The sequence below is a fragment of the Stenella coeruleoalba genome, assembly GCF_951394435.1.
Source record: "Stenella coeruleoalba genome assembly, chromosome: 1".
In the NCBI taxonomy this organism is placed as follows: domain Eukaryota; kingdom Metazoa; phylum Chordata; class Mammalia; order Artiodactyla; family Delphinidae; genus Stenella; species Stenella coeruleoalba.
This window is the reverse complement of record NC_137169.1, coordinates 70644642-70716730: the sequence shown is the minus strand read 5'-3', so window position 1 is coordinate 70716730 and position 72089 is coordinate 70644642. Positions and strand designations below refer to the sequence as shown.

The window sequence follows — 72089 nt, the reverse complement described above, 5'->3', positions numbered from 1 at the left end:
GTACGGGAATAGGAAATGGCTTGTGTGGTATGACGTGAAGGGCACCCAGAAGCTCCTGGTCCAGAAATATCTTCCCATCTGTCCCTTCTTATTTCCTGAAATGCCACCATTAGGGGTTCATTTCTATGTTTTACTGGCTTCCCATTCTCTTTTTCAATGCACATACTACTGGCAGTATTAACACATCAACAAGTTTACACTTAGAGTAACACATGGATTCATAGTTGTTTTAATTATTCTATTAGAGACGCTTGCTTCTAGTAACTTGCTGAAGATCAGCAATGCCAAGGAAAAGCCAGATTTCAATGAAGATGCATAAAAGCCTATTTGGTATATAGGAGTGTGTGGGGATGAAATCCTAACGAGGATGGTGCTCTACCTGTGCTCGTGTGCACTTGGATGTGCCAGTATGTGAGAGACTGCAACAGGCACTCAGAGAGTAACGTGGAGGTGCTGGCCCCTGGTGCACTGGGATGAGGAACAAGGACTCATTTATTGGTTCAACAAAGTGGATTGAGTTTTGTTAGCAAAAACCTGGACTACATATATGAAAATAGACGGGGACTTCCCCGGTGGCACAGTGAATAAGACTCCGCGCCCCAATGCAGAGGGCCTGGGTTTGATCCTTTGTCAGGGAACTAGATCCCACATGCATGCTGCAACTAAGAGTTCGCATGCCACAACAAAGGAGCCTACCTGCTGCAACTAAGACCCAGTGCAACCAAATAAATATATATTAAAAAAAAAGAAAACAGATGATGCTTGATCTCATTTCTAGGGGAGATGATGGAAACAGGTATGTGAACAGGTCGATCCTAATATTAGATATCTGTACAAAGGAAAAGAACACAGAGGAAAAGCACAGTTGGAGTAATTAAGAAAGCCTTTATGAACTGGACAATGCTTGATATGACCCATGAAGGCACAGTGGGAGCTGTTCAGACAAGTAAGAGGTGCAAGAGGAGAGGTTACAGGTGTGTTCCAGGCTGAGTAAACATGGTACAGAGGCAGGGAGGCTTGAGAGAGACAACCAGCTGGGACAACCTGCTCAGAGAACAGAGTGGAAGGATGAGGGGAAACGTGAGGGAAGAGCTGAGGACCAGGTCACAGAAAGGAGGCACAGACACAAGCACTACAGAGCCTTTGTACCTCTGGGCCTTAGTCTTGGACTTTCGTCCTTCCTCTTACTCTGTACACCTGGTACATGTGTTCACCTGGGTTCCCCAGCCCTGCAAACACACACATAAGCAAATATTTAAATGACGAGGAGAGCTGTCCTCAGTGAGAAAAGGGGGATGTATTGCCAATTAGATTAGAGATTTAAGTCTTTGGGGAGTTGAAATATCCCCAAATTGTTTGTGAGAATCTGCCACCCCATTCCCTAACCTAAAGTGCTGTATGGCATACTGATATATGAATTAAACTTAATTGTGTTTGGAGACTTTGTGATGAAGCAAATCAGGGTAGAAATCACTGCTGGAGCCCTGGAACTCATTTAGCATATAAAAAATACAGCACTTTGAAATCCTTAGTGAGACAGATTACCAGCATTAATGCCATTAATACTAATGATGGTTAATAATTGGAAAATCATATTTATAAAAGCAATAACGATAACAGAGTCAAACCAGATAGCAAACCTCCCAACTCTAATAAAAAATGCTGTATTATAAGTTTCCCATTTTCTTCTGTTGCTTGAATCTTGGCTATTTTGACATATTTATCCAGAAAATATTGAAGTTTCTATACTTAACCCAGGAATGACAAATTGCTTCTTGTAAATATTACACTTACAGTAAAATTCACTGTAAGGTAAATGGTTACATAGATATTGGACCCAGTAGTGGGAAATATATTTGAATTCTAATAAGGACTGGTTCAAGTCTAAAAACAGTTAATAACTGTCAATTTCCCATAAACACAATGACAAGAAAAACCTCCAAAAAGGGCACCCAAACAACAAATGATTATGAAATTATGCTGATTAACAGAATGACTGAATACAATAGGATTCTTTTAAATTATCTTTTGATTGTAGCACCCTCCCCGATCCCCATGGAGGTGGAAAGAGTGCAGTTTAGTTCAACATTCAGCTCTTCCCCGAATATTTTAAAACTACTTAAACTTCTGTGGCAGTCAAGGAGGTGTGTCACGTAGATGTCTCTTCAAGAAAAACCTTGTGGTTCTGTAGCAAGGAGTGAAGTTAGCTGTCAGCCTCCCGCTATTAGCACATTTCATCGTTCACCTCCTTGGGCAGCCCTTAGACCATTAATAAGCATAATGGGGCTCTTAAGACTTTTCCACTTCTGCCCAGTGCAGGACTCCTTTGAGGCTTTCCCTGTCCAACCCAGCCTCCTCCATCCTTCGACTTTCATAGGCTTAGGTCCCTGATAAAACTCATAGATAAAACTTAGCAGACACAAGTTTCTAACAGTCAACAATACTTGATTTGGAACCAACTTCTCTTTCTCCTTCAGTTTCCAAAAAACTGAACTCTTATTCTTCCTATATTCATAGCTCTTCACTATGTTTCTACTTTCCAGATATGCTTATTCTTGGAACAGTAAAACATTCTTCAGAGACCTAACTTTCTCCAGGAGTTGCTCTCACTGAATTGCTTCTCAGATTACTACTTTGTTTCCACACCTCTAGTGTACTGAAAACATAGGCACACTACCAAACACAGAACTGAGTAGTCCAATAGACTTATTACACTAACTGCAACAGACAGACAAGCAGCACAAACATGTTGATGTACTTAGATCAATAAGGCTCTGGAAGACATTCAGGTTCAGTGTCGAAGGAGGTTCACATTAAAGAGAGTCTGAAGGATGTAAGAGACTTGAAAAGGAGCTTGCTGATAGGTAGTGTAAATTCTTTGTGATATATGGAGTAACAGAGAAAAATGAATGGGGCTTTAGGAATGAAGTCATTAGTAAAAATGATTGGGCACTGGGATTTTAAATTCAATTCTTACCTCTATCTCCAAGGTACTTATATGTTTTCACTGCAAAAAGGATAACAGCTTGCTGTTGTTTCCATTTATAAAACACTGGGAGTCTCCCAGACAATGGCATTGTTTAACAGTAGAAGCATATTGCCGTTAATGAATCCTTTGCATTTTAGATTCTAAAATGAAAATCAGTAAGGAAGAAAGGAATCTTTTTGAAAAGCTCTGATTTCTGTAAGGCATTCCTAAATAAACTCATGTGACCTATGCAAAGAAGAAACTTACCTGAACTCTGAACCTTAAAGAAAAATGGGTCAACATAATACCTGGTATAACTAAAGAAGTAAGTGTATTGTTAACTTGTACATACAAAAATAACTATTCCAAAAAATAACCTTAAAATAATTCATTGTTCTAGTTTTATACAAAGCCAATTATATAAAAATTGGCTATATATAGGAAATTAAACCTCTTAAAAAGTTATTTCAAGCATTTATAATGTTTAATTTTGGAAGTAATGCTTATCTTGACCATTTACTGTATATGGCCACATTAATTCAGATCTTTAATTTGAAACAATAATTTACTGCACCTGCAAACACAGGTTATAGATAACTGTGTGTATAAAGATTCTGATGCAGACTCAAGAGAGTGGAAGTAGACTAAGTGATCATGACATTTATAGAGAGTTGCATTATAGTTTGTCTACAAATTGACTCTCTCCTTCATTCATTCATACCTTCATTTCTTTAAAAGTATGTATTCAAAGTCTACTTTGGGATTAATAGTGAAGAAAGAGAGAGTTGTTTCCCTGCTTGTGGGGTAGCTAACAAGGAAGAGAAACACCCAAGTAGTCAATTATATTAAGTGATGCAACAGATTGCAAAAATTGCCACAATACTAAGTTCTCCAGTAGATGAATGGAGTCTATTTCCTCATCCCTTGATTCTGGACTGGTTTTATGACTTGTTTTGACAAATAGAATTTAATGGAAGTGAATCTGTGCCCGTTCTGAACCTAGACTTAAGGAGACCTTGCAGCTTCTGCTCTCATACTCTTGGAACCCCTTGACTGCTATGTAAACAAGCTTAGGCCAGCCTGTGGAGATGAGAGACCCCATCGGAGAGACCCCAGTCATCTAATGCATTTTACCTGATGTCATTATGAACCAACCAGCCACTACTGACTCACTAGATAATTGCAGATGCATGAGCAAGCCCAGCCAAGATATACAGTCCGTAGTCCAGAACAGTCAAGCTAAGCCAATTGTCATTCTGCAAAACCATGAGCTAACTACATCTTTTTAGATGTTTCATATCACTAACTTTTGAGATGGTTTGCAAAAGCAAACTAAGACAAATGACAAAAAAATAAAACTATCATAGAGATAAACTTAGGGTACAGAGCATAGAGACATGTTAATCCAGTCTATTGAAGTTGAGGAAGACTTCTGGAAGGAAGTGATGTCCTACCTGAGACCTGATGGAAGAGGAGTAACAACTAGCTAATGACCTTGATCCCAGCAGTATAGAAGCTTTAGAGGAAAGAAGACATTCCTACCATATATATCAATAATATCTCACAGATATCAGGCCCCAAACCTTGGATTCATCCTTGACTCTACTCTTTCTTTTATACCTCACATAAAATCTTCTGTAAATTTTGTCATCTTTAAAGTATCTCTAGAATCTAACACTTCTCACCACCTCCATTTTTAATGTTTAGGTACAGACTGCATACTCAATTGAATTATTACTCTGTGTCCTATTGTCTCTTAGATTCTGCTGTACAGTCTTTCTGTTTTTCTTATGGACTATTTTCACCACAGGAATAGAATGAACCTGTGAAAATATAAGTCAGATCTTGCCACTCTACTCAAATCTCTATGTAATAGACTGAATAATAGCCACCACAAAAAAATAGGTATACATGTTAACCTCCTAAAACTGTGAAAGTGACTTTATTTAAAAAAAAAAAGTCTTTGTAGATATAATTAAGTTAAGGACTGCAAGGTGAGACCACTCTAGATTATGGGGATGGGCTGTAAATGCAATAACAGGTGTCCGTATAAGAGATAGAGGAGGAGAAGACAGAGTGACAACAGAGGAGAAGGCCATGTGAACATGGAGACTAGAGTGATGTTGTCCAAAGCCAAGGAATGCCTAGAGCCACCCAAAGCAGGAAGAGGCAAGGAAAAATCTCCCTTAGAATCTTTGGAGGCAGCACAGCACTGCCCACATGTTTATTTTGGATTTTTGACCTCCAGAACTAAGGGAGAATAAATATCTGTTGTTTTAAGCCACTTAGTTTGTGGTAATTTGTTAAGACAGTCCTAGGAAGTAGTACACCTCCAATGCCTTCTTATCTCATTCAGAATAAAGCTTAACTGCAAAAGCCCTCACATGGACTTCAAGGTCCTACCTGGACTTCCCCCTACTCCTGACCCTTCTGACATCATATTCTACACCTGCTCCCTTACTCTCTCCCCTTGAACCTCTGAGGTTTTCTCATTGTTCCTCCAACACAAAAGACATGCACCCTCTTTAGGGCATTTGCATTTACCATTCCCTCTGCCTAGTGTGCCCTTCCCCTAAACATCCTACCTATGTGACTCTTTCACAATTTTTTCAAAATGTCTTTCAAGTAGTGTAGTGAAGACTTCTCTGATCACTATTAAAATTTCATACACTGCCCAACATCCCCCATCCCCAGCCCAGCCCTATTCTCCTTCTCTGACTTACTTCTGTCTATGGCACTTAACCATCCTCTGACCTAACAGACATTGTATTTTTTCATTTATTTGTTAACTGTCTTCCCAACCAGAATGCAAACTTCATGACAGAGAGAGTTTCTACTTTTCCTTGTTTTTTTATACCCAGCATTTAGGAGAGATTCCCAGTAAATAATTGTTCAGTTTAATAAATGGTATGTTTATGATCTAAGGAAAGTATTTATATGGGGAGTCTAGGAACTCCCAACTTCTGCTACTTCTAAGTAATGTTTCCAAATCTCTCCAGAATTCCCATTAGCTGTTGAATAGAATTCATGCTGCTAATTCTCTGGAGTAGAAGAGCAAAGATCCTCTAATTTAGTAGGACAATGACACTATTCTGTTATGGCAAGAAGATCATATTCAATTTGTACTTTGAAGCCCCTTGGTTCTCACTTGTCACTTTACATTTGACTTCATACTAGGCTCTAGAACTCTGAGTGAAATAGTAATGAGGGAATAGCAGCAGTGCTAGCAACAGGTAATGCAAGTTGAAATTTAGGGATTTAAAAAAGGTTTGAAGGCAACAGGATCAAAAGGTGTATACACATGTAAAGTGGTCTTGGGATGAGGGACAGAGAATATATGTCCTTTGCTGATTTTCTTTGATGGAATTTCAAAGAATCTAGGGTATATTTTTACAGATGGATAGCTTCTAAGCATCAATTACATATATACTTGGTCATATAAACACATACAGAATTTGCACTAATCTTGCCAGTCCATGCTTTCTACATAGGGGACTATGAACTTAAGTCCAATATATATATAAATGTATCAAGCAATAAAATAAAGTAATACAGTGTCACATCTTTTGCACCATCCTTAGTCATCAGAGAGGGAAAAATGGATAAAACAGAAAGCTCCAGAATTTCCTGTTACCATATCTATGTTATCTGACTTTAGTAATTTTGCTTTCTTTGTGTTAACTCCAGATATGTTTGCCTAGCAACAAAAAGTGGGACAATACTTCTATCCTTTGAAAAGCAGTGGGAGAGCTGAAACGAAAATATAAGCAATCAGCAAGAACATAAATGAGAGGCAGTATTCCAGAGGTGGAATTAGTTGAACTAAACCAATGTCTAACATAGTCAAGGAGTTAACAATGTTGCAGTATGTTAATCAGGGTTGGAGTTTGGGTTTAATTCAGATAAAAATCCTCAACTTCTTATTCCTAGCATACCAGGACTGCCTAAACATCTTGGTCTGCAAAATTAGGCTGGGAATAGTGCCCAAACAGGATTTCTGAAAAAATTTTGGGGACTTTCTTCTTTGACTAAGCCCTGAAATTCTGCAAGGATTGCAAGAACAGTCTTTTTTTTTTTTTTTCTTTCTTTTTTTTAATGTTTTGGCTAGAAGCTGGGAGTGAAATAACACGAGAAATGTTTATGTGTACTTGCAAAGTTACCTACACTGCTTCCTATATTAAAACAAGATTTGAATGGATTTTTAGCATTTTGTTCAAGAAACAAACAATACAGAAGCAGACTTAACCATCTGCTTCATTTTGATGATAGAAGATAATAAATGGATAAGCATTTAAATGAAAATTCCAATACATCTAGAAATTGGTCATATATGGCAATATAAGAAATTCAGTGGTCAATAGGAGTAAAAAAATGCATTTTAGCGTTAAAAAAAATTCTGAAAAATTGCTTTCTTATTGCTTTGCACTAGCTGGATTTTATGTTATCTCTTCTATTCTTTTTTGTACCTACTAGAAAGCTGTCAGGGACGGAATTTTTGTGTATCTAAATGAAATAATTTAGAAATATATGCAAATTAGTTATATAAGCTCAATGAAAAGTGATGAAACAAGAGAAAAGTATATTTTATTTATTCAGGAACAATTTATTGAGCACTTTGATGCTGAGGGTACAGTAGACAAAACAGACCACGGAAGTTACACTGTAATGGTCAAATGGGGGAGGCAAATGTTAAATAAGTAAACAAAGGCCACCTTTCTGTATCTCTCTCTCTCTCTCTCTCTCTCTCTCTCTCTCTCTCTCTCTCTCCCTCTATCTCAATTTATTACCATTATCTATCTAATTGTGGGCCACATTATGTTTTATGAAGGATACAAATTAGATAAATATAATGAGTGGAGGACCAGAAAATATTATAGAGAAACGTCAAGGGAGATTTCAGATTTATGAAGAAAATAGAACAGTATGAAAAAGTTACCATATGAGGGATGGGGAAAAACATTGCAGGGAGAGAAAGCATCATGTACGATGCTTTTGCATAGGAAAAATATTTGGCGCATTTAGGAACAAAAGGAAAGCCGGGACTAGAACTTACGAGGTATAAATGGAGAGGTAAGAAAGCCAGAGCATTTGGGGACTCCAAGCAATGATAAGCATTCTGACTTTCTCCTAAGTATAATATGGAGACCTTGGAGGAGTTTGCATGTTGTCTCAGCATGGGGAAGAGGTAAGGTGGAGTGACTTCATCTAGTTTCCATATTGAGATCACTCCTGTCTGCTGTGGAGGTTGGCCTGGAGCAAGATCAAGAACAAGTGGGGAAACTAAGGAGGAGATCATTGATATAGTAGAGATGTAGCCTAAGGGTGGCTTGGACTAAGATGGTAGTAATGGAAGTAAATAGGAATGGACGGATCTAAAATACAACCTGGATGTAGAAAAATAAAAGGACTTGGTGATGGGGATGAGAAAAAAGAAAGACTGGAGAAAGATTTCTAAGTTTCTGGCTTTAGTGGTAGGTAGAAGGTCATGCCACTCACTGTCAGAGATGGCAAAGTTTAGGGGAAGAACTAGATTGGAAGAAAATGAAGAATTTGAACATGCTATGTTTGTGAGCCCATGATACCTCCAAGTGGAGATGATGGAAAGAGCATAGGCTGTTGGATATGTGTATAATGTGCTCAGAAAAGAGGCCTGGTCTAGGGATTTAAATGAGGAAATGTTAAAATCAGGTATCTCCTCTGCTTAAACCCCCTCATTGGATTCTCATTGCTACAACATGCTATAGTTCGATGTCTTTAAGATGTTGTTAAAGCCCATCTACTACCTTACCTTTACAACATTACAGGCTTTGTGATACATGAGATTATTGTTTCCTGGATAGTAGTATGAGTTAAAATGTAAAGTGACAAGTGAAAAGTTAGGGGCTCAATTCAGCAAGATGGTTTCCACTTTGTATTCACACTTTATTTTTACCTTAATAATAACACAGTAGATGAATCATCATTTATCTATCTATGGTGCTGTTTACTCTAGTAGAACATGCATTCATCAAGGACAAAATAATTCTTATTAATCTTGTTACACCCAAGGCCTAATATCCAGGGCCCAGAGTGTTTGACAGATACTATATGCTTAATAAGTCTAACTGCTAATGAATATTAAACAGAACGAATAAGAATTAAATTTGCTTGGGGAATTTTATAGACTCTATGAGCTCAATTCTGGAGTATTGTTGAGCCAGTGCTGACAATTCCATAAGAGGGTGAACTAAATGCCAAAATATGACAAATCTGATCTTCTGTGCAATGTTAAATTGGAGTATCTAGTATGTTCTTTGCTTGGTTATGAGTGTTCTGAACTCCCCTGCCATGCTTGATACCCAAGGAGGAAGCTGAAAGGAGGGGATGTTGTAAGGAAAAGAAACCTGAGGTCCTTTTTCTCTCGCATAACTTGACACTTATGCATGCCATTACCAGAACAAGTGGGTACCATCTTCTCTCCACTTCTACACATATTTGGGTTGCTCCTTGAAGAATTTTTTCCCTCTTCAGTTCTGCCTTGGAAGTGAATTTTCAACTGATTTTATTTCTATAACAGTACATTTGGAGTCAGGGAGTACATTTTATCTTGTGCTGTGATTGGCCTCCTCATTCCCTAGGGATGGCCTTGTCTAGGCACAAGTTCCAGTTCCAGTTCTGCCTGGTTCTTCTTCAAGAGAACTTTCAGTGATCTCTAGAACCAACCTGGTCTCCAGGTGGCAACCAGACCAAGACTTCTGGAGGATCTAGTTTCCTAGGCCTCAACTAGTCTGATTGCTATAGCAAGTCCCAGAAGACTCAGAAGTTTTAGAACTGCTTTATAATTGAGAATGTGAACATGGTTATATCTGGGGAAAACAGGTGCATTGAAATAAAAAATGAAACATGAGAGTAGCAGCTTGAGCTTAAGTCTTAAGAGTGGTTTCCCATTGTGTAGTAAAAAGCAGAAATTCTAAGAGCCTGGAATGAGGGTCACAAATTCAAGTGCTGTCATGGGCCAAGAAAGTAAAGTGAATGAGTGAAGCAGGCCTGGTATTAGACAATAGAGCAAGTATAGTAAACCCCAGTCAGCTGGACAGCACATGCTCTGCCTGACCCTACAACACACACAGTAATTAAAAAAGCAAAACATGAGAGAGTGAGCCTTTAGGAATGTACATTAGATCATGTTACTCCTTTGCTTAGGCCCTCCAATAGCTTTCCCTCTCTCCCAGAGTAGAATGCAAAGTTCTTTCATTGCCTGCTGAGGCCCTTCTTGACCTGGTACCTCCCTGACCATACCTCTTACCACCCTCTTCTGTTTCTAGCCATCCCAGCCCCTAGGCGCCCTCATGGTCCTTGAACACAACTAGCATGTCCAAGTCTCAGGCCTTTGTACGTGTTGCATCCTGTGTTTGAAATGATCTTCCCTCTAACTGAACAGGCACTCCATCAGTTTGGCAGGTCTCTACTCAAATGACACCTTGTTACAGATGCCGTCTCTGATAGCATGACAGCATTCTGCCTCCATCACTCCCTAACCCTCTTACTCTGTCTTATCTTTATAATATTTTTCACAAGAACATATTTTAATATTTCTGAAAACATTTAAAGTGAATATGCAGTATTACTTCAGTAGATTTTGTGTGTTTATTTATTATTATTATTAGTTTTTAACCAGTGTATCTTAGTTTAATACTGCTTAGACATTTCAATGTATGTGTATAGTGAAGGAACTGAACTTTGTAGGGTTTTAAGTAGCACACAATTTTATTCTTTTTCTTAATTTCTCTTTCAGCATACTCTGTCAATTGTTTTCCCTGACACAATATAAACTTGTGAGCTCTTCTCCTTACATTCCAGGTCACTTTCTTTAAATAACACAAAATCTTGTTCCAGATTATAAAAGCTAGTTCAGTCTCATTCTCTGCTCTCATTTAAAAATGCGGAAGCACCAGTTTGGGCCTGACTCAGCTGAGTGAACTGCAATGAGGAAGAGGGTCGTGGCTGGCTTTCTCAGTCTTTTCCTGTCTTACCATTTCATATCTCTCCTGCTCTTCCCCAAGTCAGAGTGAGGTAAGAAGTGATAGAGGTAATATTTGAAGGTGCCACTGCAAACTGGAGCAGGTACCTTCTGGGTGTGATAGATACCCAAATATTGACTATTTCATTTAGGGGGGAAGTTTCATGGATTCTTCAGAAACCCTCCTGCTGAAGGTCTCCTGCTGGACTATTCCTTAACTCTGACTGCATGCCTAAAATCACCCATCAGCTTTTGCTTTCAGTGACACAACTCCGCTTTCTCCTTAGATCCCTCTCAAACTGACTCAAGACCAGCTACCCTCTGTGGGTCTACTTGACCCAAAGGAAAATTCCTTTATTCTTGCCCTTCACCACCCCTCCCCTACCTTGTCTGGTGGAAGAGCAGCTGTCTCTCTCTGAAGGCACTGCTCCTCTCCCTGCTGTGCTTAGCCAACCTCTTTCTTTGGACTTCTCCCTGTGCCTACTCTCAAACTCCAGGAGATATATGTAAGGCATTTTGAATAGCTGTCAAGAAGTTCCTTCATTTGATCCCACCTACAACTATCTTCAAAGAAACCCTTTTTCTATCAATCTCCTGGCTTACTTTTATATACCCTCAAGGTATAGTTGCTAAACTAGTTTCACAACCTTTTAACATATCCTACATAGATGTTGTAGCATCTGTTGATCTTAGCCTTTGGAATCTAGGACAAAACTCTAAGAAAAAAGGGAATGCTATACTTAATATTCTACTACACATATATTCAACGTAAAATTTATATATTATATTTGCATCATATTAAAAAGGTAGGCTTTTTTTTGGTGTAGCAAAAGCCCTACAACTCAAAGAAATGCAAAATGGATCATTAATCCTTAAAAATATGCTATTAAATGAGTAGAATTATGTAAAATACAAAGGTATATATATTTAAATGATGTTTATATATTTTATTTATATATTATTAAATACAACATATAGATTTAATAGTTTTTTAACATGAAGAAAGATCAATGGCAGTATCTGCTAATATATTTGAAATTTCATTATAGTGGGGGGCATTATTTTAGGGAAATAATACAGTGGAATGAGTTTAAGGCAACTGAGACAAGATTAACTACAAATCGGCTCAACAATTTGTCTATACTGGCACAGAATTTGAGAACAATATCAAAAAGAATAAAGAAGTCTTTACATTTTTGCAATAAATAACCTTTGCTTCCATCACCCATCACCTTTAAAGATAAAGAGAAACAATTTTAGAAAGAATGATGGTGAAGCATTATGAAAGTAATGGAAAATGCTAGGGAACTATTTCTGTGTCTCCTTATACATCTTAAATTGCTGTTCTGGTGTCCTATATTTGCTTAAACAGTTAACTACTGCCAAACATAGTAGTAGTTGATTCTCTGGAAAAGAAAAACCTGATTGTACTGTGTGCTTGTGGAACATGGAACAAACAAATGCTGATGGACTCCCAGACAGTATGAAGGCCCTGCCCAGACTGAGCCACACGACTAGTGATGGAACCCTTGGAGAATGTTGCCTTTGAACAGTTAAAACTTGAATTTGCCCAACTTGGCAATGGAATTAAAATCCCTACCCTCAAATAAAGCATAGGATAATAAAGTCTAAAAAACTGAAATGCACAAATAATATAAGCTGTAAGATAATACTGAATCAGAATTCTTCAGAAATTTCAGACTATCTGAATTTTATTCAAGCTTTCTTCTTTTGCACCTTTATGCAGACTTTCAGAAGAGGAGGTTGGGCATTAATTCCCCAATTTCTCATCCTTAGAGTAACAGTTTATCTAGCTGCTGAGGAGTGGGAAAAGGGACAAGCTCTGCTATCCAATAATTGGGGTTTTGTTTAAGGGACTGAAATATTATAATGGGCTGAAGCCATCAGTGACCTGTTCATTTGGAACAGATTTAAAATCTCACAATATGAAAATGATTCTAGAGGGAAGAAAAAGCACATGTATATTCACATATTATGTAGATTATTAATAATAAGTAAATAAACCTTTTCCTATTGATCTTCAGTGTTCCTTGTAAATTGAAAAGTTGGAAATTACTGAAAAAACTGGAAATTTCGCATTTACTTAGTTACTAAATAGTTAAATATCCTCTATTCAGAAAAACAAGTTTCTGAAATCAAAGTGAATTATCAAGCATTGAAATTAATATCTGAAGAAATGAAGACAAATATTACCTTTACTATAGTTCTCTCAATAGTTCTAACCTAAGTATTGTGTACTGTAAACCCATCTAGAGACACAGTGGGTGTTCATGAGAACCCAAAGACAGAGATCAATGAACCTTTAGACTTATGGGAATGGCAGCTCAGAGGCTGTAAGGAGAGAAGACCACTACCTCAGGACTACATAGTAAGGTCATTTCTGCTTTTATCTGCTTTATCTTTCTCTCTCTCTCTTTCTGTACCTCCCCACTCCCCATAGATTTCCAGAAGAGTCCAACAGAATAAAATTTTGGTCTGTCTTCATTTTACACATATGTGATAGGGGGAATTTAATTAGTCTCTCCAAATTTCAGACTTTCCATCATCATATGGGATAATAATACCATCTACCAACAGGTTGAATAGTGATCTGAGGTTTAAAATAGATAGTGGATGATGAACATTTAGCAGAGGTTCTGATGTAGAATAAATATTTAACATTTGTTAGCCATTACTACTTTTCCTTTTCCACCACTGACTTTGGCTATAACAGTTTATCCAGCCTTAGAGATTATATAACTTTTAAGCTTAATTCTCCACATCTAACCAATTCAGTGTCTTAGATGCTCAATTACAAATTCCCAAAAGAGGAAATTGATTGACTTAGGCCAGAAAGTTACTACCGTACTTACGAACTGTCTGCCTGTCCATTGGTGCCCACCCATGGTTGAATCAGCTATGCCTGAGGGATAAAAAGAGAAAATATGGGGCTTCCCTGGTGGCGCAGTGGTTGAGAGTCCACCTGCCAATGCAGGAGACACGGGGTCGTGCCCCAGTCTGGGAAGATCTCACATGCCGCGGAGCGGCTGGGCCCGTGAGCCATGGCCGCTGAGCCTGCGCATCCGGAGCCTGTGCTCTGCAACGGGAGAGGCCACAACAGTGAGAGAGGCCCGCGTACTGCACAAAAAAAAAAAAAAAAAAAAAAAAAAAAAAAAAAAAAAATATGGAATCTAGCGGTTTACTGTTCATATAGCAGGAGTTGTTGGTAAGGCCATTTACTTTAGGATACATGTGCAGGTTGAGGCAGTAATGGTAAAAGTCTCTAGCAAACTATGGTTCCCCATTTTACTGATATACTATAGATGTACTCTCAGTTTTGCCATATCATGTAGTTTAGGTCTCCAAATCTAGTTTAACGATTTTCAGAATTTTCATATTTCCACTATTGGCTAACTGTATTGGATGATTTCCATCTCTTCCCTTCCCTCTGATGACATGTATATAAACAGAGAAATAACTTGTCACTGTGACCAAATTGGTCAGTATTGTTTGTCACAGCAGGTCCTCACAATCAATCCAGAAGTGCCACAGTCCTGCTGCAATCAGGATTGATTATTATGAAAGCCAGCTGTGGCTCATCTATCTCATTGCAGATGGCCACAGCCTTTGATTCCATTGAGAAAAGTAATTTGTCACCGAAACCTCAAATGCCGCCTTCACAGTATTTTACTTTCAAAGACATAGGGAGGATAAATGACCATATGGAACTAAATGTGGATTTGTCAAACCTGTTACTGAGAGTCTTTTCTGTGTTGCAAGTGGTGAAATGGTGGCTGTGAGTTCCCAGTTCTAAAGTTCCTTTGCATAAACAAATTTCAATGAACTCAACTGGACATAATTTGTGGTCCTTTGCCTTGTGCAGACCTGGCATGTCTGGTTTCAGCTTTAGAAATCCATGTAACTCCTTATGAAAAGACAAATGTATCACTCCAGCCATAATAATATAATCTAATAATATGTAGAACTTTTAACAAATGGTTTTATTGTTGTACTTATTGCTTCCCAGTTTTGATAAGCATTTAAGTTTCCATACAAAATTACTTTATTCATTTCAGTAATAAAGAAAGAAATAGATGAAATAGAAGTTTGATTTAAAAGTCTCTGTTTTGCTCCAGATAAGCTGGTAAAAAGACATTTGTTGAAGCTACTAAGGACCAGTTTTCAAAAGCTCCCTGCTAATTTGAACCCTATCAAAGGAACACACATATTTTTCAGTATAAATCAGGAAATATGAATAATTGAAGTGCTTTTATGCTCTAAATTTTCATTAACTATAACTTAAATACTCATCCCAGGCCTCAGTCTTGTTTCAGGTTTACTTTAGCAAAATAAATTAGAGAAATAATGGACCAAATAAAGTGTTTTATCAGGAAATCCTCTCAAACTGAGTAAAAAAAAAAGTTTAGGAAAGGCAATGGATTTCTTAGATTCTTCTAAATGTATTTTTAAAATTATTTTTAAGGGTATATTATTTTAGTCATTCAAAGAAATTATCTTCACTACCTAAATGAAATCAGATTGCTCTCTAGTGTAAGGAACTCCCAAAAGAATGAAAAGACATGTTTCCAGGGAAGAATTCAGGAAATCTTGCTTCATAAATTGCTGCTAAAACTTGAAAAATAAAATATAAAAGAAAATAAATGGCAGTAGATGTTTGTGAAACAAACCAAGTACATTTTCAGCATGTCATTTGATAATTTATAAAGCATATGTAAGTCACAAGTCATAATGCTAGGCAAAGTATATATGTTATGTTACTGTACTCATTCTACATTCTTATTTAAAAGAGCATATTATCAGCTTGGATTTTATGGATAAGCTGGAATGTAAGCCTTTAGGAAAGCTTAAGGAATTTATGTGGTTAGACACCCTTGGATTCTGAATACTTCTCTGACAATGTGCAGTCATCAGATACCTAGAGATTTGCTTTATTGTTTTGTCCTTCACCTACAAATAAAGAAGTGATGATGTTTGTCAGAAATTATAGCAGATGGAAGAGCAGCAAAGATCAATAGGTTAATATTTATAAACCACAATTCAAATGATACAATGTCTGCAGAGGCATAAAATAAACATTACGCTAATGATAGACTATTGATTATAAAAAAATTACCTTGCTCCACAGTAAAAACTTTTATTTGTTCTGTAGGTTGTATGTATGTTAGTCCCAGATAGATATTAAGTAACAGTAATAATTATTGTTTAATAACCCCAAGACTGATTTGAAGAGCAGAGGTTTCAATATACTTTCTACAGGGATTTTTCTTTTAATTACTGAAGTTATATACCTGAGACATGAAAAAATTAAAATCTTTCATAATGTTCTGTCAGATAAAGCAAAGCATATACTAAGATGGCATGATATACTCTTTTGTTTTAGTTTTTCATTTAGAAATCTTATAAATAAAAAATCACTTTGAAAATAATTTATATTTTATCTAATATTTTTAACTTTTTCAAATGATTTCTGTTTCCTATATTTATATTTTATTTACTGCTTATGATAACCAAATGAAACATGTGAATATATAGAAAGGTCAGAGAGAAATTACTATTCCCCATTCTAATTGATGATATTAACATTCTTCTAGTCATTCAGATCATTACCTTCATTTTAATCTCCATTTTTTCTTCTTGCTCACTACCTTGAACCGATTGTCAGTTCTATATATCCCTACATCAAAATATCTTGTGCCCTTCTGTTTCTTTATTCCCATAACAGCCTAGTTAGGTCTCATTTCTTTTCATCTGTATCATTGTCATAATCTTCAAATTGGCCTTCCCGTCACTGGCTCTGCCCTTCTTAATCCAGTCTTCACTTTAAAGATTCACTTTTCTATTATCTCTGCTCAGAACCTTCCATGGTTCCTTACTGCACCTACACTGATTAAAAATGTAGTAATATGATTTCCTTTTACAGTCCTAAATACTGGTTAAGTACACAAATTCTGGAATTGGATTGAACTGAGTTTTAATCCTACTTCTAACTCTTGCTCTTTGTATAACCTAGCAAATGTTACTTACGATCTTGGAGCTCATCATAGGGTTGGTGAGAGGTATAAATACCACAAATAATTGATTGATTAATTAGACAAATATTTATCAAATGTCCGTTTTGTGCCAGGCATTGTTCTAAGACTGGAAATAAAACAGTGAACAAGAGTTTCTAGGGAGATGGAAAATAAACAAATAGTAGACACATACAAACACAAAAATATTTTTAAAATAAGCTTTTTATTTTAGATTAGTTTTAGATTTATAGAAATATTATAAAGATAGTTCAGAGAACTTCCTCATACCCAGGTTTTTCTATTATTAATATCTTACATTAATGTAAAATTATTAACCAAGTTCATAGTTTATTAAGATTTGCTTAGTTTTTACCTAATGTCGCAAGAAGATCCCATCCAATATACCACATTACATGTCTCTTTAGGCAACTCTTGGCTGTGACATTTTTTCAGACATTCCTTATTTTTGATGACTTTGACAGTTATCTTTATGTTAGGTATAGAGAAGTATTATGAAGAGAAATATCCTAGATAAATGATTAAAGAATAAAGGGAGATATTATTTCAGATAGCATGGGCAGGCAAGTCATCTTTTTTTGTGGTACGCGGGCCTCTCACTGTTGTGGCCTCTCCCGTCATGGAGCGCAGGCTCCGGACGTGCAGGCTCAGCGGCCATGGCTCACGGGCCCAGCCGCTCTGAGGCATGTGGGATCCTCCCGGACCAGGGCACGAACCCGTGTCCCCTGCATCGGCAGGCAGACTCCCAACCACTGCACCACCAGGGAAACCCACAAGTCATCTTTTGAGGAGTGACAGTTGAACTGAAATTGCAATGTGTTAAATGTTCAAGTGACAGGACTATCTATGGAAAGAAATTTCTAGACACAGGAAATGCCATTGTAGACACCCTGAAGTGGGGCCTTGGTAGATTGTGTACATATATGTGTATCATATCCTGTCTTCAACAAAGGACTGAATGAAAGAAGAAAAAACATGAAGAAAATGGGCTGAGAGTAGAAGGAATCATTTTCAAGATTCCAAAATCACAACACTGGTTTTAGGATCTGTGCTACTGTCAAAGATATCCTGGAACAACCATCTGTTCCTTGCACAATTCCTTGACTGTAGTGGGTGCTCAATAAACGCTAGTTGAAATAGATTCCTAATTTTATAGATGAGGACACAGGCACTGGTTAAGTGGCATGCCCAAGCTCATGGTGCCACTTGGAAGAGCTTGAGCTAGAAAAGAGCAGTGCTGATGCTTGGCCTGTGCTCTGTACTCAGAGCCATGCTGTCAGGAAGGTAAAGGGTTCCCTGTAGTCACAAGTTTACTTAGAAGATTCCTTTAGCAGAAACTTACTTGGGACCCTGTGGACCTTAAGAATTTCTTCATAAGTAAGTGACATAAAAAATAAAGATTATATTTGGCTATGAGAAAACTAAGACTAGGTCTGAATATACAGTTTGACCTGGAGAAGTAAGCCAATTATTTTCCTAAATTTCAATACACAATGTAAAAAGGACACACTGTAAGTGTATTTGGTAATGACCTGACTTTACACCAACTGAGAATGTCCCCCAAATTTCTGGCCTAATCTCCATGAACATCAACCAGTCATTGAGTGAGTGCCTGTGCTTAGTACCCTTCTAATACTAGGTGCTTCCTTCTAAAGCACTTTTAGTACTTAAATCAATTATTTAGATTATGATGGCGTTTTTTTTTTTTACCTGCCTCAGATAAATTATTTACAAGTAGAAGCCCATAACCTTATCAATAAATGCCTTGACAAAGTTTTTTACTGAGCATGGCCTGTCACAGCCAATCGTAGGGCTGGTTATCACCTACACCTACAAATTGCTTTTGGATTGATTTCTTAATTTGTTCCTGACAACAGCTCTGAGGCAGCTTTTCCTATTACCTTTAGTTGTGGAGATGAGGAAACTGGGACAGCTTGTTTTACAAGTGGTTTACACAGGATTTGAACCCAGATATTCTGATGCCAAATTTTATCCTCTATAAAAAAAATACTAAAATGAAATAACATATATTGGCACTTGGCAAATAGAATATATGTTTATTTATCAACAAACAAGCATATATAAACACACACACATATTGTGAGTCAACCCTGATCATGTTGGGGTTAAAAAAGAGAGTACTTGTGATATCTACTGCCTACAATAATATCTGGTCAAGGAACTTAGAAAAAAATGTCTACAAGGACATTACTCCTATTGGTTTTGTTTTCTAAAATCAGAGCGTGGTGGCTTATGTATAAGGTTCTGGGATGGCTCAAATGCAGTCCTCATTGGTGGAGGGATGTGGTGAAATAGCAAACAAGACAAAGTTTGGCTTCGACAGTATTATTTTACTCCCCACATCCCATATTGATTTTTGGCTGCGTTGGGTCTTCGTTGCTGTGTGCAGGCATTCTCTAGTTGCGGCGAGCAGGGGCTACTCTTCGTTGCGGTGTGAGGGCTTCTCAATGCGGTGGCTTCTCTTGTTGCAGAGCACGGGCTCTAGGCATGTGGGCTTCAGTAGTTGTGGCTCACGGGCTCTAGAGCGCAGGCTCAGTAGTTGTGGCACACAGGCTTAGTTGCTCCGTGGCATGTGGGATCTTCCCAGACCAGGGCTCGAACCCACGTCCCCTGCGTTGGCAGGCAGATTCTTAACTACTGCACCACCAGGGAAGTCCCATAACTCTTTATCTTATCTTTAACCTCAGAGGCTCAAGGTCCTCAGATTCTTTTCCAGATGACTGATCTCATGAATCTTTCACTCAGCTCTACCCTGTAACCAGAATGCTTGAAATAGTTTGATCCTTTTATTTCCTCATCATTTCTCATCCCCCTTGGTGCTGCTGATCCTGGCAAAGTCTTAGGAAGAAAGTAAGCTCATGGACCAATCTAGGAATGACTGTTAATTTCCATTCTTTACCAAATGACTTTCATTCTGAAGGGGATTCTTCTCTTCATTCATCCTTTCATTCACTCAATAATTATTTATTTATCAACCAGTTATGTACCAGGCATGGTGCTAATTTTTGTAGATAAACAGTGAAAAAGAAGACCTAGATCTAGGATTCATGATTTTTTTTTTCTACCAGCAACTACTTCTGTGACAAATTAAGTATAATTGTAATTAATGCAATGTTAAGCAAGATGGCAAGTTGTTAATACCAATAACCTTTCTGAGTCTGGGGTGTTAAGAGAGGTTTCTTGACAAAATGATTTGTAAACTGAGATCTGAAGATACATGGAAGTTTGCAAGGTAAAACAAATATTGATTACACAATGAGAAAGTAGAGAAATAGACTAAAGATAAATCAGACCAAAGAAATTTCAAATATAAAACTGAGATTAATCTATAAATATAGTAGAAGATAGAAAGTGTCATAAGAAATATATAGCAAAGTTCAGTGATGGTTCAGAGGAAAAATGAAAATATTCCTAGTTTGGAGGAATAAGAATAGAATTTGATGTGGGCTTTCAGATATGATATAGTGAATGCTGTGTTGTAGCACCCAAATCTTTCTTCATAATCAAGATACTCATTCCCCAAGATCTTGTGAATATTGGGTGCTAAGAGCTAAGAGCTGTGTTCCTCTCCAGTGATTGTTTTTGACTGAAAGGAACATGTCTCTCCCAAACTTACACCTCCTTCCAGGGGAAGCCTTTAACCAGGAACTAGTTAGTGTGGCATCACAAAGATTTGGCTCCTTTGCCTTGATTGCCTTGATTGAGCTAAACTCTGAAGGATCATCTCAGTATCATAGCTTTCAGGTCATCACCTGCAATTATGTCACATTTCGACTTCCCCCTTCTGCCCACTGCAGCTTTCCTTTCTCTGCCTTCACAATTGTTCTCAATAGCACTGTCCAATAAACCTCTGCACACAAGTCTCTGATTTTCAGTGTCTGTTTCCAGGGAACCTAATTTGCATCAGTTGGTACTGAGAATGGTGCTAGGAAGCAGACCATAAAATGGAATTTTGGAGCTGGGCAGACCAGCTGGCCATGAGGATTCCATCACTGATGGTGACTGGAGCATGGATAGCTCTTGACATGCTATAGTAGAGCAATTGTTAAAACTTTCCTTTTTTAACAGTGGTGAGTTGGATGTAGTATAGGATATTGGTGGAAGGGACTGCACTAATAGGTGCAATATCTCAAGTTTTGAGAGATTTGAGGGAAATTGTAATTATAAGTGTCATGGCTTGGATGGCTGTGTTGAGGGAATCTACACATTGGAGAAAGCCAGTGGAAGGCTGAGAGTAATCACGAATTACAAGCTAAGTGTGAAAGCCGGGGGGCCTCCTCATACAGTGTGAAAAAGACTCTCATCTCCCATGGTTTGAAGGCAGAAGAATCTGAAGTTCAGTCCAGGCCTTAGTTATAAGAGTAACAAATCTCCAGAGGAAGTTGAATTCTCCATGTTAGCAAACTTGCTATGCCAAGGAGAAAAATGGGTTAAGGTTTTATGCTCTAAAATTCTTGAATATTTAGACACTCTGAATTGTCTGGGACTACAGAAGTGGGCCACTGCTCCCAGTTAAAGGCTAGTGCTTGATACTGAGCTCTCTGCTTTGCAAGACAGTATACATAACCTCTACATCTAACCCTACCTTATCTCCTGGTGCCAGACCAATAAATAAGTTCAAATCACAATAATAAATCCAGCAGATAAATGCTGAGCCTGCTAATTTGGGAAAATAACTATTACCCTGATAACAATGGGAATGGCAGGATCCCAAAAATAATAGGCACAATAGAAGCAAGAGAAGTTGTGATGCAAGATTGGAGTGGTAACTAGGATGTGGGGAGATGTTGACTTGCTGAGAGCAATGGAGATGATTAATAAAACATGTTTTTCTCTAGGTAAATGGGCAGATATCAAGGATATTGTTTACATATGCCATTTTTATTTTTTATAAATTTATTTATTTTTTATTGATTTATTTTTGGCTGCGTTGGGTCTTCGTTGCTACATGCTGGCTTTCTCTAGTTGTGGCAAGCGAGGGCTACTCTTCATTGTGGTGCACGGGCTTCTTATTGTGGTGGCTTCTACTGTTGTGGAGCATGGGCTCTAGGCGCGTGGGCTTCCGTAGTTGTGGCATGCAGGCTCAGTAGTTGTGGCTCACGGGCTTAGTTGCTCCGTGGCATGTGGGATCTTCCTGGACCAGGGATTTAACTGGTGTCTCCTGTACTGGCAGGAGGATTCTTAACCATTGCACCACGAGGGAAGTCCCTATGTCATTTTTGTAGAGAAAGAATTGATAACTAGAAGGACAAGGGAAACTGCCATAAACAAATCATATCCCTTGCTCAGTTTCTATAATTAAGCCTGTTTTAAGGTCTAGACTCATCACTGACTGAAGAAAAGGTCCCAGGAAGACCCTATAATACTACAGCAAGTAAATATAATAACTAACACACTAATTTTTTAAGTAAAGAACTCATGCCCTTGTACACTAGTAAAAGAGGATTACTCAGACATTTTACACTTGATCTTAGCCAAAAGGCCGAGAAGCGATTACTCAGACATTTTGAGGACTGTTGGATAAAGGGTCTCAGTTAATCTTGCTATCCAGGGTACTTGTTAGAGTGGAGTATATGAGGCCCAAGAGGAGACATACTTGATATTTGGCAAAACCAACTACTGCACTGATTCCTTCACTCTATGGAATAAGAGCCATCACAGGAAAGGCCAAGCAGAAGTCTCTGAAACCTCTCCCTCAATGGCCTAACCCAAATTAGTTAATCAAAATAATACTGCAATCTGGAAATAATGGCAGATACTGCTGCAACTATTAAAGACTTCAAGGATGCAAGGATGGTGGTCCCCATAATATCCTCCATTTAATTCTCCAGTCTAGTTTCTATGGAAACACAGACGAAGCCTAGAAGATGACAACAGACTTCTACAGAATCAACCAAGTAGTAACACCGATTGAAGCTGTTATGCCAAATGTGCTGTCTGTGCTAGAAAGATCAACATGGCCTCAGGCACATGGTATATTACCAGTGAATTGGAGCGTGTACTCTTTTTCATCTCCATCAACAAGATGGACCAGAAGCAAATTGAATTCTCACAAGGTGAACAAAAGTATTTATTTACTATGTTGTTTCATATCTTGTGCTCTCTATCAAAATATAATCAGAAGAGATCTAGACCACCTATACCTGCCAAATAATTTCACATTGGACTACTACACTGATGACATCATGTTCATCAGAGCAAGTGAGCAAAAAGCGGCAAGTACATTGAGGGCCTTAGTAAGTATGTGCACTCTGAAGGATTAGAAATGAACCCTACAAAGATTCAGGAAACTGACTCATTGGTGACATTTTAGGGGTCCAGTGCATGCCAGCACATCTTTTCCAAAGTAAAGACAAATGGTTGCATCTCATATTCCTACCACTAAGAAATAAATATGGTATGTGGTAAGCTTCTTCAGGTCCTGGAGGCAGCATATTCCACGTTTAGAATTATTGCTCCAATCCATTTACTGAGTTACATGGAAAGCTGCCACATGCAAGGAATATGTTCCAGGCTGCATTTCAAGCAGTCTTGCCACTTAGGCTATACAATCTGGCCTTCCCTCTGGTATTAGGTATCTTGGTGGGTAAAACTCCAAAAGAGAATCATAATATAGACATGCAGCGATCTGGAGTCAGTCACGCCATCTGCAGCATAGAGTTATACACTATTCAAATAAACAACTCCTTGTGTGCTACTGACTGCTGGCAGACATGGAGAATGGGACCATGAAACATCAAATGTTCATGTGACCAGAGATTCCCATTGTGAGCTGGGTGCTGGCAGACTCACTGAATTATAAGTTCAGGCAGGCCCAAGTATACTCCATATGATGGAAATAACTCATTTGGGATGGGGTATGAATAGAGCTATGGGGTACAACAGGCTTGAACAGGTTGCCCAGAACCACATGTCATCTATCATAGTTGCACTGTCACCTTTTCCTTAGGCTTACACGTATGACCACACGAGGGGGTGGCCTTTAGACCAGGTGATAGAAAAGAAAAATGGCTGATTCTGTTTCACAGTTGGGTTGACTTGGAATGAGGGTACAAATGAAGGAGAGTTCCACTCAGAGATGGTCCCAACAGTGTGTTAAAGGGAAATTCTCTCGTTTAGCACAGCTTTGGTCAGTGTCCCTAGTCAAGCACTCCATGCGGAAAGAACCCCATCTAAGAATATATATTTGGGCTTGTGGACAGTGTCAAATGGCTCAGCTCATTGGTTAGGTGGCTTGAAAAGAGAAATGAGTATTCAGCTCATTGGTTAGGTGGCTTGAAAAGAGAAATTAGTATTCAGAATAGAGAAGAGAAATATGAATAGTCCTATGTGAGTGGCATAAAGTGAGATGATCTCTGAAATGCATGTTAATTTCCACCAGAGAGCATTCACTATGGGAAAAGTTACTAATCAACCAAGTAGGCAGCATCAGTCAGCTGGTTGACATCAGTCAGCCTTTTGTTAACAGCCACCCAAGTGCTGCCAAAATGGGTTTATGAACAGAGTAGCCATGGTAGAAAAGATGGAGCTCCAGAATAGGTGCACCTACTTACCAAGACCAATCTAACTATTCTTGCTACTTAGAGTTCAGTATGTTGGCAACAGAAACCAATGATGAGCCATTGATATGGCACCAGCCCTCGAGGGGATCAACCACCAAATTAATGGCAAGCTGATTTCACAGAATTCTTTTTACTCTGGAAGGGACTGTGATGGATATTGTCTGAGATCATGATAGGCTCTTGGTATGGGTTTTCACTTCCAGCATCTGAGCCTCAGCCAGCACCAATACCTGAGAGTGTTTGATCCACCAACATAGAATCCTGCTTAACATTTTCTTGGCTCAATGAACCTACTTTACAGCAGTAGAGGTGTGACAGTGGGCACATTGTTATGGGATACAGTACACCTGTCCTATCATATACTGTACCATCCAGTGGTTGCTGGTTGAATAGTCTCTTGAAGGTACAACTGAGGTAGTAATTTGTTGATAATACCCAGTGTTGATAAGTATCATTCCATGGGATGCACTAGTCAATAAAATAAATGACCATTATAGGGTGCTATGTCCCCAAAAGATGAAATGCATGTCTGGGAATCAGGGTGTAGAAATATAAGTGGCCTCACTTCATATTTTTTGCAGTGACCTACTTGGGAAGTTTGTACTTCCCACATCTGTAACTAGTCTCCATACCCCTAGAAATACTAAATCTTACAGGGGGATCAGGGGATATATCATGAGTTCCATTAAACTTTATGTGATGGATCCCACCCAGTCACATTTGATTATTTTTGCCAAGAGACCAACAGGCAAGGAGAACAATAGTGACCTTTGTAGGTTAACTCATTCTTATAATCAGGAGGAGGTAGGGCTGCTGTTACACAGTGGGAGCAAAGAAGAATAGATTAGGAACCCAGGTGATCCACGGAAGCATTTCTTAGTACTCTCCTATACAACTTGGTGGTAAAAGGAAAAGGGAGCAGCCATTGTCTGATAAATTTGTGGTGACCAGGGAACCAGACACCTCAAATATTAGGATCTAGTTCACTTACATGCTGACCTACTTAAACTAACAGAAGTACTGGACTGGGGGAGGATAATTTACAGCAGATTTTAGAAGAAGGAAAATGAGTATCAAATGTAGCCATGAGCTCTACTTTGTCACACTAACCTTCCTCTTGTAAGTTGTCCCAGTAAAAGAGCCCATCCAGAATTCTGGAGTTTTTCCTGGATAGGGTGAACCTACTCTATGAAGCAAGTAGGTCTGAGTGGCACAAGGGGTCAGCTGAAGTGGATGTGTTGTGGTGCACTGGTCTGCTTTTAAGACCTGCTTGAGTCTTGGCTGACTACTTACAGCTAGTTACATCCTTCTCTCTTACCTCTAGTTTAAGAAATCTTCCTTGCCAAAGGCTATGTCCCATTTTCAGGGCAGCCTGCATCCAGTGACTGGTATATACAGAGATACAAAGGCCTATCTGCTTTACCTAGGCTGGGGACCTCTCTAAAAGACCTTCCCAGTTTCCGAGTTCTCAGTAGGGTCAGTTGGGTCCACTGATCCAAGTGCAACTTCAACCTCTGCCTGTTTCCCTTGCTCTTTTTCAGGTATCATTCCAGAAAGTACACCCCAGTGAAACCCCTGTGCATACATTTCACAGTCCCAGAGTCAGTTTCTTAGGGAGCCCATCCTATGACAGGAGAAAAAGTATAAAGAGAGGATGTTTCCTTTAAGGAAACAGCTTGTATAAATTCACAGAGTTGATAAAATGATAGGTACGAGCATTAACTTACTGTTGTTAAAGTTTAAGAAGTATTGAGGAACACACATGGGAAGAGGGATAAAGCCAAATCATAAAAGACTTTGAATGTCAGGTTGATTGCCTGAATGCCTATTTTAATGGACAATATGGAATATTCATGGATTTTAGAGAAGGCAACGAAAATGATCTGAATTTGCTGTGGGAATGTAAAAGGCATTGACATGGAGGGAGAGTTCACACTGAAGAACCATTTGAGGAATTACCTTCAGTGTCCTAAGGGAGAAATCATTGTTTTGGCAATGGTAGTGACAATGGAAATAGTGGGGAAAACTGATGCAAGAGAGTGTGAAGGTAAGCAGACTTGGTATTTGATTTGATGTGAGGACAAGTGAGAATTGGCAAAATGCAATATTTCTGGAAGTTTGAGTAAAACGTTTTGAGGCCTTTATAGAACTCTTTAGAAGAACCAGGAAGTGCCAGTTGCCTGTGTTTCCCTGGAGATAATATTCTAAAAATCTTCAAAGGGCATGTGGAAGCTTTTTGTTCAGCAGTTCCCTACTATAATCCTCCCAGCTGACTACAGAAATGTTTCCTAATCTCTGTGCCCATTTTCTCCCTAGGTTCAGCCTGCTCCATTCATCCTATGGTTTTGTTCTTTTGGGGATTAGCTGGGACAAACTGTGACCAGGCCAAATAGCTGCTTCTCTATACCACAAACTAGGGCACTATTGTATAGGTCCCCTTTAAAGAGCAAAGTTTCTTAATGACCCTAAGCTTTGACTTAATTATTCTTATTATAGTATTACTTAAACACATTTAAACATAAAAATACATATAAACTCTGTGTGCTTATCAGCTTTATAAAACCATGTATAAGAAAAAGCATTTTACAAGTAGAAGTCAATAAAAACTACAAAAGCCATAAAATTTAGATTAAGATCATTAATTTAATGGACAGATGAAGTGGCTTTGTGGAAATTAAATTGCTGCTCACAACCTAAATGACAATCAGGCTCCTTTGAGCTTGGAATGCCAGTGCTATCTTGTCACTTATTATGACTTAATTCTCTCACCAGTTTCTATATCAAACTATAGAAAAATCTTTATCAGGATTTCAAATGACATTAGTTGGCCTTTATTGAGCAGGTACCCTTCATTTATCTATGAAGCACACTTCTCATTAGCCTTAGACAATTATAGGGGTGCAGATTGATCCAGTGATATCCTGAACACAATGTGTATCTGGGAGTCAAAAGTGAGTTATAGTACATGGTTAAAGAGTTGTCATCCAATGATCCACTGTATGATTCCTGACAAAATTTTAGACTATCAACCTAACGTACATCTACTTTTTTAGGAGCTCAGGACTCAAGCAGATTTTTTTTTTAAATTAAGTTCCTTGGTCTACTGATGGACTGTAAACTGCTGCAGTGATGTTAGGGTCTTCCTTTGCTCTTTTGGATCAGTGACAAGCAATTCTATAGGATTTCATCTCAATGTACAAAGCCCTGTTATAGGCAAAATACTATGTAATTTATTCAAGGTTCCATGATTTGGTGTTTATAAGCCAAAATTTGTATAGTCTTAGATTTGCTGGATTTCTTTCTTTACTAAATAGTCTCTGACACACAGTGCTTGATGATTCTGAGAAGCTTCTAGAGATAAGTGGCACTTTCACCATCCTTAGGAAGGTTGCTTGCATGAATGTTGTGAAGCCTGTCTTGGGTTGGTGATGACTTTTTAATTATTATTCTCAACTTTTAATTATAAGTTCCTTCTAGTTTAACTTCATCGTTACCCACTTTGTTGTGTATTGCTTATTTAATTCTATAGTGGGTAGCAAGGCACAATTTTATCACTAATTCTTTTGTCTTCTAATCTTATAACTTGACTCTAAGATAGGTATTGTGAATTATATATGAATCATCTAACCCTAATCTCTTCCAAATTTAATTGTACAGTGAATGACATTTCATTTCTATCATGGAGTAATAGTTCCAGTGGGAATTAAGAACAGGCAATGTAAATGAGTTTCAGGGTCATTTGCCATGTTGAAATGAGAACTGCTCAAAATAGTTTGAGAGTTACCATTCTAATTAGCAGGAGAAACCAAACCAGATTATTTGTCTTTGTTCCTGGTTCTCCTCTAGGAAAGTCACACCTAAAAATGTGTTGTTTAACTAAATTATCTTTATGTAAACTAGTTTTCATAGTTTACTGCTTAAAATCCTAAGAAAGAATGTGGAAAGGATCCTTAGTGTAATTCTAGCCATAATAGGTCAGGTTTGGTATAAAACTAGTACATGTTGGATCAAATCCAGATGGGTTTATTACCAAATGAACCAGAAGGATCTAATTATAACACTTTCACATAGAACATGTTCCATACAATGGATTTTAAGGATAACATAGTGAGAATGTAGTACAAATGAGAATGAGATGGATAGTTCTTTTGATGGATAAGGGATGTAGGTAGAATAGGTGATAGAACAAATGTTTCAGAGAACACAGATGAAGATGATATAGAGAACCTGAGTCTGGTGTTATTTTAGCACTGGCCTTTGGGTATGAAAGGCAAATGAAACAAAAACTAAAGTCTATGAAATTTAGGTGAATGTCAGAGTAGTTCCTAGTTGAAAACATTTGAAACTGTTATACTAAAATCTGTTCAATATGTTCAGCATTATTATTATTTTTATAACTAATTTTTTTTTATACTGTTGAGTACTATAATAAACTAAACTTCTCAGAATCTTTTTCTGGCAGCTTTCTAGAATAGGGCCTTACATATTTTCTGCTATCTGGGTTGTTTAAGGCATTCAGTTGTCTACTAATTTCCCTAGGTGTCTTAAGTACAAAAATATAAATTTAAGACAATAAGAAAAAGGCTTTGTTTTTTGTTTTTTCGGTACACGGGCCTCTCACGGTTGTGGCCTCTCCCGTTGGAGAGCACAGGCTCCGGACGCGCAGGCTCAGCGGCCATGGCTCACGGGCCCAGCCGCTCCGCGGCGTGTGGGATCTTCCCAGACCGGGGCGCGAGCCCGTGTCCCCTGCATCGGCAGGCGGACTCTCAACCACTGCGCCACCAGGGAAGACCAAGGCTTATTTTTTAAAAATAAAGTTGCTAAGGGTTATGGGTAACCAAATAGAACTTTTTCATATAGTATTTCATTTCATATTTTCACTGCATTTCTTTATTATTTGCATAAAGGTCTTGCCTTTGGGATATATTGATATAATAGACTTTGTTAAGTACAAATCGATGGCAGTACTTTTGGAAGAAAGATTGGTGGTTAGTTGATGGTGCCAGTTTTAAAACCAGAAGCTCTGGTTTTTAAAATATGAATGTTAGTGCTCAGCTTTTTCTACAGAGTGAAAAAGGATGTGGATAGTACATATATAAATCTAACACTCTTCTTTGGGAAAACAGAAATTACCAAGATAGTCTGTTTATACTAATCTATTTCTGAGTCTAATTTCTTAAATTCTCTTAAAGTCACAACGGATGGGCTTCTCTTTCTCTAGTTGCTTATTTTTCTATCTAAATCTACATGTGCATAAAAATTACAAAGTGACTAGCTGGAGTTGCATTAAAATAGTTTTTTAACTTTGTGGCATCTTAAGCAAAACTTTACTTTTTTACTTTTGCCTCTACCTAAGAATATGCATCTGAAATGATGTTTTCTTAAATTTGTAATGGTTGTTATTTAGGCAAAAGTTTTCTGATAAATTCAGTGAATGAAACTCATACTCTGCTTTACCTCTCTGTACTTTTTTCAAAGCAGCGTGGTAACAGCTATGTCTAGAATACTGAAATTCCAGGACAGCAGGACAAGTGAACGTGTAGATTTTAGATCTGGGAGCTGGATGTGGTCTGGTTTCAGTACAGTTCTGTCTTCTCCAAGTTTGTATAATCCCCACATACTCCTTCATCCGTGACTAGCTGTTCCCACACTCTTTTTGTCTCTGGAATTTTTTTCTGTTTATGCCCTGCCAACCATCTCTTCTATTGCTTGCCAACTATGTCCTCCCTTTGGTCTATTTTTCCACTAGGAGACATTTTCTGGTCTCTTTTAGTGGCTACATTAAAGGAGAGGAGACAATTTTGAACAAAAATGTATTTATACACTTTTTTTTCCTGAAAATTAGAAAAATTTTAATCTCCCCCAGACTGAAATTTGTTCAGATAATGTCACATGTAGTATAACAAAGTCATATAGAACTTCATTATCTTTGTGCATGTAAATAATTTTCCAGAACTTATCCAGGTCTTTTTTTATGGTACGCAGGCCTCTCACTGTTGTGGCCTCTCCAGTTGTGGAGCACAGGCTCAGCGGCCATGGCTCATGGACCCAGCCGCTCCGCGGCATGTGGGATCTTCCCAGACTGGGGCACGAACCCGTGTCCCTGCATTGGCAGGCGGACTCAACCACTGCACCACCAGGGAAGCCCTATCCAGGTCTTTTAAGAGTACAGTAATTCATTGATTGTGTCTACATAATGCCCAAACATCATCCTGGAAAATTCAGCCAAATCATTCAGTTGTTCGTTCCACAAGACACCAAACATTTGGATATTTGTTTAATTAGAAGATATCAAAGAACTGTTTCTTAGTATCTGTATGAACGGGTATCACTAAATAATGATACAGATTTTTTTTTAAGCTACTCTGGTTTCAGTAGAGACAACTTTGTGGATGCTTTTTTAACACCTAGGGAGTAATCTATGTACTGTGAGCTCACTGCTGATATTTTTTCTATAATCAGGCTTATTCTAAGAAAAATGTTAGTTTCAGTTCATCACACAGGTTCATCTTTATTACATATGTCACATAATCAATAGGTCTTTATGCATATATATATTATAAATTAACACAATTCATAGAATTCAGTTCTAACACAGAAATTTATTTTATCATGCAGTAATATATCAAAATAGTAACTGAAAATTTATTTTTATACTCATAAGATGTGCAAAATAAAGAATTTATACAGGAAGGGGCAGGGATACAAGAAATATTTACCTAATATTATATTGGTGTGAATATAAGAACTCTTTATCAAGAAAAGTTACTATTTATTTCATCATTAGTATCAAGTATTTTTGTCAAATGAATATTTATTTATTGGTTTAATCAATTTTTAAATTTCATTTCTTCCTTCCTAACTTCCTAAGTATTTACACAATTCTTAATGTGAACAGGCATTTTGTACTAAATTTACATGGAAACATCTCCATGTTGCATTGTAAATGTTATTTTTCTTTTGAATTTCTTTTTGATACTGTTCAAAAAATTTTCTAAACTTGTGTCTACACACAGACACACACACACAGAATTACACAGAATTTAAATCATGACCAACTCAACATTTTTGGGGTATTTTAACCAGATTAATCTGTTATAATAACGGAATTTCTTGGTCACAATAAGTTAAATAATTTATTGATTTTTCCCCCCTTAATCTATTTTAGCAAGTGTTTATTAAGCACCCATTTTGTACTTGAAACAATATGTGTACATAATAGCTGTTTGGGTTAACAACAAGGTTCAGTGCAGTCAAAGCAGATAGTGATTTAAAAATACAGAAATGGCATTTATACTTTTTGTTTTTGTGATGTGGTTGTACTTCTTCACTCAACCTTATCCCTATGTTTTCTAAGGTAAACTTTTATTTGTTGAATGTAATATAAAAATAATTATTGATTCATAGCTCTTGTATGGATAACTCAAACACTATAATTGTGATTTAATAAAATAATTAGAATTTCAAATAATTTGATAAAGTTCAGAAAAACTCAGACATAAAATTTCCACTCTTCACATAAAAGAAAATTATTTTGCTTGCATATAACATAACTAAATAGTTTAGAAATTTATATTACTTCCTTTACATACTTTTTTCTCTTTAGTTTCTATTCGTTGCCTGTATATGCATATCATAATATTTGATAGTCACCTTATTAAAATCTATACTAAATTGTTATAATGACTTCTATGTGAATTTGTATTGCTTATTTCTTTAAAGAGTCAAACAATATTTATTAATTATCAGAAATAGAACTTTTGTAACTGTGTATAGTTTCTGCAATGTAATCAGATGTAACTATGACAAGTCTTTGAAAGTAGAAGAAAACATTACATGGAATCTAGAATAGTAAAGATTGATTCACCAAACATTTATTCAAGTGCTAGATCTCTTTCTCCCTAGCACTAGACATCAAAATGTTTATAAATATTTATAAGTTTATAAATTTATACACACACGTATAAACACAAATACGGCCACATATGAGTACTTAAGATTTTTGTTATTTCAATTGTTTAAAAAACAACAAAAACAAAATGGAAAAAGATCTTTCCAAAATGGTTGGATATTTACCTGAGGTAATTATTCTCATGCAAAATTTCTAGAAGAATATCACTAACAAAAAAAGTTACTGGGGCCAATAACACTGAAAATGTTCCTCTTTTTGTAGCAAAAATAAAGACACACATTTCTTAATGAAAGAAGAAGGAGACAAGTAGTCTGAAACATCTAACCAAAGCAAATGGCTTAAATGAGCACATATTAATTAATAAAAATGAAATGAATTTACACACACACACACAAAATCACTATTAGTAATAAAGAAGAATATTACATGACCTTCTTTAGGACTTCAGTCAGAAAGAGTTTGAGCTTAGCTTCCCACTGTCACTGCTAAAGAGATTAGTGATGTAATTGTCATCTAATCTGATGTCCTTCTAAAAAAAAAAAGAGTGGAATTTGAAATGCAAATCAGAATTTATTGAATCTTTTATGACACAGTGGAAGAATGAAAGAACTCTGGTTTATAATGAGAAGAAAAGAATGATAGCTAGGTGAGACCAATGTTTTTTAGCAAAGTAACAAAACAAAATAAGCCTTATGACCAGATTTTGGGTGGTTTCATTGTAATAGGTAAGCAAATCTTTTTAAACTATTGTAAGACAATTACAAAATTTAAAAAATTATCTTCTAGGCATTTAAGCATTCAGATGGCTACCTTCCTTTCATCTAAGCCACTTACTTAATGGGCTCAAATGAAATTCACAGAGGAATCTTAAATACTTGAAAGTCCCATTGTTGACAATGAGAATTGCCTGTATACACATACTATGCTCAATAGTTGCAGCGCTTAACTGTGTCAATAATAGTGGACATATTTGTTTTAGTTTCAGGGACTTAAAGGAGCCTGACAGACATATCCAAGAATTTATATTTATATTCTGTAATGCAACATCAAGTAATATTGCCTATTTCATAACCTGCATTATAGAGGGAAACTCTATATAATCCTGGGTCTAGTTGAACTCAATCCAAAGAATTTTAGTGTGCGAGAATGTGTTTTATAATGCAAAGGCAGATATGGAGACACTGTTAAAGAAACATGAGTTATTGGTTTTAAACAAAAGAAAACAAAAATGGACAAGTTCCCTGTTGAAAGAACATGGTCACTGACTTGACCAGGAAAAATAAAGGATGTCATAAACAGTGGCTAGTTAACTCCTTGGAGTCTGTGCAGCATTAATTGTGATGTTTGTAAAGCATATATTACTCGTTAAATCTAGGCACAAGAAATACAGGAAGTGCCGCCTTAAAACAACTTGTCCTTTTTTTGTTTTGTGGATATAAAAGAGATCACCTTGGACTGGTACTCAACTGACTCATGAAGAAAATATTAAATTTATAAAGGTAAGACAGAAAGTGGAGATCATTTTGGGCAAGGGGTATAACACACGAAAAGTGAAAAGCTTGAATAACAATATTAGGTTATGATAATAATAATAACTGTAGCAAACATTTATTGATTACTTGCGTGAGACTCTGTTCTAAGCACTTTACATCTACTACCTCAATTCATCATAAATCTTTCTTATAAATGAAGAAATGAGAGTCATAGAGAAGTATGTGACTTGCCAATGGAGGAGCTGAAATCCAGACCCAAGTAATCCTGGAGCCAGTTTTACTTTCTTGGTTGAAATGCTCAGATGTAAAACTTGATGGTTATGGGAAAGAATCCACTTAGTGCTGATGCCATATGGACATCTTACTTGGTTTTGCTAACTAGTGTCAGGTATGACATATTCTTTTTTTTTTTTTTTTTTTTTTTTTTTTGCGGTATGCGGGCCTCTCACTGCCGTGGCCTCTCCCGTTGCGGAGCACAGGCTCCGAACGCGCAGGCTCAGCGGCCATGGCTTACAGGCCCAGCCGCTCCGCGGCATGTGGGATCTTCCCAGACCGGGGCACGAACCCGTGTCCTCTGCATTGGCAGGCGGACCCTCAAAAACTGCATCACCAGGAAAGCCCTGACATATTCTATTTTAAAATCAGATTATTGGGTTTCTCTATTTTCAACCATAAGAAATTTCAATTTCAGTGTTTGTAAAAATAAGTTACTGGTCTTATCCAAATGTGAACAGTACATGGCCAAAATGAAACATTAGTTTTTAGTAACTTTTAGTTTAATTGTCCTTTTTACTGATTTTCTTTACTGCCCCAAAGCAAATTCAATCGGTTAACTCAGAAAAAAAAAAATCATGAAAGATAACGTTTAAAATGACCGATTGTTTGACTAGAAAAATGAAAAAAAATCTCAATCTGTGAACACAGTCTAAATATGGAAAAACCATTAAACACTAAAACTTGGGGCAAACTTACAAGTTCTCTTTCTAAATTAACATCAAAATTAATATTACAAAGTCATTACACTATAGAGCTGGATATAAATGTAATTAATTGACATTAGAAATATCATACAATTTAATAGAATTATTTTGCCAATAGATTTTGAATTGAGACTTTGAAATATAAAATAAGTCATTTTGATAGATTTTTTCTGAGAATCCAATAGACACTGTTAATATACATTATTTATGCTCAGCAATGTTTTTTATTATGTACATGTGCCCAAAGGCTTACACAATGGGCGAGGATTTTTTAAAATAAATGGAAAGAAAAAATAAATTAAATAAAATTAAAGCCATATGTTACTATTTTGGGGGGGGTGGGAAGCCATATTTATGTGACTGTTGGCTACTCCATGTTAAGCTTGGGTCTGGCTTCAAGTAATCTTATGAGTAAAGGCTTATTCCCTAAATAGTCTAGGGCAGTCTGTAGTGACATACAGAGAAGGCAATGGAAGGATATTCAAGTTCAGCAGTTCCTCAAGAATCTTAAACACAATGCATGAAGTCTTTGACATAGCTGTGAGGCATCCTGGCAATTTAAAGGGATGATTTCTCCTAAGTAGGTAAATTTAGAGGTGTTCAGTACAATATTAGACAGTTTAGATCATCAGACATGGGCTTTCTTGAGGCTCTTCACAACCCCAAACCTGAAAAAAATACGAACCAACCAGAATTCTCATCTTTTCCAAGAGACAGTCTGGAAACGGATCAGAAGAAACAATATACTCCTCTATCTACTTTTTCTCTTCATCATCAAATGTAAGGGAAGAAGGGAGATAAAAATGTCGGGAAAGCAATAAGAAATTTGTTAAAAAAAATCTGCTATTATGGATTTACTTCCAATCATTCCCTGACTATATGATTATGTATTATGACAGTGTCATAATACCAATTTTTTGATGGAATGTCAGAAACATTTTACAAGTCTGTGGTTCCCTGAAAACTCAAGTGCTTTTATAACTCCATAAAGTTACTATAATAGGCTTTATTCTTTCTTTTAAATGACTGTCAGAGGGACCTACCATTATCTTGACACTTATATTTGAGAAACTTTTGCTGGAGCTCTTATATACCTTCATGGCAACATTCAATTTCTAGGCCCTTTTGCAGCTTCCTCTGTCTGCTTCTCATTATGTCTAACCAGCTGAACATTTTGTCTGTTTTGATCAGCAAGGTTAGAAGTGAGCTGAATTCTGAACATTTTTTGCACTGTTTTTCAGTTCTGCTTAAGAAATATTTACTGAAGCTCTGGACCCATAAAAATAAAGTGGATTTTGAGATTTTACTGTTGTAATTGAAGAGGAACTATTGCCCATTGTTACTATATCCAAAACATTTTAGAAGTACAAGCAGAGAAATATGTCTCTATCATCAGAATTTAATATGAAATCATGTTCTTCTGTCATACAGAAAATTTGTCATAGATTTTATCTGCAATAAAAGCTATGTCAGTGGTGCCACATAATACATTTGTAAAGGTTAGAGATATTTTAACCCTCATCTGTGACCAGAATTATAATAGTAAGTAACCCACTGAAACACCAATGACAGATTGTTAAGAATCTAGAAATTTCCTGCAGACATAAATGCAAAAAGGAATCCACACACTGTAACACAGTGGGATCATTTTGAATAATGTTCTTGAAATGATACATTTATTACACAAGTAAAAAATACGTGATTACAAATTCCATCAATCTCACGTCCTTGTCATGGATTTGTGTTTTTAAAGTCCATAGAGATTATGCTGTTGTATTGGTTAAATTCTCACAAAAGCCTGTGAAAACATAACAGTCACATTACTTTAATGACTTCCTTTTTGAAATGTGTATTGTCTCAGAAATATAGGTTTTACTTCTCTAGATTTCAATTTCCAAAATTTATGTAATTCTCTGTTTTTAAATTCTGATAATTAGGGAAACAAATATAGAAGTAAATATTTGTAGCTGGATGGATTCCTTGGAAAATTAAAGCTGCTGCCATTCACTTTTGTAAAATTGTAATATCTCTTGTTTCCTTCCTATTTATATTTCCTGGTTTGACTTTACAGACAGAATTTACTTTCTCCTTAATTGAACATTATATTTTTAAATTTAGAGCTGAATTTCAGACGCTACGACTTTTCTAACAGGCAGTTCAGCAATTGCTGAGCAGCCACAAGACATATATTTCAGTCACGATAACCAAAATTGAATTATAAGAGAACTGCAGTTCAGAACAAGCTAGAAAAATAAAGTACATTCTTAGATTTTCTTTTTCACTGCATGTACATAAGAAACAAATACTATTTGTACTTAAGAAAATCCAAGTAAAACTTTTTTTTTTTTTTTAATAGCCCAGACAGTAGAATTGTCCCAGCAACTGAGTGCTTTGCTTAAGGTTCAGTCTGGCTACTGGTCATTTCATTCCGACGTTCAGAATATATTTTGAATACAAGATGATTTAATTTAGTTGGTTTAATCCACAGTTTCAACTTTTGCCTTTTCTTCTAAAACAAGTTTCATAAAAGCATCTGCAGAAGCCTTGTTTTGATTACCCTTTATCCTTCAGCCTTAGATCAGTATCAGTCTTTTCCCCTTGCTCATAATCCATTATAGAACATACTATAGATTTCTACAGCATGACCAAAACTCCACATTATGTTTGCAATTTTCCGTAAGATTTGTATAGTATAAAGTAAAAATGTTTGCTTTAAGAGACATCTGCTATAAATAAAAAGACAGTGTAAACTTTCAAGAGAGCTGCACAATTGCTGTAAAGTCTCAAAACATGAGCCTACTAGAGCGGGTTCCAGCACTTCGTGATTTTCCAATGAGTCAATAGTGTTCACCTCAAGGTTCTTGAACTGCCTCCCACCCCAACTGCTGGTTCTCTCAACCTCCTTCCCAGCCCCTGAAATTGCAATGAAATTAGGCTGTAATGCTTTCAACGCCCCGGCAGATCAGCTTTCATTCTCTGGGAAACATGTGAATGGCATTAGAATACGCTTCCCACTCTCACAAAATATTTCCTCAGAATACTTTAGAAACTCAAACCAGTTACTTCAGATTCTGATAGTATCTTTCCTGAATAGCATCAGCCAGCTTGAAAGGGTCAGCCATCCTGGTCAGTGGCACATATTGTTTAAGAAGTTCCCAGACCTACACATTAAAGCTCTGCCTCAGGAGAAATTTGTTAGGGAGAAGAAAGACAGACTGGCATTTCTTCTTCCAAATCTTCCTGTTAGCATTCTTTAAAAACAAGTAACAGAATTCTCATAATATGCTCTTTTTGAACGACAGAATTTTTTTATGTTTCCTCAAGTGAAGATCTCCATAGTGGTCGTGGTCAGAAACTGAGTTGAAAAATCAGTGATAAGAATGACAATGATAGCCCAAATATCCATTGAATTTCAGAGGATAGCAGAGCCGCTTTATTAAAAATGGCCATTGAAGAATATTAAAAAAAAATTCATTTAAAAACTCTTCATGAATGCCATTTATATTTTTTAATACAGAAGGTGAAATCAGAGCATCAAATAGTACTTCACAATTTGAAATATAAAATTCTGTAGAATAACAGATATATTATATTCAAGCTTTGACCTTAATAAAGGCTTCAGGGTTTGATGAAGAAATATGTAAATTAAGACTCATTATTTTCCAGATAACAAGAAAGGCAGTAGCAACTCCTGTGAATATTTCTTCATTTATTTACTGCATATCTAGTATGAAAATATTTTTCAGTATTTATAGAAATATATTTTAAATTGCTTTTTCATTATAATACCCCAAAGGCAAATTAGTTTATTGGAAAATCGATTTGCTATCAAATAAAATAGAGATAAGAGTTTAAAACATCTAAACTAGTCAAATGGTAGAAATTTAGCTCACAAACACTACTGAATGTGTTACAATAGATTTGTATATATATATATTTTAAACCTTCCCTTATTTTTTGTCCTCAAAATTGACTTTTTGTAGCAATGGAGGAAATGCTAGGCTGCCACTTTTTCAGACAGCAAGTGCCTAATGCACACAGAAATTACATAAATGGTTCTGACTATGAAAACCAATTGCCACATTTTTTTTAACAAAATACTTCCCCCCTTATAAATGGTTTAATTTCCCCCTATCTCTTTGAGTCTTTTATCTTCTCCAATGTCCTACCCTGCAGTATGTGTGAAATTTTTTCAAAAGCTTTCTGATATTACCATAAATTACTGTGTAAGCAGAGCTATTGCTTATCTGTCAAGGGGGCTTTTTTCCCCCTTTCTTTAGCAATTTTCTCCATTTCTATATGTGTGAAAGGTTTTCCCTGCTCTTTCTTACCAAGGACTATACCTTAAAATCTCTGACTTTTAGTAAGGGGATGTAGTAGAAACTTGTCCATAGAATAACCTCATGACACCACAAAAGGGCAAGAAAAGCATTTTAGTTCATCTGTTCTTCCTTTAACAAGTATTTGGGAAGAATAATTCCTATATGGTGGGACATATTCTTATGTTAAATATAGAAAATGTATTTCTTTACTGTGTTTAATGTATTTTTCTACCCTTTTGTAGTTCATTTTGGTTGTTTATTTTTCATGCAATGACTATTTACTATTTTTCCAGTTATTTATTTTTAAATCTCTTACAATATGTTTCATTAGTGCAACACAGTAAATGTTAATCTTTTGATAGGAATTATTTTACGGGGCTTTATTGTACCTGGTTAGTCATAATTTTTGACAACCATGCAATTATCTTTTCTATTGTGAGTTTTCTTAAAAAATATTCAAGGTTAATTGGATGAATATTATACTTTGGAAAGAAGTTATGATGATATCCTCTTATGGACTGTATAATCTGGAAAGAGGCTGAATATTAGGGTTGCTTTATTACTGCCACAGGCAGAGATGGAGTGAAAATTCTATTTTGGGCAGCACAGGGAAAAGGGCACTTTGAAGATCCAGACTTTAAGAAGAATTGCCATGATAACAGAATATCTAAAAATTACTTTAAAGAAGAAAACCGTAAAGCCCTAGATGATGTGCCTGGGGTCTCATCAGTCAGCTGGAATTCCCTGTTTTGCACGCAATGACTTGTCCTGCCATATCTCTAATTTTACGTAAATGCCACCTCAGGCATATTTCAAAAGCCTTTACAAAAATTAGACAACCCATCCTTGCCTTTTTAGCACACACCATGTATTAGCCTCACAAGTGGATTGAAAAGCAAAATAGGAAAATGTGTCTCTGAATCTATCCATAATGAGATCTATACAGTAGCAATAGAAAATGTTCATATTTACCAAAAGACTATGTATGTCAACAGTGGTCAGATTGCTTTCAAAGGCAACAGGAAAGATAATAAACAATGACACAAGCAAACGCCTCAGACTATCAGGCTTCCTCCTTCAATGGTAATTTTCTTCTCAGCACAGCTACTACAAACAGATGCCTTCACTCTTTGACCACAAGGCATGGCCACCTCTGCACACTTGATAGGAAATATACTTAGGCCAGCATGTCTTGTTATACCTGTTCTTTAATCACTGTATTCCCCTTGTATATTTAATGCCTTTGGTGAGGGTAAAATGGAGAGTGCTTCTTCTGGAGATGATACATTCTGGGTTCCACCACTGATGCTCCCAAGAACTAGATGTATGAGTTACTATGAGCTTGGACAAGAGTCAAATAACCTGGGTCAGTTTCCCCATCTTCAAGATGGAGATAATCATGGAAACTACATCAAAGTGATTTTATAAGGATTTTTAAAATTTAGATATTTATCTATTACCAAGTTACCAATGACATGTATTTATTTATTTAACTTAATAGACTTAATTGTGGGGGACATTTTTAGGTTTACAGAAAAATTTCACAGGAAGTATAGAGAATTTGAATGTACTCCCTGCCCTGAAACTCCCTGATTATTAACATCTTGCATTAGTGTGGTATATATGTTATGATTGATAAACCAATATTGATACATTATTATTAACTAAAGTCCATACTTTACAGTAGGATTCACTCTTTGTGTCATACAGTTCTATGGGTTTTGACAAATGCATAATGTCATTCATTCACCAGTAGAGTATCGTACAGAATAGCTTCACTGCTCTAAACTGTTCCCTGCGCTCCACCTATTTATCCCTCCCTCCCTCCCCCAAAGCCTTGATCCTTTTACTGTTCCCATAATTTTGCCTTTACCAGAAGGTCACATAGTTGGAATCACACATTATGTAGCCTTTTTAGACTCCCTTCTTTCCCTTAGCAACATATATTTAATAATTCTCCATGACTTTTCATGACTTGATAACTCATTTCTTTTTATTACTGAGTAATATTCCCTTGCATGGTTGTACTACAGTTTGTTTATTCATTCACCTATTGAAAGACATCTTGGTTGCTTCCAGTTTTTAGTTACTCTGACTAAAGCTGCTATAAACATTTGTGGGCAGGTTTTTGTGTGGATATGTTTTAAATTCATTTGGGTAAAAGCGCAATTGCTGGATCATATGGTAAGATTAAGTTTAGATTTTTAAGAAAGTGCCAAACTGTCTTCCAAAGTGTCTGTACCTTTTTGCATTCCCACCAGCAATGAGTGGCAGTTCCTGTTGCTTCACATCCTTGCCAACATTTGCTGTTGTCATGTCAATATTTTGGATTTTATCCATTCTATTTTTTTTTTTTTTTTTTTTTTGCGGTACGCGGGCCTCTCACTGCTGCTGCCTCTCCCGTTGCGGAGCACAGGCTCCGGACGCGCAGGCCCAGCGGCCATGGCTCATGAGCCCAGACGCTCCGCGGCACGTGGGACCCTCCCGGACCGGGGCACGAACCCGCGTCCCCTGCATCGGCAGGCGGACTCCCAACCACTGAGCCACCGGGGAAGCCCTATCCATTCTTACAGATAGGTAAAAGTATCTCATTGTTGTTTAATATACTTTTTTTTTTTTTTTTTTTTTTTTTTGCGGTACGTGGGCCTTCTCCCATTGCGGAGCACAGGCTCCGGACGCGCAGGCTCAGCAGCCATGGCTCACGGGCCTAGCCGCTCCACGGCATGTGGGATCTTCCCGGACCGGGGCACGAACTCGTGTCCCCTGCGTCGGCAGGCGGACTCTCAACCACTGCGCCACCAAGGAAGCCCTAATATACTTATTTTCAAAACAAATATTTGTTAGCTTTTATGTACCTGGCACTTTCTAAGGACTGGGGCTACAGGAATGAATAAAACAGACAAAAAAGCCTTCTGTGGAACTTGTATTCTAGTGGGTAGAGGCTGGAAACAAGAAAAATAGTGGGTAAATGTATATAATATGTAGGATGCTGATAAGTATAGGGGGTGGGGACTACAATTTTAAATTGTATGGTCAGAGGAGGTGTCACCCAGAAGATGACATTTTAACAAAGGCCTAAAAGAGGAAAAGTAAGCAGTCTTGCAAACATTTGGGGGAAATGTTCCAGGCAGAGGGAATATCAAGTTCAAGGCCCAGGGGAAGAAGCATGCCTGGAAGGTTTAAGAAGTGGCACAGAAGCCAGTGTGAGCAAGGAGGAGATGATATCAGGGAAGTCCTGGGGGCCACCTTATGTAGGACCTAGTAGGACAGGATAAGGGCTTTGACTGTTACACCAGGAGAGGTGGAAAGCCATCGAAGGGTTTTGAGCAGGAAAATGATATGGTACTATTTATTCTTTAAAGCATCATTGGGCAAGATATACTGAAAATAGGTTGTAGGGGTCAAGGGCAAGTAGCAGATAGTCAAGGTTGGAAGCTACTGCAATAATCCTCAGGGGAGATGCTGCTGCTTGCATCAGGTTTGAAGAGAGTGGTTCTACAGTGCTTGTAACATTGCCTGTCCCATGGTATTATAGCTATTATTATTTTTCTTATTATTTTTATCACTAACATAAAAATATAAATATCTCTATTTCCTACATCATGTTTCCAATTACTATGATATCATATTCTGATGTTAATTATTCAACTATTTTTGGTAAAATTATTGTAACTATAGTTATGAATCAAAAAAAATCTAACCTCTTCTACTTTGAAGAGTTGAAAAAGTTCTTATTGGATTACACTTTCATGATATTGCTAGGATATATCTTTTAAATATATTTCCCCTATTGGAATATATTTAGCTCATTTAAAATATAATTCAGTTTCAATTTGCAATCCTTTTAGCTAGCAAGTCAAAGTGTCACATGAAATAAAGGCAGAGGCTTGTTAAAGTTTCAGGCTCTTAAACTTTTTTTTTTCTTCCCCAGGAGCAGCAAAATTAGGGGGAGGAGTGTGGTTACAATACTTGTCATTCAGAATTATGAATAGGGGCACTTTTGTTGGAGGTTCAGATCACTGAGAGTGGGACTGGGGAGATTGTAGGGAGATAGCTATTTTTTTTTAAACAAAAGATTAAATCTGGAATGCTAAATGTCCAGCTAGCTGTGAATGGGAGAAACTGAAATCAACCCTGCTATCCTTCTTCTTTCACCCTAGATTGGAATACGGTCACTGGGTCTCAGGCAGTCTACAGAACCATCAATTATACTACAAATGAGTAAGAATTCTAGAGAAACTCTCCAGCAATTTGCTACCTGAATGTGGCATTAGGCAGTTATCTAAATTCAGCCCAACAATGACCTAAGTGTAGATATAAATATAGATGTTTGATCATTTAAGAAATATTTACTGACATGCTCTATATATGAGGAACTCTTTTAGGAACTAGGGTTACAGAGATAAATAAAACAAAAAGTCCGTGCCTCACAGAATTTACATTATAGTAAGGGAGACAGCTGATAAACATTTAAGCAATTGCATATATAATATCATGTTACATTGTGATAAAGACTAAGCAAAAAAACATGAAGCAGGGTAAAGGAGAGACAGACTGTGCATTTTGGATAGACTTTTTAGGGAAGAGATCTCTGAAGAAATGACATAAGGATGAGATACAAATGCAGCAAACATGCAAGCCATGTACCTATTCCTGGGGAAAGCATTTCAGGCAGAGAAAATTCCACGTGTGAAATCTCTGAGGTGGGAAAATTTCTGGTTTGATGTAGGAAGGAGGCCACATCACTACCTACCCTGAGGGACAGAGGAGAGGAGGGGTAGGAGATGAGGCTGATTGGGAAGGATGCTGGGTTTCCACATCATGGGAAGCCACGGGTGGTTGAGACCATCAGAGTATTATGCTTTGATTCTCATTTTGAAAAGATCACTCTGTAGAGCAGGAAGAGTAGGGAAGAAGAGACAGAAAGAGAAGGTGTAATCAGGCACACAGGGAAGACCAGGGCTTGGACTAACTTAGCAGTGATTAAATTTGAGATACATTTGTAGGTAGAGGTGACAGTGTTTGCTCATGTGAGAGAAAAAAAGAAAAGAGATTTGGTGTGAATGGTGCTATTTTACCAAATGAAGAGTTGCGAGAGAGAAGTTGGGGTGCAAGGAAAAATTTTTCAAAATGAGGAAAATACGTCACTTTCTTATGTTCTCCATAAAGCCCACAACCCATCTGAGATATAAAAAACAATTTCCATTGTTTAAAAAAGAGTATAACTTGAGATAAAAAAGGAGATGAACTATTTACCTTTACTCCCTTTGAGATGAACATAAATATTTTCTAAAACAGTGATTCTGAAAGAATATTCTGTGGCCCATTGGTGGTCTTTAAGCGACCTCCCAAAGAGCCCAAATGTACAGGTGATCCTTTACATCATTAATGAAAAATCAGGCTTTATTCCATAGACCTATCTTATCTTTATTTACAACTAAGAGGTTTTTGTTTTGTTTTAATTTACTAGTAACATATGATATTAACACTTGGTATTTATATACCAAAAATATCAAGTTGCTAGAGCTTCCTGCAGACTAATTCAGCTTTATACTCAGAAGTGTTGACAATGCTTGACAATGTTCCCTCAGTTTTAAGGGAGGACAATTTGTTATCGGTGAATCAGAAATGTCTAGATTTGGCCATTATTTTAATTGTTGTTATCTGTGTTTTTTAATTATTAATTAATTGTTGGTTTAGTTTAATCATTATCATTTTAGTTTCTTATGGGATGTTTCACTAAGCTTGCAGTGGGTAGTCATGTGTATTTGATCGAATAGTATTTTTAGATTGTAATATCCCCAAAGCATTGAATCCTAAAGTATTGTGATTTGAATATGAATCATCCATACCCTCTGTTGCTAAAACAGATGTCTACATAATTTCCCTCCTTCATCCCTTAACTTGCTTAGGCAATGACACATTATTGTTATCACTGAATTCATTTTCCACTGGAAGAAGTGATCAGGTAGGGTATGTGAATTATGGAGTCTTTGCTATGATCAAATACTTTAGTTGACAGTTTAGATCAAATAGTGCTACCTGTTGGTATACCCACAAATCTTTGTTTCTTCTAATTTCTCCTCTCTATCATGAAACACTTTAGTGACGAGTTTTATATTTTTTGTTCTCTTTTAAGTTTTCAGATATACAAGGAAAAGTGAATAGAAAGGACATTCAAAATTTGGGGAATTTTCCCTATGCTTCATTTAAAGTCAGACAGGTCTGCAGTTAAGTTCTGGCTGCACTAATAACTAGCTGTTTGATCTCTGACAAGTTACCTAACTTTATAGCCTCAGTTTTTTCAGTGTAAATTGGGATAATATTTTCTTGAGATGGAATATATGAGTTTTATTACAGGTCAGGCACTAAAGTGATTTCAAAAATATCAATAAGAAGATGATAATAAAAATATTAGCCAATATTTAGAGAACAATTACTGGAATAATACATGATTTTAAAAATCATTCTGGTCAACTGTTAATAGAATGATTTCAGTGAGTTTGACAGATTTGACTTTGTTATCAAAAGTATGGCTTTTAGATGCAAAGATTGAGTGAAGAATTAATCTGATGTAAAAAAACACATTGTAGAATATCCTTCCATTATATAGGATAAGCTAATTACAGAGACTCTTTTCATATGAGTGAATGTATTTATGGCTAAAGATGAAACTTTGCATCAAGAATATATCTAAGTGGAGGACACCTTCAAGATGGCAGAAGAGTAAGACTTGGAGATCACCTTCCTCCCCACAAATACATCAGAAATACATCTACACGTGGAACAACTCCTACAGAACACCTACTGAATAATGGCAGAAGACCTCAGACCTCCTAAAAGGCAAGAAGCTCCCCACATACCCAGGTAGGGCAAAAGAAAAAAGAATAAACAGAGACAAAAGAATAGGGACGGGACCTTCACCAGTGGGAGGGAGCTGTGAAGGAGGAAAGGTTTCCACACACTAGGAAGCCCCTTTGCGGGCGGAGACTGTGGGTGGTGGAGGGGGGAAGCTTCAGAGCCACGGAGGAGAGCGCAGCAACCGGGATGCGGAGGGCAAAGCGGAGAGATTCCCGCACAGAGGATCGGTGCCGACCAGCACTCACCAGCCCGAGAGGGTTGTCTGCTCACCCGCCGGGGCGGGCGGGGCTGGGAGCTGAGGCTCGGGCTTCGGAGGTCGGATCCCAGGGAGAGGACTGGGGTTGATGGTGTGAACACAGTCTGAAGGGGCTAGTGCGCCACGGCTAGCCGGGAGGTCGTCTGGGAGAAAGTCTGGAGCTGCTGAAGAGACAAGAGATGACTTTTTCTTGCCTCTGTTTCCTGGTGCACGAGGAGAGGGGATTCAGTGCACCGCCTAAATGAGTTCCAGAGATGGGTGCAAGACGCGGCTATCAGCACGGACCCCAGAGACGGGCATGAGATGCTAAGGCTGCTGGTCGCCACCAAGAAGCCTGTGTGCAAGCACAGGTCACTATCCACACCCCCCTCCCGGGAGCCTGTGCAGTCCGCCACTGCCAGGGTCCCATGATCCAGGGACAACTTCCCCTGGAGAACACAAGGCACGCCTCAGGCTGGTGCAACATCACGCCGGCCTCTGCCACAACACGCTCGCCCCGCATCCGTACTCTTCCCTCCCCCCGGCCTGAGTGAGCCAGAGCCCCCGAATCAGCTGCTCTTTAACCCCATCCTGTCTGAGCGAAGAACAGACGGCCTCAGGTGACTTACATGCAGAGGAGGGGGTTAATCCAAAGCTGAACCCCAGGAGCTGTGAGAACAAAGAAGAGAAAGGGGAATATCTCCCAGAAGCCTCAGGAGCAGCGGATTAAATCTCCACAATCAATTTCATGTGCCCTGCATCTCTGGAATACCTGAATAGACAATGAATCATCCCAAAATTGAGACAGTGGACTTTGGGAGCAACGATATAAATTTTTCCTTTTTCTCTTTTTGTGACTGTGTATGTGTATGCTTCTGTGTGTGATTTTGTCTGTATAGCTTTGCTTTTACCATTTGTTCTAGGGTTCTGTATCTCTGTTTGTTTGTTTGTTTGTTTCAGTATAGTTTTTAGTGCTTGTTATCATCGATGGATTTGTTCTTTGCTTTGGTTGCTGCCTTCTTTCTTTCTTTTTTTATTATTTACTTTTTTATTTTTAATAATTATTTTTTAATTTTTATTTTAATAACTTTATTTTATTTAATTTATTTTTCTTTCTGTCTTTTTTCTTTCTCCCTTTTATTCTGGGCCATGTGGATGACAAAGTCTTGGTGCTCCAGCCAGGTGTCAGGCGTGTGACTCTGAGGTGGGAGAGCCGAGTCCAAGACCTTGGTCCACCAGAGACCTCCCAGCTCCACATAATAACAAACGGCAAAAATCTCCCAGAAATCTCCATCTCAATGCCAAGACCCAGCTCCACTCAACGACCAGCAAGCTACAGTGCTGGACACCCTATGCCAAACAACTAGCAAGAAAGTAACACAACCCCACCCAATAGCAGAGAGGCTGCCTAAAATCATAATAAGGTCACAGACACCCCAAAACACACCTCCTGATGTGGACATGCCACCCAGAAAGATAAGATCCAGCCTCATCCACCAAAACACAGGCAGCAGTCCCCTCCACCAGGAAGCCTACACAACCCACTGAACTAACTTTAGCCACTGGGGACAGACACCAAAAACAACGGGAACTACAAACCTGCAGCCTGCGAAAAGGAGACCCCAAACACAGTAAGTTAAGCAAAATGAGAAGACAGAGAAACACACAGCAGATGAAGGAGCAAGGTAAAAACCCACCAGACCAAACAAATGAAGAGGAAATAAGCAGTCTACCTAAAAAAAGAGTTCAGAGTAATAATAGTAAAAATGATCCAAAATCATGGAAATAGAATGGAGAAAATATTAAAAAAAAAAAAAGTTTAACAAGGACCTAGAAGAAAAGAAGACCAAACAAACAATAATGAACAACACAATATATGAATTAAAAATTTTCTAGAAGGAATCAATAGCAGAATGACTGAGGCAGAAGAAAAGATAAGTGACCTAGAAGATAAAATAGTGGAAATAACTACTTGAGAGCAGAATAAAGAAAAAACAATGAAAAGAATTGAGGACAGTCTCAGAGATTTCTGGGACAACATTAACCTCACTAACATTCAAATTATAGGGGTCCCAGAAGAAGAAGAGAAAAAGAAAGGGACTGAGAAAATATTTGAAGACATTATAGTTGAAATCTTCCCTAATATGGGAAAGGAAATAGTTAATCAAGTCCAGGAAGCACAGAGAGTCTCATACAGGATAAATCCAAGGAGAAACATGCCAAGACACATTTTAATCAAACTATCAAAAATTAAATACAAAGAAAAAATATTAAAAGCAGCAGGGGAAAAAAACAAATAACATACAAGGGAATCCCCATAATGTTAACAGATGAAATTTCAGTAGAAACTCTGCAAGCCAGAAGGGAGTGGAGGGACACATTTAAAGTGAAGAAAGGGAAAAACCTATAACCAAGATTACTCTACCCAGCAAGGATATCATTCAGATTCGATGGAGAAATTAAAAACTTTACAGAAAAGCAAAAGCTAAGAGAATTCAGCACCACCAATCCAGCTTTACAACAAATGCTAAAGGAAGTTCTCTAGGCAGGAAACACAAGAGAAGGAAAAAACCTACAATAACAAAACCAAAATATTAAGAAAATGGTAGTAGGAACATGTATATCAATAATTACCTTAAATGTAAATGGATTAAATGTTCCAATCAAAAGAAATAGACTGGCTGAAAGGAAACAAAAACAAGACCCGTATATATGCTGTCTACAAGAGACCCGCTTCACAACTAGGGACACATACAGACCGAAAGTGAGGGGATGGAAAAAGATATTTTGTGCAAATGGAAATCAAAAGAAAGCTGCAGGTGCAATTCTCATAACAGACAAAATAGACTTTAAAACAAAGAATATTACAAAAGACAAAGAAGGACACTACCTAATGATCAAGGGATCAATCCAAGAAGAAGATATAACTATTGTAAATATTTTTGCACCCAAAATAGGAGCACCTCAATACATAAGGCAAATGCTAAGAGCCAAAAAAGGGGAAATCGACAGTAACACAATCATCATAAGGGACTTTAACACCCCACTTTCACCCATGGACAGATCATCCAAAATGAAAATAAATAAGGAAACACAAGCTTTAAATGATACATTAAACAAGATGGACTTAATTGATATTTATAGGACATTCCATCCAAAAACAAAAGAATACATTTTTTTCTCAAGTGCTCATGGAACATTGTCCAGGATAGATCGTAATTTGGGTCACATATCAAGCCTTGGTAAATTTAAGAAAATTGAAATCACACCAAGTATCTTTTCTGACCACAACACTATGAGACTAGGTATCAATTACAGGAAAAAAATGTGTAAAAAATACAAACATATAGAGGCTAAACTATGCACTATGTAATAAACAAGAGATCACTGCAGAAATCAAAGAGGAAATCAAAAAATACCTAGAAACAAATGACAATGAAAACACAATGACCCAAAACCTATAGGATGCAGCAAAAGCAGTTCTAAGAGGGAATTGTATAGCAATACAATCCTACCTTAAGAAACAAAAAACATCTCAAATGAACAAGCTAACCTTACACCTAAAGCAATTAGTGAAAGTAGAACAAAAAAATCCCAAAGTTAGCAGAAGGAAAGAAATCATAAAATCAGATCAGAAATAAATGAAAAAGAAATGAAGGAAACAATAGCAAAGATCAATAAAACTAAATGCTGGTTCTTTGAGAAGATAAACAAAATTGATAAACCATTAACCAGACTCATCAAGAAAAGAAGGGAGAGGACTCAAATCAATAGAATTAGAAATAAAAAAGGAGAAGTAACAACTGACACTGCAGAAATACAAAAGATCATATGAGATTACTACAAGCAAGTATATGCTAATAAAATGGACAACCGGGAAGAAATGGACAAATTCTTAGAAAAGCACAACATTTGAGACTGAACCAGGAAGAAATAGAAAATATAAACAGACCAATCACAAGCACTGAAATTGAAACTGTGATAAAAATCTTCCAACAAACAAAAGCCAAGGACCAGATGGCTTCACAGGCAAATTCTATCAAACATTTAGAGAAGAGCTAACCCCTATCCTTCTCAAACTCTTCCAAAACATAGCAGAGGAAGGAACACTGCCAAACTCATTCTATGAGGCCACCATCACCCTGATTCCAAATCAGACAAAGATGTCACAAAGAAAGAAAAATACAGGCCAATATCACTGATGAACATAGATGCAAAAATCCTCAACAAAATGCTAGCAAACAGAATCCAACAGCACACTAAAAGGATCATACACCATGATCAAGTGGGGTTTATCCCTGGAATGCAAGGATTTTTGAATAAACGCAAATCATTCAATGTGATACACCATATTAACAATTTGAAGAATAAAAAACATATGATCATTTCAATAGATGCAGAAAAAGCATTTGAAAAAATTCAACACCCATTTATGATAAAAACCCTTCAGAAAGTAGGCATAGAGGGAACTTACCTCAACATAATAAAGGTCATATATGACAAACCCACAGCCAACATTGTCCTCAATGGTGAAAAACTGAAACCATTTCCTATAAGATCAGGAACAAGACAAGGTTGACCACTCTCACCACTATTATTCAACATAGTTTTGGAAGTTTTAGCCATAGCCATCAGAGAAGAAAAAGAAATAAAAAAAATCCACATCGGAAAAGAAGAAGTAAAGCTGTCAGTGTTTGCAGATGACATGATACTATACATAGAGAATCCTAAAGATGCTACCAGAAAACTACTAGAGCTAATCAATGAATTTGATAAACTACCAGGATACAAAATTAATGCACAGAAATCTCTTGCATTCCTGTACACTAATGTTGAAAAATCTGAAAGAGAAATTAAGGAAACACTCCCATTTAGCTTTGCAACAACAAAAAAATAAGACACGTAGGAATAAACCTACCTAAGGAGACAAACGACCTGTATGCAGAAGACTGTAAGACACTGATGAAAGAAATTAAAGATGATACAAACAGATGGAGAGATATACCATATTCTTGGATTGGAAGAATCAACATTGTGTAAATGACTATACTACCCAAAGCAATTTACAAATTGAATGCAATTCCTATCAAACTACCAATGGCATTTTTCACAGAACTAGAACAAAAAAATTCACAATTTATATGGAAATACAAAAGACTCCAAAGAACCAAAGCAATCTTGAGAAAGAAAAATGGAGCTGGAGGAATCAGGCTCCCTAACTTCAGACTATACTACAAATCTACCCTGATCAAGACAGTATGGTACTGGCACACACAGAAATATAGATTAATGGAACAGGCTAGAAAACCCAGAGATAAACCAATGCACATGTGGTCACCTTATCTTTGACAAAAGAGGCAAGCATATACAATGGAGAAAAGAGAGCCTCTTCAATAACTGGTGCTGGGAAAGCTGGACAGTTACCTGTAAAAGAATGAAAGTAGAACACTCCCTAACACCATACACAAAAATAAACTCAAAGTGGATTAAAGACCTAAATGTAGTAAGACCAGACACTATAAAACTCTTAGAGGAAAACATAGGCAAAACACTCCATGACACATAGGCAGAACACTCTATGACATAAATCACAGCAAGATCCTTTTTGCCCCACCTCCTAGAGAAAGGGAAATAAAAACATAAATAAACAAATGCGACCTAATGAAACTCAAAAGGTTTTGCACAGCAAAGGAAAACATAAACAAGACGAAAAGACAACCCTCAGAATGGGAGAAACTATTTGCAAATGAAGCAGCTAACAAAGGATTAATCTCCAAAATTTACAAGTAGCACATGCATCTCAATATCAAAAAAACAAACAACCCAATCCAAAAATTGGCCAAAGACCTAAATAGACATTTCTCCAAAGAAGATATACAGATTGCCAAAAAAACACATGAAATAATGCTCAACATCATTAATTGTTAGAGAAATGCAATTCAAAACTATAGTGAGATATCAGCTCACACCAGTCAGAATGGCCATAATCAAAAAATCTACAAACAATAAATGCTGGAGAGGGTGTGGAGAAAAGGGAACCCTCTTGCACTGTTGGTGGGAATGTAAATTGATACAGCCACTATGGAGAACAGTATGGAGGTTCCTTAAAAAACTAAAAATAGAACTACTGTATGACACAGCAATTCCACTACTGGGCATATACCCTGAGAAAACCATAATTCAAAAAGAGTCATGTTCATTGCAGCTCTATTTACAATAGCCAGGACATGGAAGCAACCTAACACCCTAAGTGCCCATCGACAGATGAATGGATAAAGAAGATGTGGCACATATATACAATGGAATATTACTCAGCCATAAAAAGAAACGAAATTGAATTATTTGTAGTGAGATGGATGGACCTAGAGACTGTCATACAGAGTGAAGTAAGTCAGAAAGAGAAAAACAAATACCGTATGCTAACACATATATATGCAATCTCAAAAAAAAAAAAAGGTCATGAAGAACCTAGGGGCAGGACGGGAATAAAGACGCAGACGTAGAGAATGGACTTGAGGACACGGGGAGGGGGAAGAGTAAGCTGGGACGAAGTGAGAGAGTGGCATGGACATATATACACTACCAAATGTAAAACAGATAGCTAGTGGGAAGCAGTCGCATAGCACAGGGAGTTCAGCTTGGTGCTTTCTGACCATCTAGAGGGGTGGGATAGGGAGGGTGGGAGGGAGACCCAAGATGGAGAGGATATGGGGATATATGTGTACATATAGCTGATTCACTTTGTTATACAGCAGAAACTAACACACCATTGTAAAGCAATTATACTCCAATAAACATGTTAAAAAAGGTATATCTAAGTGGAGTAAAATCCATTCTCTTCTGGAGCTATAAATGGTTATGATTAAATGAATCTGTTAATATATCCTAAGTAGACATTGACTCAAATGGTTCTTTTCCCCTTAAGAAAAGAGACTAAAGTTAATTTTGACAGATCTGGCAATTATCTGATAACTGCCAGCTTATTTTGTTAAAAACTACCCAATAGCAAGAAACTTTGATTATCAGAAATCTTATCTGTAAAAAGCCATATAGTGGCACACTAAAGGGACAGTGATGATAACCTGAGAACCAAATTTTGCTCCAAGAAGAGAAGGACCGTCACCAGCAAAGCCCATTAACTAATTCCCTGGGATTAAAAATAGAGAATCTGTGTAATAAAATAAAGTTTAACCTTTTTTTTCCCTTTGTGTTTAGTCTAGTTTCATTTGCACATAGTGTATATCATGCAGAGGCCTTGCACTTGGCCCTTCAGACCAGAGTCCCTTGTGTGAAACGGTGCCGACACCTCAGATTGGTGGGCTGTGGCAGCAGCATCGTGAGTGACCTCCTCGATCCAAGATGGCGGCGGCAGGCTGTGTGCAGAGACGCTGCACCCGTGCCGGGCACTGCCATCTGGAACCTGAGCAGCACGCCTGCGCCTGACCCACGAGAACTCCGCCTCCTCCTCGCGGAAAAGAACCCTACACAGCAGCCCTGCCCACAGCCTGTCAGGGAGAGTATACTTTAGAGCGCGAGCTCGCACCTCTCCATTTTTGATGAAAGAATAAATCTCTCCTTTGCTTCTGAACCAAACTCCGTCTTGTTCTATTGGCACAAGTGATAGCGGGCAGAAGGAGCCTTGTTGGGGACCGACTCGGGAGGGTCCTTAATAGGTCAGTGACGAAATTCAGGGCCAAAGTGAAAACATTCCCTGGCCAGATAGGTGGTGGTCTGCTAACCCTCATAACTGAGAAATGAGAATGGAGATTGTTTTCCCCTAAGTCTTGGTGTAGAAGACTGATTATTAACATTTGCACAAGACTTTCACATTTTGTTAGGTGCTTATAACACAACAATGAATTTTAAAGCGGGACCAGGAGAGAAAAATGAGGTAAGAGGTCAAAGAAGGAAACGGCATTTCAGCGCTTTGACTCTTATTGCCAGGTACAGTTTTTCCCAACTCTCAGAGCCCTGTTAAGTCCTCTTGAGAAGGAAATTGGACCATGGCTTTCTCCTAACATCATTTATTCTTATTCTGTGCCTTAGATTGTCAAATACCCCAACTGCCTCCCCTCCCCTATCCCCACCCCTGCCCAAATGGCTTAGTCACTAAGGTCAGTTTATAAGTAGTAATGGAATGGTGATAGGAAAGACCAGTGGTTGAAACTAAACAGTTGTTTTACTAACTAGAAAGGCTGAAAATATGGGCAAGGTTTTTAATAAGACCCACAGTGTGAACTCAAATTTGTGCACAAGTGAATAAGCCTGTGTCAATGGTTGTCACTGTACCACATAGTGCTGTTCTTGTGTAAGGGCTCACATACTGGTGAGACATCACTCTCTGATGGTGAAAATTGGACAGCTATATAAAGTTAACATCCTATTTTAATGAGTCTAAAAGGTGCTCAAGGCATTATAGAATTTCAATGAAAAAGGGAAGTCTTGGGGTTTTGAGAAATGATTCTATCAGGATCCAAGTCTAGGAGTTATGAGGCTAGCTGTAAAACACATTCCAAAAATCGTAAGCTGGAAGTTGTAGATGAAACCCAGCCCAAAGACAAAGAGATTGGGCTCTGATGGTAAGTTTTAAGACACGTGATCCCTAATGTGAAAGAGCCATTTTCTTTCTTCTGGCCCTTTGCTTCGGATCAGAAAACACGCAAGAGACTGAGGAGATTTGGTCCCCATAGCTGTGAGAAATGTAGTCACATTTATGGAAAGTCAGAGCAGTACTAGAATTGGTTGGTTTCATGATTCTCCCTGAACCCAAGTCTTAGCAGGTAAAGAGTTAGAAGATGGCCTTTATCCTGACTGTGGTGTTCCTGTGGAGTAAGAAATGGTGTATCTAGAGCCCTGACAGTACATTCCTGAAATTCTGCCTGATTTCTGATCCCCCGATTCCTAACCTAGGGGATGCAAAATGTCTAGAAGGACACTGAGAGGATACTTATGAAGCAGTTGAGTTTATATAGTTCCTTTTTGCTTGCTTTAATGAAAGTTTATTTTCTTTGACTTTTTCATAGAAAGTACTTTCATTACCCTTCATAGTCATGTTTTTGTATTCAGTATACCACTTGTTTCCTATGGTTTCTCTCTTGAAGAGACAACATAGCAGATAGCCTAAAATTATTTCCTTTACCTAGAGGCAGCTACCCCAGAACTAAACTCTGAATGAAGCGCAAAAATTATTCCCAAAGTCATGAGATCATGAAGTCCTGAAAATGTGAAGGGTCTCATGATAATAAAGTCGCTCATTGAAAGAGGGGAGGGATGTCACCATTCTTATTGTGGATGGGAATCCCAATAAACGACAATAGAGAGGGCAAGATAGCAAAAAGGAGCCTGTGACATCTAACGTTTTCTTTTTTTGCGGTACGCGGGCCTCTCACTGTTGTGGCCTCTTCCGTTGCGGAGCACAGGCTCCGGGCGCGCAGGCTCAGCGGCCATGGCTCACGGGCCCAGCCGCTCTGCGGCATGTGGGATCTTCCCGTACCGGGGCACGAACCCGTGTCTCCTGCATCGGCAGGCGGACTCTCAACCACTGCGCCACCAGGGAAGCCCTCTAATGTTTTTAAATATTTATAAATTAAGACTTTGAGGATTATCAGAATCAGATCAGTTTTGAACCATTTAAGCTAATGAAATTTCATCTAAGCCAAAGACGTGGTTAAGACACCCTTCAGAACTAGAATGGCTACATTTAAATTCTTTATGCCATTTACTAGTTATGTGACCTCTGGCAAGTTATTTAATCACTCAGTTTCCTTATCAATAAAATGGAGACCACAATTGAATTAACCAAATTAGGTAGATTATATGAATCAATATATAGAAAGTTCTTAGAAAAGTGCCCGGTGTTTCACATTAGTAAATACTATGTAAGAGTTAACTTTATTATAATTGACTAGTTTCTAAGACCAGATCTTAAATTCTACTAGGTCAGTTATCACCTGAATTACTAAAATGCCTCCCTGTCTAAGGTCAGCCTTCTGCAAAGTATGAGGAAATAAGGCCTAAATTGTAGGCTTAGTATGATGGTCTTATATATATGTGTGTGTATGTATATATAAAAATCCAAATAGGTACCCCTTACTATTTTTATCATTATTATTTTTTTATAATCTCAATGCATGCTACTTAGTGTTTTTTTTTTTTTTCTTTTAGCGATTTAAAAAGAGTGGCTACTTTAATTCTTCAGTACCATTTAATGAATTCACACATTTGTTTACTCTGGAAAGTATGCAATTGTGTTTACTAAAGCATATGGATGTTTACTATAAATGCTTCATTCCTAGGATCTGCTTTCCCATGTGCATATCAGGCATAATGATAATATTTTAACCCTAGTAAAGTAATGCATGCTATATCAATGTGTATAATGTGCTTCATAAGATCATTTTCATCCTCACGTTAATTATTGGAGTAAAATGCAAATATTTAATTGAATGTAAAAATTGATCCTTTACATATTTATCTGCTTTCTCTACTCTCAGTATATTTAGTATGATTACTACGAGCATAATTTCAACTGACTTCTATGAAAAAGGTTTCACAGTTACCTGAAGTAATAGCCTGCAGTCGTCATTATGGAAAGCCCTCAAAAGGAGCTTGCAAAATCTTGGGAGGATTTCCTAAATCTTATGAAAAAAAGAAAGAAAGAAAGTAAAAGCAGATTTCTCCTCAAAAAGAAATTTGAAAATGCGGTGGTAAAAACCAAGGAGTTCTTAATCTACTGACATTTTAAACTCTTACTATACCTAGATTTTTCTTTCATTGTTCACTTTACGTTATTATGTATCTCATTTCAATAGTACTTAAAAATTGCTGCATATTCTTAAGCCACAAAAACAGATGAAAATTGAGATGTAAAATTTTTGTACTTTAAAAGTACTTGCAAAATGGTTTCTTTGAAGGGTCACACACCAACAAAGGATAAAATTAGTGCATTAAGAGAAGCTGGAATACAATATGGTGTGGCTCACCACTAGAAAATATGATTTTATTTCTATCAAAATGTATCTTGAAAACTTCACAGATTATACATCTCTTTTCAATGTATTGTTTAGAGGATAAAGGACAGAAATACTGATGAAAAATTAATGGACCAAGACAGGTTTTGTGAAACCCAGATCTTGCTGTTAATATGTTCATAAATAATACGTGAATGTTACAGCCCAACAATTTTTTGCCCTATTCAGGATACTGTAAGCCAAAATATTTTACATAAAATGCATGTTTTTTTTTTCTTGCCTTCTTTTTCTGTTTTGTTATCTTCAGGTTATACTGTGTTTTTGATATTATAGCAACTTGGACTTTGCACCACTAAATGTAACTCTATAAAGGGCCTCTGATACTGTACTTTGTTATATTTATGTTTTTAAAATATAAAAACAATATACCCTTGAGGGTAAACAAAAACTCAGAATTGCATGATATCAACTCATTTGCAATGTGACTTGTTTGACATTACATATAGTATAATTATATCACTCGTAAAACAGAATATTTACAATCCTTGTACTACCTCTACAATCTCAAGAATTTTAACACTTGAATTTCATGACATCTTAAGAAAATATGTTGGCTTAATGGCCACCTAGCCTAACCTGGGATTTTCATGTAATTTTAAAAGTTCTGGGCAAAGACAAGAGAACAAAATTACTTAACTAGGAGTCATTAACATATAATAACCTTATTGCTTTTTGATTTTGGAAGAGTGCCCTATGAAAACTTACCTATATATGAGAATGATCAGAGATGATCCTATAATATTATTTATAAACTTTCTTACAATAATCTATATTAGCAATTTTCACCAAAAATATCTTTCACCAAAAAATTTTATCCTTGTATCCTCTTTTGGACCTCCTTCAATGGGTCATAGTTATTCTTGCATCCAATATCAAATTATACAGACACTTTCACACAAACACATTCATAAACAAAGCAAATTGAGAAATATGTCAAAGTTAATGTGGGTTATTGTATATTTTAAAAATGCCTGGGAATTCCCTGGTGGTCCAGTGATTATGACTCAGCGCTTTCACTGCTGAGGGCGTGGGTTCAATCCCTGGTCAGGAACTAAGATCCCACAAGCTGCATGGTGCAGCCAAAAAAAAAAAAAAAAAAAAAAAGCCTGAAAGATAAAACTAAAAAAAGAACTACTAAAACTGTGGAAGATCTCACCGTGTTTTCCATGGACTCTCCTATCCATCAATATTCAGCGAAAGCTGAAAACAATCATTCCATAAAATCTTCTCAAAATCCAAAATATTCTGTTTCTTGCATGTGAACCTCAATAGTACTTACTGTCTCTTTTTTGTCTTCAGAAGATGAGTTCTACTTGTGTTGCTACCTAACTTGCTGCGTAGTTAACGTCTCTGAATTACTATTCCTTAATGTGAAAATTTGGATAAAAATATTGGTCTCTGTCTATCTCACAGGATTGTTGTGAAGATCAAATGAAGATTATATACACTAAAACATGTATATATAGTTTATATACACAGTATTTAGCTAGACACATAGCATTAGATGCAAATAATTTTTCATTCTTAGAAAGTAACCTATGGCTCCTCATCTTTTTTTTTTTTTTCCGCGGGCCTCTCACTGTTGTGGCCTCTCCCGTTGCAGAGCACAGGCTCCGGGCACGCAGGCTCAGCGGTCATGGCTCACGGGCCCAGCCGCTCTGTGGCATGTGAGATCTTCTCGGACTGGGGCACGAACCCGTGTCCCCTGCATCGTCAGGCGGACTCTCAACCACTGCACCACCAGGGAAGCCCGGCTCCTCATCTTTTATAGACACTTACTTCTGTTTTATTTATTTATTCTGCAAACCTTTATTGAATATTCTCATTCTGAGTGATGAGTGTATGGTAGAGCTGTCCATAGGGAATGCTGCAGGTGAGATGTCTGGAAAGTAGAGGTATCTGGGTCTTACTTTCTGTGCCAGTCCTTGCTGTTGAACTGCCTGAGATTTAATCAGGGGCTGTAACAAGAGGCTGTGCAAGGTCCATACTAGGTGCTTGGGGGTGGGAGGGATGAAATTCAACCTCCTCTCTGATGTGCCTCAGGCCATATGCTCTGGCAAGCAAGAGAGATTCTGTATCTGCTTGGAGCTCGGGGTTCCTTTTTTCATTCTTCAAAAACCAGAGTGTGAGATAACCCTGTGTCTCTTTCCTTGGGATCATCTCTATTGTCTTCAGGTGAAATAGGATTATTCTTAGCCCTGTAAGAAATGCCAGCTCCTTTTTTTAAAAAAAATAAATGTATTTATTTATTTTTGGCTGAATTGGTTGTTTGTTGCTGGCTTTCTCTAGTTGTGGCTAGTGGGGGCTACTCTTCGTTGTAGTGCGCAGGCTTCTCATTGCAGTGGCTTCTCTTGTTGTGGAGCACGGGCTTCAGTAGTTGTGGCATGTGGGCTCAGTAGTTGTGACTCACGGGCTCTAGGGCTCAGGCTCAGTAGTTGTGGCCCACGGGCTTAGTTGCTCCATGGCATGTGGGATCCTCCCGGACCAGGGCTCGAACCCATGTCCCCTGCATTGGCAGGCAGACTCCCAACCACTGCACCACCAGGGAAGCCCAGAAATCCCAGATTCTTCAAGACATGTTTTAGAGAGTTTTTCTCTAGGTCCTAACCATTTCTCAGACCACAATACAGGAAATTTGCCTGACCATATATTTCTAACATCCCCACAGATTCCACACACCTGAGAACTGCACCAGAGTCAAAACTCTGTCAACAGGGCATAGCACAGCACCTGGAGATGAGTTGACATGTCCTTCATCCTTTTGTGAGCACTGACTTTCAGCTCTCAGGCTCAAAATATCACCCACATTTCAGAAACTTTCCTAACCCCATTTTTTCAGTTTCACTGTAAAATATTTGGGTTGAACTTCTCTGCCATTTGTGCAAACTTCAACACAGAGTTCTGAAAGTGTGCTATTGATATGGCTTGGAAAGTTTTACATCTTGGACTGTACACAGAGAAAAGTTAAAATTCTAAATATGAATGTCCAGTTAAGCTACAAAGGGATCTTTAACTATTGCCATATATTCTGTCCTTGAAAATCCTTATTTCCCATTCATGCAAAATCATTACATAATCTAAGAATATAGAATTATTAAAGCATATAAATTCTAAAACTTGTGGCTTGTTTCTGGAAATAATTACATTGATTGAGGCACTGTGAATTTGAAGTAGAATGCTTTTGTGACTTGCTGCAGGAGAAAACTCTTAGGCTTCATAAATCTAAATTGAGTGACTGAGAAAAAAGAAAAGGTCTATAAAGCTATGAATACCTATTCTAGTAAAGGATGCAAAAATTTCAGTAAAGAAATAATTGGTAATCTTGAATTCAGTGACAGAAAATTATAATATGTCTCTTTTATGAAGTCTTTTGTGTGAAATATGGATGTGTTGAGGTTATAAAAAAACATGTTTACCAGCAGGAGCCTAAATCAACAGCTTTGAACATGATAGTTCAGAAAGCAGCAGGAAGCCACTGTTCCTGAGATGGGCAACACTGACATTTATTTAATTTTTTACTTTCCCACTGTATCCATTTCATCTCTTGTCCTGCACCTCTCTACCTTTGTCCTTGGTTAAGACAAACAGTCATAGCATTAAATCTGTCTACTACAGTTAATTACTTCAGTTCTGGGCTGAAGCGTTTAGTTGCAGCCCCTTCTCTCTATGGGTTTTGAAAACACAGTTTAACATTAGTTTGTATGGTGGTTGATGTACATCTTCAAACCATAAACACCATATCAAGTGCTCCAAGGAATAATGAAATATTAATTTCGAGACAAAAAAAGTAAGTGGCTTAAAGCAAAAGCTGTTGTCTATCCCATGAGTGGCTTTTAAGACACTGATATCTGTGCTTTGAACGTAAAAATTCTTAGCCATTCAAACCACAGGTAATGAGCCGTAAGTAACTGTCTACCCTCAACTGTGTAGCACACAGATTGAAACCACCAATCCTTTCTTTCTGTCAGAGCACAAATATGAAAAAAGCCTCCCTTTTCTTATCCACAGTCTTTTATTTTTTGACAACACTATGCCAATATAAAAGACCAGTTATTGTCTTATAAACAAGAAAACTGGAGAAAAGAAATACATCTAATGCTTAAAGAAATAGTAACAACCAAATATTTTGTGGTATGTATACACGTGGATTTGGTAATGCTTTTCCATACTTATTTCATTAAATACTTTACTTGTGAAAAGAAAACCCCAAATGCCAAATGGAAACCTTTTTCTCATTCATTCATACAATAAATATTTATAGAGCATTCTTTGTGAGTAAGGGTTGATACACAAATGATTTGCTCATCCAAAATTTTTTAAAAAATCATTAAAATAAAAATGGATAGAAATAAATTTTTGTTATAAGAAGAGACTTAAATAGCACTGGCTCTCAATAAATATTGAGCAATGATAATAATTTCAAAAAGTAAAAAAGAAAAAAAATACCTTTTTTTGGCTATATGTTATTGGCCTTGAAATTAAAAGCTGCATTCATAAGTGTTATACTAATCTGATGATGGCATCAGCTTTTTTTTTTAAGGTTTTTTTTTTTAATAGATCTTTATTGGAGTATAATTGCTTCACAATACTGTGGTAGTTTCTGTTGTACAACAAAGTGAATCAGCCATATGCATACATATGTCCCCATATCCCCTCCCTCTTGAGCCTCCCTCCCATCCTCCCTATGTAGGAGGATGGGAGGAAGGCTCAAGGTCATTGCAAAGCACCTAGCTGATCTCCCTGTGCTATGCTGCTGCTTCCCACAAGCTAACTTGTATATGTATATACTACTCTCACTTCACCCCAGCCTCACCCTCCCCTCCCGTGTCCTCAAGACCATTCTCTATGTCTAGGTCTTTATTCCTGCCCTGCCATTATGTTCATCAGTCCCCTTTTTTTTTTTTTTAGACTCCATATATATGTGTTAGCATATGGTATTTGTTTTTCTCCTTCTGACTTACTTCACTCTGTATGACAGACTCTAGGTCCATCCACCTCACTACAAATAACTCAATTTTGTTTCTTTTTATGGCTGAGTAATATTCCATTGTATATATGTACTACATCTCCTTTATCCATTCATCTGTCAATGGACATTTAGGTTGCTTCCATGTCCTGGCTATTGTAAATAGTGCTGCAATGAACATTGTGGTACATGTCTCTTTTTAAATTATGGTTTTCTCAGGGTATATGCCCAGTAGTGGGATTGCTGGGTCATACAGTAGTTCTATTTTTAGTTTTTTAAGGAACCTCCATACTGTTCTTCATAGTGGCTGTATCAATTTACATTCCCACCAACAGTGCAGGAGGGTTCCCTTTTCACCACACCCTCTCCAGCATTTATCGTTTCTAGATTTTTTGATAATGGCCATTCTGACCAGTGTGAGGTGATACATCATTGTAGTTTTGATCTGCATTTCTCTAATCATTAGTGATGTTGAGCATCTTTTCATGTGCCTCTTGGCCCTCTGTATATCTTCTTTGGTGAAATGTCTACTTAGGTCTTCCACCCACTTTTCAATTGAATTGTTTGTTTTTTTTGATACTGAGCTTCATGAGCTGTTTGTATATTTTGGAGATTAATCCTTTGTCCATTGTTTCATTTGCAAATATTTTCTCCCATTCTGAGGGTTGCATAACAAAGAAAACCATAAACAAGGTATCAGCTTTTTTTTTTTTTTTTTTGCGGTATGCAGGCCTCTCACTGCTGTGGCCTCTCCCGCTGCGGAACACAGGCTCCGGACGCGCAGGCTCAGCGGTCAAGGCTCACGGGCCCAGCCGCTCCGCGGCATGTGGGACCTTCCCGGACTGGGGCACGAACCCGCGTCCCCTGCATCGGCAGGCGGACTCTCAACCACTGCGCCACCAGGGAACCCAAGGTATCAGCTTTTTAATTTCACTACCAATTTTCCTGCAAAGCAGTAACTGTGAATGCTTAATTAACTCAAACAATAATTATTTGTAAATGGTTTGTGGAACTAGGGTAAGATGGGAAGGGGTATAGAGACAATGTATTGGGGACAATTCTGATAAGGACTGACTGCAAGCTTTAGGACAATTCTTGAAGCCGAGAGATGCTGGTGGAAAAGCTGAGTAGGTACATGAACCAGCAACCTCTTAGAAAATCCTCAAAGCAACACTTTAAGAACATGGTGGAGAAACATCATTTAAAGAGTAAGAGCTTAAAGGGATCCCTTTTCTCATCAATAATTTTATAAAATATACATGGACCACATGGATTATATGCACACATTATGTTGAGGGACATGATGTCATGAGAATCTCTTCTGTTAACGTTCCCAGAACTCTTTGACAGAATCAATATTCATTGTCCTGATTCATTAAAAAATACATCTGTCTCCAATATAATGAAAGCTTACAGAACCAAGGTTTTTAAGCCTCTCCTACTTAATATTCAAGACCTGGATGGCCAAATAGGATAGATATCTTACTGATTGATTCATGGGCTTATCAAGTACCTTCAGCAAACTGTATTTAATGCTCAGGATTGGTATGTTATTCATAACTAGAATTACTATTAGAAAGATCCACCGTTTGACTTCACAGACAAAGCATGTTTATAATATTATATAGCCTGAAAAAACCCAGGCTATTCATGAATATATGATTTCTCATCACCATCTCTTTCAGATGGTTTAGTCTGCTCTTAGTCTATGCTCTTTATTTTGTTGCTCTTATACACTGGGGTTTGTTTGGCTTAAATGTTTATTTATTCCTAAGATGTTATGACAACGACTATTTTAATTTCTCTGTAGAGTTTCAATTTTTTTTTTTTTTTTTTTTTGCGGTACGTGGGCCTCTCGCTGTTGCGGCCTCTCCCATTGCAGAGCACAGTCTCCTGACGCGCAGGCTCAGCGGCCATGGCTCACAGGCCCAGCCGCTCCGCGGCATGTGGGATCCTCCCGGACCGGGGCACGATCCTATGTCCCCTGCATCAGCAGGTGGACTCTCGACAGCTGCACCACCAGGGAAGCCCTAGAGTTTCAATCTTAATAGTCCCACTAGGAAGCCGATTGAGGAAGCAGGGCTTGAGTGTTGAATGATTACATCTGGAATTTTGTCCCACTACAGGTAGAAGAAACTGCAAATAACAAAAGGCGGCGAAGTCTCAAAGAGAGCTGTACTGCATCCTCAGTATTAATCTCTGGTGAGACATTTGTCAATTTACATCTACAAACCAACTAGTGCTTCTATCGACACCTTCTCCAAGTTGCTACTTTTAGCATCCCTTCCTTCTGTGTCATGCACTGAACACAATATGTCCTCAGATACATTTAGTACCATGAATGTAGCAGCGCTCAAAATATTATTAGTCTCTTGGAATAATGCACCTCAGCAACACTTGAAAATGAGCTAAAAATGGGATTTCTTTTTTTATCCAGAGTGTCAATGATTTCAACACCTGAGAGTTGTCTCTTTTCATTAACAAATATAAAAGTAAATGGAAAGAAATGTACCAATCTGGTGTGCGACGTTGACATTGGAGGAAGCTGTGACTGTGTGAGGGTAGGAGGTCTAAAGGAACTCTCTGTATTTTCTGCTCAATTTTACTGTGATGCTAAAACTGCTCTAAAAATAGTCTATTTAAAAAGGGGGAGGGAGTAATACTTCATTTATATAAATAGAGGTGACACATTTAATATATTATTTTAGAGATTTGGTTTCATGTTTCAGATTGATTTTATATTTGCCATCATTTACTGTTTAAGGTGTACTTATTAGTGAATTTAAGAGTCTTAATCCAAACTTTTCCACCATTGTTTGCTGAATGCAGCTTTCTCTGAAGTTGTAATCACCATGCCGAAAATTGTAAGGATTTTATACATTATTTTTCAGCCTACACAGTGGAATGAATGAATGTAATAGGCAAGATTTTGAATTATAAAGATGGCAATGTAGAAATATAAGATTCTCGCTTTTGATATTTTTCTATATGTACTGTAATATGAAAAGGAAATGAATGGAAGAGAAAAAGTGTATGAGGAAGAAGGACACTAGAATAACTGAGAGATCAACCTTGTTGAAAAACATACTCAACATTGAAGACTGTGTTATTTTTCTGCTTCTTACATGTTCATAAATCTATCCTTATGTTTTATTCACTACTCAGTTAAAGACCTAACCTTTTTTTTCCATATAGTGATCTAGAAGACACCAAATCTAAATCAGAAATGAGATGCAGTGCTAGAGCCTTAGAGTGTGTATAATGTTGAAAGCATATATATAAATCAAACAATCTAACTCACTCATCAGAAAAAAAAAAGGATCATGGGTATACTTGCATTGCACTCACCAAATAAAGCACCTGCTTTGGTAGGAGTAAAAACTTGTACAGACAGAATCTTTCTAATCTCCATCTCACATATATTTTGCAATATTTAGAAACCAGGAAAACAATTCACAATGTGAGACTTGGTGTTCAGAATGTTGAACAAAGAATTTGAACTGTTCATTGCTCCACAAACAGAATTTTCAGAATCCCAGACAGCCAAAGCCTGGCACTCTGTGCAGAATGATGTGCTTGGATCTGAGAGAAGAAATTCAACAGCACTGACACAGTCTGTCTTCATGTGATAGAGTCCTACATGGCAAATGGATTTTTTTTTTCCCAAAAAAAGTTTTAATTTATTTTCCCAAAATCTAGACTTCTTTTACATCCTCTTAAAATATATAGAGTTTTTTTTTGCATCAGGTTTGTTTTTGTAGGGTAAGTGATTCAATCACTCAGGGACTCTGTCAGCAAAGGCTGAGGGATTCCTAAGTGCTAGAAGGTGCTAACTTGCCTCTTCTGTAGCCCGGATTCACAGAGAAAATTAGATTCCCCCACACTATGGCAAAGATATTAGCTCTATACAACTAGAGTGTAGGGCAATTCTCTCTTCTCCCTGGCTCCTTTTCAAATAGGTTAGCAATAAAAGTTGTGTACATGAAGAGAGAATTAAATGCCATCTAATTCAGACTGCACTGGGGTATTCAATAGATTGTGGGAGGGGCCAGATTTCGTTAATATTCACAATAATAGTGGAATGTTAGAAATAATTTAAAATATATATTAAGAAATAGACTTCTATAGATTTGAAACTGGCTGCCCATCACCAGGGAAGAGAACAAAGCATGGGGATGTTGATACACACACAAACTGAAATAGGCGACCCTAGTCAAAGACAGCAAACAAAACCACAAAGAAACAGGAAAAGGGATAAAACGGGAATCAATATGTAACCATGCAAAAAGAAAAGTTTGGATTTAAGTCTAAGCTGCTAAACACTGGGTGAGCAGGTTTATTGTTCTCTTGAAAAAGAAATCGCTACTTCAGCATTTAAAGTGAGAATATACTCAAGAAGGCCCCTTTAGGCTTTGGCTATTTTCACAGTACCCTATTAAAACGTACCATTGCATACTAATGAAAGTAAACATAGAGGAGGTGAAGGGGAAGTTGGGGAGATTGAGAGAGAGTGACAGAGAGAAGTAGAGAGAAGGAAAGAAGGATCAAGCCTCTCTTTCAAAAAGAATTTAGAGTTTCTAAAAAGCAGAGTTCTCAAACCACTGAAGAATTCACTGTTGGTTTTTTTTCCCTAATTTTTATAAGAGTAGAATAGCCCTAGAAGAAATCTCCTAGTGACAGTTTAAATAGGAACTGAGATAGAAGTTTGGAGGAAAAGAGAATGGAAAACAACAAATGTAAAACAGAACCAAAATAAGTATGCTAACTTAGTCAATCAAGGTGAGTTTGCGTGAATTATTTTAGCTTCTCTACAACAGTCAGTTTGTACCACTGCAGCTGCTTTTCTCAACTGCCTGTGGCATTAACTTTTAAAACTTTAATTTTCCAGTCAGATGCCAAGCATACCTGAGTTCACTTATGATGGGCATGATTAGCCATGCTTGTTAGGCATAGTAACCATGGGGTCTTTACTGCAATGAGGAATTAAACTTTAAAAAGTCATTCTGATTTACAACTATACAAATTCTCACAACGTGGTAATAAAGAGGCTACATGATGAAACCTGACAGGATGTTAAGCTTATTGCACAAGTGTGGACAGCTGAAGAGGCAAGAAATAATACAGTTGTCACTGGGCTGTTTCACCTCAACACGGAGCAAACAAAAAGAGCGTTGTTAATCAGTTCAACTCTTTGGCTGGATAATCCTAAACCAGTAATTGATAAATGGGAAAACCAAACGACCTCAACTCTGTGATTCATAAAACACATGAATATTCATACCATCTCTTTTGGTCAAGAGGCATTCTACATGCTTCTGGGCAGGCTTTGAAAGAGGAATACAAATAGTTTCTTGCTCAGCAGTAAAATACTGCCTCCCCTTTCAGGCATATTTTCTCCTATTAAAAGTGAAGTTTAGCAATACACAGAGGACAGTAAACACAGTAAATGAAGGTAAATGACAAATGGTTCCGTAGGAAGTGCTGTACTTTAGCTTTTTCATACTGCTGCATTTGGAAAAATATTAAATCCTTAAAGGAAACTGAAGACTTACACTACCAGAGAAATCGTGCTGGCAATATAACATATTCATCCTGGAAAAACGTACTCAAGCTCTGCATTTATGAGAATCATTTCTTTCCCACCCCACCAACTCTTAATATCTGAATTATTGATACTCTTTATACAAATAGTAGATTTTGGACAATATATAAAAATAATTTTCAGTATAATGTTGATATAAAATATTCTGCTTATTCTTAATAAAATCCATTTTAAAAGTACATAAAAATAAAGTTTATGGTATTTGTATAAATTAATTTTACCTTTAAAAATGTATCGAAATTATAGTGAAATAAACTCAAGGCACATATCAACAGAAATTTGTGCACTAAGGCATATAAGTTAATATGTTATAAATATGAGTATACTTTAAGCACATTTGTAGTTTTAGACCTTGTGGGAAACCACTCATATAAAACGAAGAATTTGTTCACAGTTTTCTCTCTTGTAGAAACTGATTTTAATATGTGACTTTTCCTTAAATCAGAGCACCTGTTGCTATATCTCATTTATGATATAAATATCATGGATTATTCCAGACTTCAAAGATAAAAGCAGAGGAAGAACCAAAATTTAAGGCAAATAGTGGTGTATTTTGTTATACAAAAATATCAAATATTCAATATAAGGATACTCTTCAACATTATTTAGAATACTAGTAAAGGCTAACCAAAATGACCATTGCAAAATAAGGACTGATAAAATAAAATAAGATATACTCATGAATGGAATTCCAGGCAGCAATTAAAAGTCATAGCTTGAAGAATAAGTAATGATATGTGCAAGGTCTCATGTTATATTTATAAAAATGGGTTAAAATCACTTATGCAGTGTGATCCTGATATATGTGTACGTATGTGTAATTAATCTATACTATCTATATATATAATTAATCTACATGTTTGGGGGGATTTTTCAATCCCCAGACCCTCCCCTGTAGTTTTTCTCAAACATATTAATTCTGCCAGATCACTCTGCTCCAGTCCTTAATTTCTGTTTAATAAGAGTTTGATTTTAAATTGTCCCTTATTGTGTTAGTTTTGTTTCTCCAAGTAAATCATATGCAATTTGAAGATAGGGAAAATTTATATATATAGTGTGTATGTGTGATTCTAACAATGTACTGCATGTAACAGAGTGTCAGCATACTCTATTTGTGATTGTTCTTTGAATTTTCTATTATTTGGATTTTAATGAAATTTAAAAAGTAATTCTTCTGGCACAACCCATGGGGAGAAAAAATTTCTCCATCATGAATGACATCCGTTTCGTCTTCACACTCCATCAAAAAATAGAAAATTTTAAAGCAGTACAGTGATCCATTTTTTGTTTCACTGATAACTTTTCTACAAATTTTATTTTACATACAAAATGGAAATAACTTTTCCTAATAGGTAATTTAAGCTTTTGCATAAAATATAACCAACTTCGAGGAAGTAAAGTCTCTTATTAATTCCTACTCTTCACACCATTAGTTTGCTGTGTAATTTCTAGACTCTATTCAATTGTATGCAAACCTCCGCCACCCAACATTTTAATATGAAAATTTTCAAACATACAGAAATGTTGAAAGTATTCTACAGTAAACACCCAAATACACATTACTTAGTTTGTACGATTAAATTTTACTATATTGTATCTTAAGCTTTTAACATGTAAGAAAAATCATGTGTCTTATTTCTTAATCATTAAATGACTTTCATCTTACTGGCATGCAAAGTATGTAATGAAAAGGAATCTTAACACAAGAAGAGAAGTGTCATTTATATTTTTTCCTGGTTCTCTGAGGACTTCAGACTAGGAGTGAGAAAGAGGCTTGAACTGGAACAGATTGAAAGCTTGACAGAAAGTGAAACGTGTGTCCTGTCTACTTAAAGAAACTCCAAACCAAAAACAAAGAAGCAGAAAAACTTCATGTGTGTTAAATTTAAAATAGGTGGCAGCTGATTACTTTCCCGAGTTTTGTTTCCATAAACGTTGCCAGCATCTACTGTTATCTTGCAGGTGCAGCCTGAGAGGATGGCTTGTAAGTGTTGCAAACTTTACATCCAGTTCTATCACCATCAGACCAAGAAAGGAGTTAACAGTTTTCTACAATTGCTTACTTACGCATTTGCTGCCACAGGTTTGTCTACAAATTGCATAACAAATCTCCAGACTCTAGGACAAACATTCTAGAATTCTGGAGTAAAGATTTATAGCCCCTAGTAAAGTCAATGACAGATAGTTAAATATAGTGAGCAAAGAAATGGCAAACTTTAAAAAAGTCTTCCTATTTTTAACACAGCACAGTGCTTTAGGTTTAAAATATCCATTCAATCCATTTTAATCTATAAAATGACGTTAATACAATACCCATCACAAACATATCTTGAGGTCAAAATGATATAACATTTAAAGCCTGTAATCTACTGACTGACTGTCATATAATAAATAGTCAATATATCATAGTATTTGCTACCTAGTGCTATTCTCCTTATTTTCACAGAGAATTAAAATGACAATTTGCTGTAATTATACTGTATTTCTAAAAAAATAGGTAACTATATGGATTATATATACAAATATAAACATATGTTTAAATTGTTTTATCAAAATATATAGGTATCCCTTCCAGTTAGACTATAAATATTCCAAGAACTCTAAACTGTGTTTAGAAATAGTGTATATATTAGGATGGAATGTCACAAATTAGTTGTGCTTTGGGGAGAGAGAGAGGAAGGGAGACTCACATAGAAACACTTTATTCCTTCATTCAGCAATGAAAGTGGTTCAAATTCTAGCTACTAAGGCACTACATGTGGCAGGCTTATGAACAGTGTAAGATGCCACAGATGCAAGAATTTACCATGTTATCGTGAGAATTATATTATACCTTTCAGAGTTACCAGGACCTAGTGAATTTAGGACAAGATCTTTAGAAGAAATTATATATATATGAATACAAGAAATTATATATAAAAAATTATATATATTTTCACACACTTTCAAGATCATAGTTTATTTATTACTTCAGATAAAAAGATAGTATATATATACATATTAGGGAACCCCATATATATATATATATATATATATATATATATATATATATATATATATATGGGCTTACTTATGACTATGCACTTTAGTCCTAGTTCACATTTTGATCCAAATACAGTCTTTTAACAATAACATTATCTTTTCTTTAACCAATTTCCCCTTTAACCATCACTCTGAATGATTGTTTTTAAATTAATAGTAATAAAGTATTTAAGAGGAAACTTTAAATATTTTTGGTTTTAATTCTTTAACTTTTGTTAAGTTTGAAATTTCCTTATTCTTTCTGATTTAATTTGTTTAGGAGTGAACATGACCCCTGGAGTTTGAGAAAATTACAAGGACTGTCCCAGAAATGCTTATGAACCAACTGAGACTGTGCTTAACTTTTAGTGATGAGGATTTAAATTTTTGCCCAAAGATTTAGGTACATAACTGGGAGAAAGCTATAATACTGAACTTTCAGACATTTACTTACTAAAATTATAACAGACATTATTAACTGACATTTAATGTGAACAGCTCTGGGCAGATCCAGACTCAACCTATTTTTGTCCGTCAACACTTTGCTGACAGGTTTAATGGACACCTTTGTAAATTATTTTAACTGGTATTAACAATACCAATCCTTAAGCCCCCTCAAACCTTATCCCACAGATTGACTTCCAATGGATTAACTGAATTTAGCAGACAAGAGCTGCCAAAGCATTAGCATTTCTTTACATTTCAGTTTTGGCTTTATGCTAATATGTCAATGTTTACTTTAAAACTAAACCCGATCTCTGCAAAATATTTTTAGTCCATGTGCCAATAACGTCTCACGCTATGGCACAGGTAATTATAAGTAATGGAAATCGGCAGTGATAAACTTGCTTTATAATAATCTCAGAGATGCTAGCAGTACGTGGAACACATGCTTTTTCAATCCATTATTAAAAACATCTGATACATCTGTGAGAACTGGAGTTCTCCTCTAGTGTTCTGAGTACTCGGAACAGTTACAACTACAACATTTTGAGAGGCGGATTTTTTTTCTTTAAACACAAAACCATGAAGGAAGCTTTTACAGGAAGTAACAAATACTCCTAAAT

The 72089-nt window shown here is 37.0% G+C and overlaps 1 long non-coding RNA gene across 1 annotated transcript; it reads left to right on the top strand.

Annotated features, from left to right (window-relative positions):
* The first annotated feature begins 23049 nt into the window (after positions 1-23049).
* On the top strand, positions 23050-53809 carry LOC307188936. The gene is made up of 3 exons (XR_013829082.1): positions 23050-23094; positions 33955-34011; positions 53624-53809. It is a non-coding gene; the product is annotated as an uncharacterized lncRNA (long non-coding RNA).
* The last annotated feature ends 18280 nt before the right edge of the window (positions 53810-72089 follow it).